Source organism: Corylus avellana, chromosome 2 (assembly GCF_965113065.1).
Source record: "Corylus avellana chromosome 2, dhCorAvel1.hap1.2, whole genome shotgun sequence".
In the NCBI taxonomy this organism is placed as follows: domain Eukaryota; kingdom Viridiplantae; phylum Streptophyta; class Magnoliopsida; order Fagales; family Betulaceae; genus Corylus; species Corylus avellana.
The window spans coordinates 26585613-26657701 of NC_142491.1; the positions used below are offsets into that span (position 1 = coordinate 26585613).

The 72089-nt window shown below is 37.1% G+C and overlaps 2 protein-coding genes and 1 long non-coding RNA gene across 3 annotated transcripts in view; 1 reads left to right on the plus strand and 2 right to left on the minus strand.

Moving 5' to 3' along the window:
• Positions 1 to 32171: 32171 nt before the first annotated feature.
• Positions 32172 to 33716, minus strand: LOC132167447 (uncharacterized). Its single transcript, XM_059578429.2, has 2 exons — positions 32615 to 33716; positions 32172 to 32518 (listed from the first exon to the last, which is right to left on the minus strand). The coding sequence occupies exons 1-2, from the start codon at positions 33714 to 33716 to the stop codon at positions 32172 to 32174; spliced, it is 1449 nt and encodes a 482-aa protein (XP_059434412.2).
• An 11352-nt stretch (positions 33717 to 45068) lies between these two features.
• On the minus strand, positions 45069 to 46335 carry LOC148587573 (uncharacterized). Its single transcript, XR_015911587.1, has 2 exons — positions 45864 to 46335; positions 45069 to 45352 (listed from the first exon to the last, which is right to left on the minus strand). It is a non-coding gene; the product is annotated as an uncharacterized LOC148587573 (long non-coding RNA).
• A 25684-nt stretch (positions 46336 to 72019) lies between these two features.
• The window catches only part of LOC148587574 (uncharacterized), a 1201-nt gene continuing 1131 nt past the window's right edge, over positions 72020 to 72089 (plus strand). The window contains exon 1 of the mRNA XM_088512698.1: positions 72020 to 72089. This exon is cut by the window's right edge and continues 24 nt beyond it. Coding sequence (XP_088368824.1) covers positions 72020 to 72089 — 70 coding nt within the window.

The window sequence follows — 72089 nt, forward strand, 5'->3', positions numbered from 1 at the left end:
CAGCAGTCTAAAGAAAGCTGTGGTTATCAATTTGAATGAAAATACTGTAAGCCTTATTACTCTTTTCCTCTTTATGTTAATATTTATTTTGACCTTATGTTCTAGAAATTAATGCCCAAATCAGATTTTGAAAGCTGACTAACTTTAGAGTAATTTAAGTGCTCTCATGTTTTTACATTTATCTGGTTAGTGGTGAAATACTTTGAGATCATATCCAATATCTTGCCAGAAGGCCTTTGTTTAATAATTTATGTGGCTACCTGATGTACAAATTTAATTGTACTCGCAAGTGCACGAGTCGTGTGCAATATAGCGTGTGTGCAAGTGCGAGGTCGATCCACAGGGATTTGTGTTGTGTAAACCAATTTCTATTTAAACCAACTCTATTTTAACCTAGTTCCGAATTTTGTGATTTTTGTCGTGCAAAATAAAACATAAACTAAAGAAAATAATGAAATAAAATGGTAAAGAACACTAAGGTTTTAGAATTCACTTCGCCAAATCTTAACTCTATATTCTCGTATTTGTTCCTACAATCGAAAAACTATATTCGATGTTTTACAAATATCAAGTTTAAATCATTCAATGAATCCACCCATTTTTACAAATCACAACAAATATCCGATTCGAAATTAAATCATCCTATGTATCCGTTTGGTTAACGAATCACAACGGATATCCGATTTCAATTGAATGATTTGATGTATCCGAAGGATGAAACACATCAAATATCCAACTCCAACACATAATAGTTCATCACATTCAATTAAAAGATATAAATCAAGCAATTGAATGAAAATCTACAACATCCTTATTCAAAGTCAAAATTGTATAAACAAAATACGAGAATACATGAGTTTGTCAATGACGAAGCTTCATCTTCAACCTTAGTTGAAAGATTTAGCCTCTCATGATAACAAAAATAATCACCAATTGAATTGTCATCATCGAAAGAATAAAACTTACAATGGAAAACAAAGCAAAAGCTTCCCCACGGCAATACGTCGTAATTCAGCTTAAAATGGCCTCCTCCAATTGTGAGGGTTAGAGGTCTATTTATATGGCTTAGGAGAGCCCTAGAAGCCCTAGTAATCCTAGGAATTTCGGAGATTTAAGTCCAAGCCCAATTAGGATAAAGAAAACCTAAGCCCAAATCGGAATAGGATTCGCCCAGAATTGCGGTCCTATCTTGCGGCGTGATTTTGGCCTTGCGGCGCTCCGAATTGGGAAAATGCTATTTCACAATGAATTGTAGTAGTTTGAGTTAGCTTTCCAATGCCGCTTGAATCACCTCAATCGGATATCTGAGATGAAAGTTATGGGCAAAATACCGAGACGTATTCAGAATCCAATTTTGCATCCAATCCGATTTGACTTCAAATTGAGAAATTCCGAATTAATCCTTTCCTTTATTTGATTAAACTTTAACCATGATTGGTTAAGCTTAACCATATCCTCTAGGTCTTCCCAATTTGCCCCTTTAAGCTTGGAATTTTTCCAGAAATGCTTTCTTTTCTTCCAAAAGCCTATAAAACAAAGAAAATACAAAAAGGCAGTAAAATGTCCTAATTAACCAAAACCAAAGGATTAAAACATGCAAGTTAAGGGCTGAAAATATAAATATTTTAGCACTTATCACTACCTTTATGTCAAATTTTAATTGTCAATTTATCCCAAAACATACAGGCTCTGCAAGTTGGACAAAGGCAAATCTAGCTCAATTCCACTGCCAACAACTCAGACCCCAATGATGCCATTTCTTGAAATACAGTACCCTTAGCCCGCTTCACCTGTAAAACTATTGGGTCATGCTGGATGGTTGCTACTATTGAGATAGCAAGTGTATAGCAAGGTTTTTTTGCATTCAATTTTTTTTTTTAACAGTAAGCTGTAGTTTGAGATGCTGCTGGTTGCTTGGTTTGCTATGTGATGGTTTGGCTGATGTAGTTTGTTACTTTGCTGGTTGTAATCTGTATAGTTGTAGTGTTCAGGAAGCTTGTTTTCCTGGTTGTATCCATTAACTTTTTTAAATGAAAGATTTATTAATAAAAGAACAACTTGGAAAGGTGAAAAGCTTTATGCTTTATCATTCCTTTTTACGTTGGTTTATCTTTGTTCATCGAGCAGGCAGTAGTGAGGAAGAGTCCAGATGAAAAAAAAAAATAGCAATTAAATCAATGCAAAATGCCTAGAAAATTATGGCATCATAATTCACCGGAAACACAATCGGCAAAGCTTCAAATTAGGTGAGTTTTAGATTTTTCTGGCAAAGCTTGAAACATAGGCAGCGCCGGCAAAGCTTCAGATTTTTACCGGTATAGGATATTCTCTAGCATCTCTGCTGACGCTGGAATAGAAATTCAGAGGACACCGGGACAGGAGGATGCGCCAGCGTCCTCTTTTGATGCTGGCAAAGGTTACTGTGCCGGCATCGACAGAGAACGCCAACATAGCTACTTTATCCGTCGTCCTTCGAGGACGTTGGTGCATCCTCATCTACCGGCATCGACAGAGGACGCCGGCACATCCATCTCTACCAGCGTCAATAGATAATACCGGCACAACTTCCTTCTCCGGCGTTTGCAAAAGACACTGGCGCATCCTCATCTGCCGGCGTCGATAGAGGACGCCAGCGCATCCATGTCTGCCGGCGTCAGTAGATAACACCGGCACAACTTCCTTCTCCGGCGTTTACAGAAGACACCGGCATCCTCCTCTACCGGCGTCGACAGATCATGCTGGCACATATTCCTTCTCCGGTGTTTGTAGAAGATGCCGTCCTTGATATTATCTTCACTAGCGTTTGCTCAAAACGACGGAAAAAAGCGTTACCGACACTGTTTAACCCGACGTTAACACCAAACGCCAAGAATACAATTCCCGACGTTTGTTTTCTCTTCCCTAGGGCATTTTAGGCGCCGGGAGAACCTTTTTTTTTTTTTTTGGTAGTGACATTTAACCACATCTATAAGCAGGGTTGTCAATTTTTGACATGATCAGTGAATCCAACACGTAATTGGTAGGTTAGGGTTGAAGGGTCTAACACATTTAATTAAATGGGTTAGACCCATAAATGCTATAAATTGTTCTGCTCCTACTGATTATTATTCACCACATATAGACTTATAATCCAGATCACATTTAATCACGTCTATAATTAGGACTATCAATTTTTGACATGATCTGTGAATCCAACACGAAATTGGCAAGTTTGGGTTGAAGGGTCTAACCCATTTAATTAAATGAGCCGGATCATGGTTGACTTTTATAGTCTTATACCTACGTCTTGAACCCGAACCCGACACGTGAACACAAATTGACACCCCTATATTTACAAGGAAAGAATCAAGCTCAAATTGTAATACCCTGACCTAAACTAGGGTTTAGAAATTCTTAATCAAGACCAATGGATTTACAAAAAAAACAAAGTTTGGCATGAAAAGTATGAGAAATGAGCATGAAATAACACTTGTGACATTTTTTTTTGGCCTAAGTGATCGATCACTATCAAACCTTAGGTGATCAATCACCCTAATGTTGTGATTGTTCAGAAACCCTTCTAAATAGCTATCACTTCTCACTAATGGTGAAATAATTAAAGGAAAAAAAAAAACATACAGAAATTAAGTCCACAAATATCAATCATAGACTCTATTCACACAGTTTCCAGCCACCAATAATTTTTCACTAGCACACAAGCTAAAAGATGATAAATGCTAATTAGAGAATGACGATGGGACTCAGACTTGAACTAAATTTCATATCTCTTTTATTGAATGTTCTTTCTCAAGTTTGCTCATACATCAAGCCTCTCTTCCCTTGGTTGAATTAGCCCCATTTTATATGTGCCTACAAGAAAAGGGTCAATGGGCTGCCAAAGTAGGTTCTCATCTGGGCCATCACTCATCATCGGGATGGTGACACGTTGGCCATAGGGATTGACCCAGCATGGCCTTTGCAGGGGCGAGCCCACCGGTTGTACTATAACAGGTAGTTCCCATGCTCTCTCCAACGAAGGTGGGCTTGATTGGACGCTTGCCTGTTACGAATAGACAAGTACTTTTCTTGATGGGACATCTGCTTGTGATTGAGTTAGGAATTGTACAAGCGAGGTATGGTACCCCGTATGGATCTTCTGTACCGTTCGTTGGGTGTAGTGAAATGGTTCGGCTTGCGTGGCTTGGCTTGCTTGTGGTTCGGTAATGACGAAGTCCCCCCCGAGTTCGGTACGGAACCTTACCCTGTTCAAGGTGGTTCATCTCAAACTGCCTCAATGCTAACAACTTGTATCCTGACAAGGGACTTCAGATGGGCTTGCTTCTGGTTTGAGGTTCGTGAGTCTCTAATGAGTTGATTTAAGGATAATGGACTCTTATTGGTTTTCTCCCCAACAGACTCATAAATATAAAATTAAAACAAGCACAAATTAGATGGTGAGAAGATCTTAATATCAAATTTTAACTTAGCACCAGAATATCTCCACTAGAAACCATATACTAATATACTTATAATAAAAGAGCAAATAAGATATAATAAAAACTTCATCAACAGCATATGTTATTTATAGTAGCTATAGAAAACACATGATTAAGCATGCATGTATTTATCGATATCCCATTTATGAATGCCTTTTTTTCCTGAAGTGTTAGTGTTGTGACTTTCAACCTATCATCAATATGTGTGGGCCCCATTGGTTTTCTCTTTTCCTTGTGGGTTTTGGAGATCTCACTCTAAGTCTAACTCGTATATGGTTTTTTTTTCCTAGTTTGTCTTGTATTTGGTTTTGGAGACCTACTTGTACTATGATTGACTTGACCGACTTAGGAGCACTATTTAAAGACATGTTTAGCCTTTTGTGTGTGTGCCACAAGCTGAATAGCTTCAATTAGTCTGGGACAAAACGTGAGAGAGATATCAAAAATGTGTGCAAGGGCAACAAACATAAGGGAGTGCCGCACAAGGGAATTAGAAAAGCCAAGTGTGGTGTTTTCTTCTTGGTGTTTTTGGGGGAGCCAAAAATAAGTAATTAGAAGAAATAGGTGCTGCAGAGTGAGAGAAGAAAATAGAGATCAACCACCATCTCTTCTAGCAAAAGAATAGTTTGTACTTCTATCTTTTGTATTCTATTTTGGGAATAATCTCTCTTGTGTGGTAGTGAGATTTTGGTGTATTGGGGCTTTGGGATCGGATTGATTTTTTCTCTACTATTCTTGTACTCCATCTTTTGATAGTGGATTTTCTCCGGATCATCTCCACTAGTGGATGTAGGCTTATTAAGCCGAACCACTTAAATCTTGGTGTCATGTGTTGATTGCCTAATCTTTGTTATTCCACGTTCTTATTTTTTGCATCTCACGGGTCTTGGGTAACAGGATTAATTTCCTAACAACTGGTAGCAAAGCTTTTGGATTGAGTGGGAGTGATGGCAGTAGAAGAAGGAAAGATAGGAATCGAAAAATTCAATGGCATAGATTTCAAGTACTGGAAGGTGCAGATTGAACATATTCTTTATGGGAAAGACCTCTGTCAACCTTTTTTGGGAGAACAACCTGACGACATGTATGATAACGAGTGGGCTCTTCTTCACCATAAAGCCCTAGTAGTTATCAAGTTATCATTGTCAAAATCAGTTGCACACAACGTTGTAAAGGAGAAGACCACAACAGGTCTAATGGCAGCTTTATCAAGTATGTATGAAAAACTGTCGACTAACAATAAGGTGCATCTGATGAAGAAATTGTTCAACCTAAAAATGGCGGAAGGGGCTTCGATAGCACAACATCTCAATGAGTTCAACACCATCACAAATCAATTGTCCTTGATGAAAATTTATTTTGATGATGAGATTCACGCATTGATCGTCTTGGCGTCTTTGCCAAATAGCTGGGAAGCCATGAGGATGGCTGTGAGTTACTCTACAGGGAAGAGTAAACTGAGCTATGAAGACGTCAGGGATTTGATTCTCATTGCAGAGGTTCACAGAAGAGATGTGGGTGAAGCCTCTTTTTCTGGTCCTGCTTTAAACCTCAAGACTCAAGGCAGAGGAGAAGACAGAAACTCTGGTCAAGGCAGATCAAAATCCTTGAAAGGGAGAAGCAAATCCAAATTCGAACAACCCGAATGTTGGAACTGTGGCAAGACAGGCCATTTCAAGAAAAACTGTAGAGAGCTAAAGAAGAAGGCTGATAACAACACCGCAAATGTCGTGGTAATAGAAGAAGTCCATGATGCCCTACTTCTATCTGTTGAGAGTCCTCTTGATTCTTGGGTCTTGGACTCAGGAGCTTCTTTTCATACCACACCGATCCATGAAGTTCTTGAAAATTATGTGGATGGAGATTTTCGGAAAGGTGTATTTGGCTAACGGAACGGCGCTAGATGTTGTGGGCCTAGGCAGTGTTCACATTAGAGTCCATAGTGACTCGGTATAGAAGTTACAAAAGGCCAGGCATATCCCAAGGTTGAAAAAGAACCTGATTTTAGTGGGACAGCTTGATGATGAAGGCATTCAATTCATTTTCACGGTGGAAAGTCGAAGGTCGGCAAGGGAGCTAGGATTTTGGCTCGTGGTCATAAGACAGGTACTCTCTATATGACCACGAACAACAAGGATACAATTGCTATTGCAGATATGGGTGCTGACTCAAAACTATGGCACCTAAGGCTTAGGCACATGAGCGAGAAAGGGATGGAGGTACTTATGTCAAAGGGGAAACTACCGAAGTTGAAGTCTAATTTGTGTGAAGGTTGCATCCTAGGGAAGTAAAAGAATGTGAGTTTCATGAAAGTTGACAAAGCACCTAAGCTTGGAAAGCTGGAACTGGTACACAAGAATTTGTGGGGTCCCACACTAGTGGCATCTCTTGGAGGCTCGCAGTATTACATCACATTTATTGATGACTCAAGCAAAAAGGTATGAGTTTATTTCTTGAAAAGTAAATCTGATGTATTTTAGACTTTTAAGAAATGGAAGGCCATGGTTGAGACTGAAACGGACTTGAAGCTCAAGTGTTTGAAATCAGACAATGGAGGAGAATATGAAGATAGGGGTTTAAACAGTTTTGCGCAGTGAATGGGATTAGAATGGAGAAAACTATCCCAGAAACGCCACAGCATAATGGCATGGCTGAGCACATGAACATGACCCTCAATGAGCGTGCTAGGAGTATGATGTTGCATGCTGGGTTACCAAAGACTTTCTAGGTTGATGTAGTGAGCACTGTTGCATATATGATAAATAGGGGGCATTCCGTTCCCCTGAGCCATAGACTACCAGAAGAAGTCTGGAGTGAAAAAGAGGTAAATCTTTCACCTCTGAAAGTTTTTGGTTGTGCTTCATATGTCCATGTTGATTTTGACGCTTGGAGTAAACTAGATGCTAAATCTAGAAAGCATTTCTTCATTGGAAATGGAGATGAGACCTTTGGTTATCGGTTTTGGGATGATCAAAACCCGAAGATCATTAGAAGTCGGAATGTGATTTTTAATGAGTGTGCTATGTACAAATATGAGTCAAGTGAACCTGAAGTTACAGAGTAGGAACCAAAGAAGTCTGAGTTTGTTAGCATAGATGAGCTTTCTGAAAGTACAGTGCAGAAAGAGAAACAATTCATGGAGGTGGAGCTTGATGAAAAGTGTTCACTCACGATGAATGTGATGACAGAGAATCTTCAAGAGACTCACAACACCGGGAAGAGTCTTATTCTTTAGCAAGAGGCAAAGAGAAACATGATCAAAAATCACCAGAAAGGTATGACTTTGAGAATATGGTTTCTTTTGCTCTAACAGCTTGTAGTGGATATCCATCATCTATTTATAATGGTACGCTGAAAGAGGTGGAGTTACTACGTAGAGGTCAAACTTGGGAATTGGCAAAATTACCCAACAGAGAGAAGGCTAAAGGGTACAAATGGGTCTACTGGAAGAAAAAGTCATTAGAGAAAGTTGTATGGTCTACGGGACTGGTAGGAAAGCATGGTGTTATGTCTAAACCAGGTCCTATGCTCAAATTCAAGAGGCATTTGGACTTGAGTGACACTTATGGAGTTTGATTGCCCTTAAGGGTTGAGGCGGAGACATTCGGAGGAGATTTGTTTGTTAGACTTGATGGGTTTCAAGTCAAGGTGGAGATTGTTAGTGTTGTGACTTTCAACCTATCATCAACATGTGCGGGCCCCATTGGTTTTCTCTTTTCCTTGTGGGTTTTGGAGATCTCACTCTAAGTCTGACTCGTATTTGGTTTTTTTTCCTAGTTTGTCTTGTATTTGGTTTTGAAGACCTACTTGTACTAGGATTGACTTGATTGACCTAGAAGTACTATTTAAAGGCATGTTTAGCCTTTTGTGTGTGTGCCACAAGCTGAATAGCTTCAATTAGTGTGGGACAAAACATGAGAGAGAGATATCAAAAGTGTGTGCAAGGGTAGCAAACACAAGGGAGTGCCGCACAAAGGAATTAGAAAAGCCAAGTGTGGTTTTTTCTTCTCGGTGTTTTTGGGGGAGCCAAAAACAAGTGATTAAAAGAAAAAGGTGCTGCAGAGTGAGAAAAGAAAATGGAGATCAGCTGCCATTTGTTTCAGCAAAAGAAAAGTTTGTACTTCTATCTTTTGTATTCTATTTTGGGAATAATATCTCTTGTGTGATGGTGAGATTTGAGTGTTTTGGGGCTTTGGGATCTGAGTGATTTTTTTCTCTTCTATTCTTGTACTCCATCTTTTGATAGTGGATTTTCTCCGGGTCTCTCTGCCAGTGGATGTAAACTTGTTAAGCCAAACAACTTAAATCTTGGTGTTGTGTGTTGATTGCCTAATCTTTGTTATTCCGCATTCTTCTTATTTTTCGCATCTCATAGGTCTTGGATAATAGGATTAATTTCCTAACAACTAGTATCAGACCTTTTGGTTCGAGTTGGAGCGATGGCAGTTGTTAAGTGCCAAAATATTCATATTTTTATCCCTTAACTTACATGTTTAATCCTTTAGTTTTAGTTAATTCATGTTATTTTACTTCCTTTTTGTATTTTCTTTGTTTTATAGGTTTTTGGAAGAAAAGAAAGCGTGTCTGGAAAAGTTCCAAGCTTAAAGGGCAAATTGGGAAGACCTAGAAGATATGGTTAAGCTTAACCAATCGTGGTTAAGTTTAATCAAATAAAGAAAATGATTAATTCGGAATTTCTCAAATTAAAGTCAAAATCGGATTGGATTCAAAATTGGATTCTGCACGTATCTCGGTATTTTGACCATAACTTTTAGCTAAAATATCAGTTTGAGGTGATTCAAGTGGCATTGGAAAGCTAACTCAAAATTATACAAATCATTGTGAAATAGCATTTTCTTAATTCGGAGCGCCGCAATACCAAAATCTCCCTGCAAGATAGGAACACAATTTTGGGCGAATCTTATTCCGATTTGGACTTAGGTTTTCTTTATCCTAATTGGACTTGGACTTAAATCTCCTAAATTCCTAGGATTACTAGGGCTTCTAGGACTCTCCTAAGCCCTATAAATAAACATCTAAGCCTCACAATTCAATGGACAATTGGAAGGAGACAACTTTGGGGAGAGGAATTGGAGGCTACTTCTAGGAGCGGTTTTCGGTTCTTTCTTTATCTTTCTTTTGTCTTTTATTTTAATTATGTGTAACTAACTATTTAGGAGGGCTATTTAATATTTCAATATTGGTGCCTTTGTGATGATCATGTTATGATATTTAACTTGATTAATTCATGTTTTCATGAATTCCTCATATATATGTGATTGACCATTATATGCATGTGGTATGGACTAGTTAGTTAAATCAATTTGGATGAACGAGTTCTGGGTTTAACATAAGTAACAAAAGTAATCCACGTCAGATTCTTGGGTTAATCAACATGGGGAACCGAGAGTATACACCCATGCCCTAGGCCTCATGTGTTTGTTGATTTCCACAGAATATATGATTTCCTAAAGAACAACTTAGTATATACCCATGCTAAATCATTTAAGAAAGAAAAGAGTTAGAGTATACACCCATGCCTAACTCGTTGCTTAGGAAAATCTATAGCTTAAGGAGTATACACCCATGCCCTTAGGTTGACAAACATTAGATAGATATAACATGATCAAAGCATTGACATATTGTTATATTATCTAACTATGATTAGTGGTGGATATCAAAGCCTTACCTTTAGCTTTTCATTTATCTTTATTATCTTTTTATTTCTTTTTCATAATATCAATTCAGTGACAAGTTGATATTTTTAATTAATTCTAAATAAAATCACAATCCTCATGGGAACGATCTCGTACTTGCTGCACTATACTATTGTTTTGATCTTGTGCACTTGCGAGTTAAAACGTACTAAATATTATCTATTGATTTAGGTAGTATTCAGCACAATAGCAGTAGAATAAGAAAGATAGGAATCGAAAAATTCAACGACATAGAATTGTTATGAGTGCACTTGTGACTGTTGTGTCACACATTGAGAAAATATAAAAGAAAAGAGTGCTTAATATACCAAAGTGGACATTAGCCTATTAGCTTAGGCTTTGGGGCTAGGGTTGTGTTCAATTATGTATATTAATATACTATTGATAAAAACTCCATAACCGCTTTAATCTCTCAACAAATGTTATCAGAGCCATGGTTACCTTCTTGGGACGAGTGTCTAGACGCGTCGGGTTTAAAGTTGTCTCCATCCGCAACTCTTGACGTGAGACATGATGTACAAATTTAATTGTACTCGCAAGCGCACGAGTCGTGTGCAATATAGCGTGTGTGGAAGTGTGAGGTCGATCCACAGGGAATTGTGTTGTGAAAACTAATTCTTATCTAAACTAATCTTATTTTAACCTAGTTCCGAATTTCATGATTTTTGTCGTGCTAAAACAAAACATAAACTAAAGAAAATGATTAAATAAAATGGTAAAGAACACTAAGGTTTCAGAATCCACATCGCTAAATCTTAACTCTATATTCTCATATTTGTTCATACAATCGACAAACTATTGTGCTCAAACTGTTGTTCGATGTTTTACAAATATCAAGTTTAAATCATTCAATGAATCCACCCATTTTACAAATCACAACAATTATCCGAATTGAAATTAAATCATCCTATGTATCCGTTTGGTTAACGAATCACAACGGATATCCAATTTCAATCGAATGAATTGATGTATCTGAAGGATGAAACACATTAAATATCCAACTTCAACAATGATAGTTCATCACATTCAATTAAAAGATATAAATCAACCAATTGAATGAAAATCTACAACATTCTTATTCGAAGTCAAAATTGTATAAACAAAATACGAGAATACATGAGTTTGTCAATGACGAAGCTTCATCTTCAACCTTAGTTGAAAGATTTAGCCTCTCATGATAACAATAACAACCAAAAATTGAATTGTCATCATCGAAAGAATAAAACTTACAATGGAAAACAAAGCAAAAGCTTCCCCACGGCAATACGTCGTAATTCAGCTTAAAACAGCCTCCCCCAATTGTGAGGCTTAGAGGTCTATTTATATGGCTTAGGAGAGCCCTAGAAGCCCTAGTAATCCTAGGAATTTCGGAGATTTAAGTCCAAGCCCAATTAGGATAAAGAAAACCTAAGCCCAAATCGAAATAGGATTCGCCCAGAATTGCGGTCCTATCTTGCGGCGTGATTTTGGCCTTGTGACACTTCGAATTGGGAAAATTCTATTTCACAATGAATTGTAGTAGTTTGAGTTATCTTTCCAATGCCGCTTGAATCACCTCAATCGAATATCTGAGATGAAAGTTATGGTCAAAATACCGAGACGTATTCAGAATCCAATTTTGCATCCAATCCGATTTGACTTCAAATTGAGAAATTCCGAATTAATCCTTTCCTTTATTTGATTAAACTTTAACCATGATTGGTTAAACTTAACCATATCCTCTAGGTCTTCCCAATTTGCCCCTTTAAGCTTGGAATTTTTCCAGAAACGCTTTCTTTTCTTCCAAAAGCCTATAAAACAAAGAAAATACAAAAATGCAGTAAAATGACCTAATTAACCAAAACCAAATGATTAAAACATGCAAGTTAAGGGCTGAAAATATAAATATTTTAGCACTTATCAAGACACTCTTGGAAATGTAAAAAGACTCACAAGCGAAGGGAAGTTGGATCAATGTGAAAAGACTCAGAGCACTCATAGCAGCCTCTTCAAATCCACTTTTTGGTTAAATTGGCTCACCAATTTAACCAAAATGGCTTAAATGTATACTTTTCAGCTTCACCATTATAACAAAAAAATTTGGTGAGGTGAGCAGTACTCACCAAACTTAAAATTTACTATTCACTCACCTATTCATTAAACAAATATATTTTCTCTCTCTCTCTCCCTTTTTGCTTTTCATTTCTCTCTCCTTTTTTTTTCTTTTTTTTTTTTTTTTTGTTTTTGTTTTTTTACAACCTCTCTCCCCTCTTCAATGAAATCAAAGTATATATTCTCTCTCTCCCTCTCCATACGAAAAATCCCTATTTTTTTTTTAATTTTTAAATTTCCAGAACTAATATGGGAGTGGAAATTAATAACCCGACGTGTAACAATCCAAAATCAATCATGAAAACATTATCTTCTTCCAATAGAGATTAAAACTAAGAAAATAAGGGAAATATTACAAAATTTTAAAAATATTACCATTAAAATAAGACAAATATTCTTAAAATAGACCATTAGGAAAATACAAACATTCAAAAATATAAAAGTTAGAGAAAGAATAAACAAATCATTGAAAAATAATATTTAAATGAAATAATGAAAGTTGATTGTTAAAGTAGTGAGGCTGCTATGAGTGATCTAAAAATGTGAGTTGTCAAAATAACCAAAAGTATACTTTTGGTTATTTTGGTGAGTAAAATTTGGTGAGGCTGCTAGGAATGCTCTTACAAGTGAGCGAGAGATTGTTGTGAGTGCACTTATAAGTGTTGTGTCCCACATTGAGAAAATATAAAAGAAAATAGTGCTTAATATACTTAAGTGGACCTTAGCCCATTAACTTAGGCTCTTGAACTAGAGTTGTGTTCAATTATATACATTAATGTACTCTTGATAAAAACTCTATAACGGCTTTAATCTCCCAACATATGAAGGACATGTCATTAATTAAACCAATAGTTAAATTTAACTCTTAAAGAAAACACAGAAAATTAATTCAAGAAAAATTTTTGGTCAAATGAAAAATATTTTCCTCTAAAAAATACAAAAAATATTTTATGAAAATCATTTTATGCTGAAACAAATGGAGCCTTAATGCAATCCATTACACCATGATCTCATCTTCATCAAGATGGATGACCATTCTCAATTCTAAATTTTCCATTTTTCTAAATTTATGTGAAGTGTCAAAGGCCTGGTTAGAGTGTGTAAGCGTTGGGTCAATGGGCCCAACTACGGTCCATGAATCGGTAGGGCTTAGGTTCTGTATCGCAAATACCACTGCTTGCTCGCAGGCTATTTTAAATTACACAATTTTGCTACCTATTTCTAAGCTTATTTTATTTTATTTTAATGGTAATTTACTAACTTTAGATTGCATAAATAGGTCAAGTCATGAGTACCTAATTAACCCAAATTGAATGCTTTTATTTATTTGTTTATTTTTTGCTCTCGGTGCGGTGCTCCGGGGTTTTGCTGTAAAAACACTCTAAACCAAAAGGCGTGTTGGAGATCTCGATTTCATATACAAAAAGTATGATTTTAATCTAAATCACAAAAAATGAATTGTTTAGAATTGCAATTTTTAAAAAAGTGTGATTGTAGGTAATGAGGTTCCTTTTTGAAAACGCACAATTTTAAAAATTTATCTACGTTTTTAAAAATTACATTTTTAAATCGCACATTTTAAAAAATATCTCATATACATATATATATATATATATATATATATAAAAAAAAAAAAAAAATGGCCGGGACTTAAAAATGATGTATAGGACGACCCGCAAAAAATAAGTATTTTTTCCTTGCAACTTTCCAAGTTGAATAGTAAGTCATAAGCATTTGGTTACACACGTGTCAACACTTTGATGCTAAGTCATAAGCATTTGGCAAGCCTGCACCGACACAAGTCATTCCCAACTTTCCAAGGGACAAAGACAAATTGGTTACGCACGTGTGGATGCCTCTCTTTTTTTGACCTTTTAGCAAAATATTTAATTTAGCCCTTAATTAGCACATATTCGATTTTTTTTTTTAACCCCACAACGAAACCTAATCATTTGTTGGCTTTTGAGGAACATGGATGAAATTAAGTTCTGACAACGATTTTTTTTTTTTGGGACATGAAGTCGGATTCTTATAAATGAGTAATGCTATAAGTCTTTTTAGAGTTTTCTTTGAGTTATTTTAAATGTGATGTGGCTTTTAAAATTACTAATATATCAAAAGCTAATAAATCACATATCAAATTCAACGGTAATTTTAAAAGCCACATCACATTTTGGATGACTCTAAGAAGACTTATAGCATTACTCCTTATAAATTTATCATTGAGTTTATATGGGTTTCAAAAAGATAAATGTTATAGTATAATAAAAAGATTATTTTTGGCCTATAAAAGTCTTAGGTGGCAAGAGATCATAGGTCACATTGACAGTTGCTATGGCCTCATCCACTAATGACCCTGTGACCTTTTGCTACTTAGGACTTTTATGGACTAAAAATAGTCTTTTTATTATACTATAGCATATCTATTTCAAAAATTTAGTGGTGAATTTGCAAGAATCAGATGAGAGGACGAATGGAAAGAAAAATAATAATTTCTCATGACTATTTGGCTCTTAGGAGGGACCAAGTAGTACCATTCATATATATATATACACTATGGGTATTAAATTTGCTACCTAAAAATGGGTATCAATATGATGTGTAGTTTATTCATTGATACTCGTAGCTTTTTCTTTTATATATATAAAAGACTAGTGAAAACACAAAAATAATATCATAAGAATAGGTAACATTCCTCTAATGCAGGGAAATGTCCAAAAGAGGTGGTGGAGGCAATAGAAATTGTTCAAAAAAATGTAGGAAGATGGATGCACGAGACTCAAGTAAAAGTCTAACGCGTAGAGTGCATCACATTGATCCTTTACTTTTAGAGGTTGTTTTTCATTGGCTTGAAAAAAAAGGGTGTCTATTGAAGCAAGATTTGATTGATGTGTGAAAAATGTAAGAATATTTTATATGAAATATAAAAAAAATTTAGTTTTATAGTTATTATTTTATTTAAATATTAGTAAAATGTAATTAATGTGATATAAAAAAGTAAGAATTTTATAATTGAATTTGAGATAAATAGTATGAGTCAATTGACAAACAACCCCTTAAACTTTCTCTCTCTCTTTTGACATTTGAACCCACAAACGCATTAAAAAAAAAAAAGGGATAACTTCACTTAGGCCTCTTAAATTACTATCCGATTTGAGAAATTCCCCAACTTCAAAACCTCTCAAGTTGGACCCATAAACTTTTAATTGCAATCAATTTGAACATTTACATCAATTTTTACGGTTAAAATCCTTAAAAAGACAAAATTACCTTTCAATTTTCTTTTTATTAAAAAAGATAATTTTTTTTTTATTTATTTTTTATTTTTTTAAAAAAAAAGGTCACAAGGTGACCCAACCGTGGATCAACTTATGATTTTTTTTTTATAATATATATTTTTTAAGTTTTAATTTAAAATTAATGATAAATTTGAAATTTTATAAAAAAGTCAGGAATATAAATGTTATTGTCTCACTTGTAACTTTTAAAATCTGACGTATGGATCTAAATTAACTGTAATTAAAAATTTAAGAGTTCAAATTAAGAAGTTTTGAAGTTTGAAATTATTTTTTTAATAATTCAAGAATTTAAAATTAAGTTATAAAAAAAAAAAATCCACAAAATGACAAAGTAGCCGTTAACAACGAGCAAATCACTTCTTCCCACCTCAGCAATTTCAGCCAGCGTCATTTCTATAATACTGCTTTTCCCACCAAAGGAATCTCTTGAGGATCCTCTTGAAGTAACACCCACAAAATGACAAAGTAGCCGTTAACAACGACCAAATCACTTCTTCCCACCACAGCAATCTCAGCCAGCATCATTTCTATCACACTGCTTTTCCCACCAAGGGAATCTCTTGAGGATCCTCTTGAAGTAGTAAAATGGGTTTGGGAAATAGTGTGAATTCAAGGGAAAAACAAGAGTCAAACTATAATTGGCAGCCGGACCTTTTTACCGTTCCTGTGGGAGTAGAGTGGCATCCAAATCTTGCCGCCTATGCGCGTGGCGTGTAGTCGCCTTGTACTTTCTGCGTTGACACTGTCACGCTGGGCCCGACTTTCTACGGGACAATTTTTATTTATATTTTTCAGAAGTATTATATATTTTAAATTTTATTTCTAAAAATTAGTTCATAAATAATACGTTAACATCTAATGAGATTTATTATTTTAAAAAATATGTAACCAATTCATAGGATGATGACACATCATTTAGAAATTAACTTTTTAAAAAAAAATTGAGATGTTTAATATTTCTCCCTTTTTCTACTGCCATTCAGAGCTGCAACGTGCCGATTTGATTTGGGAAGCCCTCCTTTTTGTTTTGTTTTTGTTTTTGTTTATTTTTTTTTAAGTTGTAATTTTTCCTTTTTTTTTTTTTTTTCTAATTTATAGAGGTATTTTTGTTTTATTAAAAAATTTTAAAGTTATTTTTATCTTTGTGGTGGATAATGACTTTTTTTAATAGTTTAGAAAGAATATTAACATAATTGATAGTTTGAAGAGATATTGACAATATAGTAATAGCATTGGTAGTTTGTAGTATAAACCACCTTGGTTCTCATTGATGCCTTGGTGGCGCGGGTGGTTAAGCTATGGCTCGACTGGTCTTAAGGGTATTTGATAAGTGTCAAATGTTACATATTTGGACCCCTTTATTTACATTAGTTAATCCTTTAACTGTGTTATTATCTAATGTTCTATGTTATTTTTGTGTTTTTAGTATTTTGTAGGTCGTTGAAGAAAAACTACTTTTCGAAAGAAAACATACTTTGAAAAGACCTAGATGATGTGATTAAGTTTAACTAAATCCAAGAAATGGTTAAATCAGATTAAAATTCAAATTGGATAAAATTTTGGTTTGGATTCAAATTCAGATTTTACACATATCTCAGTATTTTGACCATAACTTTCTGCTCAAATATTGGATCGAAGTGATTCAAGTGGCATTGGAAAGCTAACTCAAAATAATACAATTCGTTGTGAAATAGGATTTTCTTAATTTGGACAGTTACTATGCCAAAGTCGCCCCGCAATTAAAGGACACAAATTTGGATGAATCCTATTCCGATTTCAGACTTCTATTTTGACTGGAAGACAGACCTCCGAATTATCTAGGTTTAATAGGGCTTTTAGGACTTTCCTAAGCCTATAAATAGACATCTTTGCATTCAAGAAAGATATAGAATTCCAGAGAGCAAAATTCTACAGTTTTTCTATTTTTAGTTTATGTTTTCTTTAAATGTAGGTTTTATTTTTATGTGGAGCTAAATTCTCAACTAAGGTTGGATGAAGCCTCACCGATAAAGAACATCAATACTTTCATGTAAATCTTTATTTATCTGATTTTATTGGGTATAATATTTCAATTGTTTAACTACTTTTCAATGTGTGGAGTGATTCTTGGATATCTTTTGTGATTCAAGGATACACTTGATGATTTAAGATAATTTCACATAATTGATTGCTTGATTTTATTTGCCTAAATAATTGGATATCCCTTGTGATTTGTTCTAAGGGTACATTTGGTGTTTCAATTAAGATTGGATATCTTTTGTGATTTACATATACATCTCATGATTTAATTGATATTGGATTCCTTTTGTGATTTGTGCAATGAATGAATACATGTGATGGTTTTGATTAAGTGTTGAAGCATAGTAAAACATATCTAAGATTTTAATTGTGAGAACTTCAGATTAATATTGAAAAATATGGAAGTATGTTGTTATGATTCGATGGGTGTGAATTCCCAAACCTTAGTATTTAACTCTTAGTTTATTTTAATTAGTTTATGTTTGTCTTTTAATTTCAAAAATCAAAATTCAAAACCCTTTTGGAACTAGGTTAGGATTTAATTAGTTTAGATTTTAATTGCTCTTTCAAAAATACAATTTGTTGTGCCACAAACTACCTAAATTAATAGATAATATTTAGTACGTTTTAACTCGCAAATGCACAAGATCAAAACAATAGTATAGTGCAGCAAGTACGAGATCAATCCCACGAGGATTGTGATTTTATTTAGAATTAATTGAAAATATCAACTTGTCACTGAATTGATATTGTGAAAAAGAAATAAAAAGATCTAAAGATAAATGAAATACTAAAGGTAGGGCTTTGATATCCACACCTAATTATATTTAGATAATATATCAATATATCAATGTTTTGATCATGTCATATATATCTAATGTTTGTCAACCTAAGGGAATGGGTGTATACTCCTTAAGCTATAGATTTCCCAAAGCAACGAGTTAGGCATGGGTGTATACTAACTCTTTTATTTCCTAAAGGATTTAGCATGGGTGTATACTAAGTTGTTCTTTAGGAAATCATATATTTTGTGGAAATCGACAAACACATGAGGCCTAGGGCATAGGTGTATACTCCCGGTTACCCATGTTGATTAACCCAAGAACCCGGAGTGGATTTCTTTTGTTACTTTTATTAAACTCAGGACTCGGTCATCCAAATTGGTTTAACTAGCTAGTACATACCATATGCATATTGTTGAAGCACAGTTTTCCTAGTGATGATGTGGCACGCCTACTGGCTTTGAGTTGACCAACACACAAGTGGTTTGACTGCACAACAAAGAAGAAGAGAAGGATCGAAGAGACCGGGGGTGAGCCGGCGGGGACACTCCGATGCCTAAGTCAGAATGAGAGATAGTATGAGCAACAAAAGAAGAAGTCAAAGGCAAAGTTGCGCTTACCCCTTTATGGAGAGATCATCTATCTTTTATAGGCATGAAGCAGTGGAAGTCCCTACACCAACGAATCACTCTTCCCTGAGTTTCTGCGATGCAGTTACTGACAAGGGATTTGGGTGATCATCCTCTCGGAGATCTTAGGGGATCAAGATCATAGGATTTGGTGGTTGCATGTATCACTTGATTTGAACATTTGTACATGATTTGATGGATAATATATTTGATTTGCATTTTAGATAGATATGGCAGCTTTTGAATAAACAAGATCACTTATATGTTAACGGCTGTATCTTTTAAGATACCCGGGTTATCCTTGTTGGTTGATGGTTGGTATTCTCGAGACCCTGTTGGTTCGTTAAGCCAGGTACTCGAGTACCTCCATGTGTCATATGCAAAAGCATGCTCCTCTCGGCGCATTTAATGCGCATATTGCTGAGGCGAGTCTTTAAAAAGTGGTAGACTTCCCTTTTTCCATATACTACTATCTGGTTAGAGCTCTAACTTTCTGCTTTCTCTTCGTTCTCCGAGAGCTTTCTTTCTTTCCTCTTTTCCTTGCATCATTATGTCTGGTGACGAGGGATCAGGTTTTGACGGCCTCGGCGGCAACACTTATCCAGCTTGCTGGCGGCCGGCGTTAACCAGAGCTGACGACGCTAGAATCCGGAAGGAGTGTTTTATTCCCAAATCAGTGAAGCTTCGGTTCGATGATGAACAGGTGGGTGCTATTGATAAGTGTCAAATATTGCATATTTGGACCCCTTTATTTACATTAGTTAATCCTTTAGTTGTGTCGTTATTTAATATTTTGTGTTAGTTTTGTGTTTTTAATATTTTGTAGGTCATTGAAGAAAAACTGCAGCTTTAAAGAGAAAAATGCAAAGTTTGGAAGAAAGAATACGTTGAGAAGACCTAGATTGTGTGGTTAAGTCTAACCAAATCCAAGAAATAGGTTAAATCATATTAAATCAGATTAAAGTTCAGATTGGATAAGATTTCGGATCGGATTCAAATTCAGATTCTGCACACGTCTTAGTATTTTGACCACAACTCTCTGCTCAGATATCGGATTGAAGTGATTCAAACGGAATTGGAAAGCTAGATCAAAATACTACAATTTGTTGTGAAATAGGATTTTCGTAATTCTGACAGTTTCTATGCCAAAATCGCCCCGTAATTAAAGGACACAAATCTGGACGAATCCTATTCCGATTTCAGACTTCTATTTTAACTGGGAGACAGACCTCCGAATTATCTAGGTTTACTTGGGCTTCTAGGACTTCCCTAAACCTATAAATAGACTTCTTTGCATTAAAGAAAACAGACACAATCCCAGAGAGCAAAATTCTTTTGTTTAGTTTTTCTTTAGGTTTAGGTTTAGGTTTAGATTTTATTTTTTATGTTGAGCTAAATTCCCAACTAAGGTTGGGGATGAAGCCTCACCGATGAAGAACAACATCACTTTTATGTAAGTTTTTATTATTATGATTTTATTGGGTTTTATATTTCAATTGTTTTACTTCTAATCAATTGTGTGGAGTAATTCTTGGATATCTCTTGTGATTTAAGGATACAAGTGATGATTTGAGATAATTTCATATGATTGATTGCTTGGCTTTTAACTCATAAAAATTGGATATCCCTTGTGATTTGTTCTACGGATACATCTGGTGTTTCAATTAAATTTGGATTCCTTTTGTGATTTGGTCAATGAACGGATACATTAGATGGTTTTGATTAATTCTTTGAAGCATAGTAAAACATATCTATGATTTAATTTGTGAGAACTTCGGATTAATATTGATGAACATAAAGTATGTTGTTATGATTTGGTGAGTGTGAATTCCCAAACCTTAGTACCTTTATCCTTAGATTTACTTATTTTATTTAGTTTATGTTTATCCTTTAATTTTCAAAACTCAAAAATCAAAACCCTTTTGGAACTAGATTAGGATTTAATTAGTTTAGATATAAATTGCTCTTTCAAAAATACAATTCTCTGTGGGATCGACCTTGCACTTGCAATCCATTAAACTACAATTGATTCGTGCACTTGCGAGTTAAATAAATTTGCACAACAAGTTTTTGGCGTCTTTGCTGGGGAATTGTTTAATTTTTGAAACCAATTTATTTATAAATTAGTTTTATTCTTCTACCAGTTATAATTAGGATTTTATTTTTCTGCAATTTGTTTTGTTTTATTCGTGTTACTAATAAAAAAAAAAAAAAAAAAGATTTTTCTTGTTGTTTTTTTGTTTTGTTTTGGCTTGTTTTACAGTTTTGCCGTAGAACCTTCCGCGCTACCCTACAGCAAAGGCAGCAACTGCAGCAGTTCTGTAGATTTTTGCCAAAAATTTATTTTTTGTCATTTTTGTGAGTTTTTAAATTTTAGTTTTATTTTTTTAGTTAGTTAGTTGTTTTTTATTATTATTTAAAAATAAAAAAATAAAAATGGTTACTATTTTATGTGGGATATTTGCATGTTAAAAAGTGAGGGGGAAGTATGAATTTTCATTTTAATGATTTTAATGTCTCTCCTAGTTATAGGACACCAGCTCCTACCAACTACCATCAAAAATTTTACCCACATAAACCATGTTCATATTGTTTCAATCCTTATCATGAGGAAAACAATTGTCCAGATCTGGGAGCTGAGCTCGATGACTTATGGGACAAATTAGACCAAATCAGAGCAGCTAGATCTAACTTTTCATATGAACAAATGAACACCAGTTTCTCTAGCTCAGGGTTTGATTCAAATTTTAATTGTTATAACTCGGACTGGAGCAACCAATCTAATTTCTCATGGTCAGCTCAAGCTACAGGAAATTATGCTCACCAATTTGATCAATTGCACCATTTAGAATATCCACAGTTCGATCATCAAGCTCAACCTCCTATTTATCAGTCTACCACTCAAGAGCCACAACCTGCACCACAGTCATCACTGGAAGACATGATGAAAACATTAATAGAAAAAGTCGACCAGTCCAACTCCCAAGCTATAGAAGAGCTCAAGAATTCCAACTCCCAAACTATACAAGAGCTAAAAGGTTTTACCAATCAAGCTGTACAGGAGCTGAAGAATTCCAACATGGCTAATGGTAAAGACATACAAGAACTTAAGCAGGCCATGACCAAGATAGAAGGACAGATCGGTCATCTAGTTGCTGACTTCAACAGAATAGAGGAAGAAGAGCTTCAAAGTCAGCTGATGGCTGAAAGGCACTACATGATGGATGAGGATGATTCCGAAAATTCTTATCATGAGCATGCCCAAGTCACCATCACACTTGAGAGTGAGGAAATTGTGGATAACAAAGAGGAGGAAGAGAAAGATGAGCATCTTGAGCAAGTTGAGCACCATGAGAATAATGAGCCCCCAATGGATCCTAATCTGCCCAGTGACATGGAAGTGAGTACTGAAGCTCCTGCCTGCATCATTGTACCTCTTGAGACATATCAAGAGCCCAAAGCTTCATTGCCTAAATGTCTCAAAGAGCCATCTTATATCAAGATACTCAAGGACTTGTGCACACAAGCACACAAATCTAGGAACCACTTTCCTAAAAAGATCCTCCGAAGCAAGAAATTCTACATAAGATGGCAAAATATCCTTCTAGAGGGGTATGAAGTTTTGAAAAAGAAGGGGTGGAAGGGATTGGTTGGACATTCGCATGATCGGGGAAAGCGCTGTAAAGTTTTCTCTTCCAGTTTATTTTCTGCACTTCACTCCACAAATTCTTTCTTTCCTTTTTCATTATATTGCATTTCTTTTTATTTGTTTTTGTTTCTAACAGCAATTAATCTTTTGATGTTTTGTTTTTGTGAAAAAAAAAAATATATTGCTGTTAGTTTTTGTTGACAGGTGTTTTGGTGTTTAAGTTTGGAGGATGCCTTGGCCTTGTTCACGCTCAGATTTCCTTATTTCCGGTAATGTATTTCTATACTACACATTGAGGGCAATGTGTAATTCAAGTTTGGGGGTATGGAAAAACACTTCGTCTATTTATTTTTGTTCTTATTTGTTTATTTGTCATTTTGTGTAAAAAAATGTTGTTGTCAAGTTTGAGTTAAACTATAACTGTGATTTACATTTCATTAGCTCGCTTAAAGGGTTGAACACATCATTATGTCATTAGGAGTCTGAGTCCCTTGACTTATTTTTGGGTAAAAGAGATTTCACTTGTTTTGAGATAAATTTTCATGAGCACATTAGCATGTTTTCTATGAGGTAAGATGTTTGAGCTTAGGCTTGTTCTCTTTGAGATCTGTTGGATGACCTATTGATGAATAACCATTGGCTTGCAAGATATAAAAATAAAAAATAAAAAATAGAAAAATAAATAAATAAAGAGAAGGAAAAAGAAAAGAAAGATCATGTTGAGTTTTTCACTGAGTAACCGGACCTCTTGCCTCATTAAGCATTGAGTGTTCGCGTCAAAAGGTGTGAAGTTCAGTGTTGATTTATGATATGGCTAATCTGACTTCGTAGCCTTTTTTACTTAAGTTAATAAGCCCTTAGGGATGTTCTACATCTAGTGCCCTAAAGCTACTTGGCTTGGGAGTCATTGGCCTAACACTTGTTACATGAGTCAATTAGAAAGCTTAAGGGAGTTAGACATTGCAGAGCCTGTTTAGAAAAAAAAAAAAAAAAAAAAAGGAAAAAAATGCATATCTTGCCTTGGTTGTTTCATTTGTTAGGGATTCTTTCAAATTTTATGGAACTTGTCTTGAGTTTAGGCTAAAAGCTTCATGATTGTATGCTAATTACACTTTACACATTTTAGAACATATGAGGTCTAAATTGTCCATTTATGAGTGATTTGATTCTGGATTTCCTTTTGACAGTGATGAAGGTGTTTGTCTTTTTAAGCTTGTTCATGAATAAGAACCATGGTTCATGTGAAACTTCTTTCTTGTTAACAACATAGTGCACAATGTTTGTGGGTATCATTCATGTTAAGCCCTCACGAGACTTCACTCGTCCACTAGGGATGCCTAGGGGTTTAAAAGGCTTGCTGCATATGCTAAATGCAATCGTCTCTCCCACGAAAGAGGATTTATGTTTCTTGTTTTCATTTTATTTTTTGTGTTGTTTTGCTAAGGGACTAGCAAAATGTAAGTTTGGGGGTGTTTGATAAGTGTCAAATATTGCATATTTGGACCCCTTTATTTACATTAGTTAATCCTTTAGTTGTGTCGTTATTTAATATTTTGTGTTAGTTTTGTGTTTTTAATATTTTGTAGGTCATTGAAGAAAAACTGCAGCTTTAAAGAGAAAAATGCAAAGTTTGGAAGAAAGAATACGTTGAGAAGACCTAGATTGTGTGGTTAAGTCTAACCAAATCCAAGAAATAGGTTAAATCATATTAAATCAGATTAAAGTTCAGATTGGATAAGATTTCGGGTCGGATTCAAATTCAGATTCTGCACACGTCTTAGTATTTTGACCACAACTCTCTGCTCAGATATCGGATTGAAGTGATTCAAACGGAATTGGAAAGCTAGATCAAAATACTACAATTTGTTGTGAAATAGGATTTTCGTAATTCTGACAGTTTCTATGCCAAAATCGCCCCGTAATTAAAGGACACAAATCTGGACGAATCCTATTCCGATTTCAGACTTCTATTTTAACTGGGAGACAGACCTCCGAATTATCTAGGTTTACTTGGGCTTCTAGGACTTCCCTAAACCTATAAATAGACTTCTTTGCATTAAAGAAAACAGACACAATCCCAGAGAGCAAAATTCTTTTGTTTAGTTTTTCTTTAGGTTTAGGTTTAGGTTTAGATTTTATTTTTTATGTTGAGCTAAATTCCCAACTAAGGTTGGGGATGAAGCCTCACCGATGAAGAACAACATCACTTTTATGTAAGTTTTTATTATTATGATTTTATTGGGTTTTATATTTCAATTGTTTTACTTCTAATCAATTGTGTGGAGTAATTCTTGGATATCTCTTGTGATTTAAGGATACAAGTGATGATTTGAGATAATTTCATATGATTGATTGCTTGGCTTTTAACTCATAAAAATTGGATATCCCTTGTGATTTGTTCTACGGATACATCTGGTGTTTCAATTAAATTTGGATTCCTTTTGTGATTTGGTCAATGAACGGATACATTAGATGGTTTTGATTAATTCTTTGAAGCATAGTAAAACATATCTATGATTTAATTTGTGAGAACTTCGGATTAATATTGATGAACATAAAGTATGTTGTTATGATTTGGTGAGTGTGAATTCCCAAACCTTAGTACCTTTATCCTTAGATTTACTTATTTTATTTAGTTTATGTTTATCCTTTAATTTTCAAAACTCAAAAATCAAAACCCTTTTGGAACTAGATTAGGATTTAATTAGTTTAGATATAAATTGCTCTTTCAAAAATACAATTCTCTGTGGGATCGACCTCACACTTGCAATCCATTAAACTACAATTGATTCGTGCACTTGCGAGTTAAATAAATTTGCACAACAGCTATAATGCGATCTGATGCGCACGAGGTTTGTCTATACAAGACCATGTTTCGCGCTGGTTTCCGACTGCCCTTCCCGTCGCTAGTGCGAGAATTGTTGAGCTATGTAAACTTGGCTCCGCATCAGATTGTGCCCAACACATGGAGGCTTATCTACGCCTGCATGTTGCTTTGGCCTATGGCACTTGGACCGGGGCATTATCTCTCTGCCCGAAAATTTTTATGGGTATATCGGCTCCAAAAGAACCCAAAGTGCGAAGGTTTGTACAACTTCTAATCACGACGGGGAAAATTCATTCATGTAGACGGCAAATATTCCAGCAATCATGCATGGAAAAGTAAATACTTCTTCGCTACAGGTCAGTGGGAGTTCCATCCTACTGAAGTTGCCAAAGGTCCGAGGATGCCTCGGGAAACATGCATTCTTGTAGGGAACGCGTCCAAAGAGGAGCAGCGTCATGTGAACGACGTTTAACCGTGGACTCAGAGACACGAGAGTCTACTGAACTACTCCTTATTGATGAGTACGGCCTCAGAAGGGAGAGTCCTTGTTGCTCAAGAAGGAGGTGCTGGCGGAGCAAAAAAGAGGCCTGCTTCCGTGGTCGTTCGAGACTCAAAGCTTGTTGTCTCAGACCCTCCGGCAGCCAACACCCGAGGAGCTACCCTGCGGAAGCCCAGGCTTGATAAAGGCAAAGGCAAAGTAATTGAGCCACCTAAGCAGAAGAACTTCCCACTTCGTACAGGTGGGGCTTAAGGATAAGTGGGGGAGTAGTCCAACCTGTTGCTCGACAATTCCGAACTACGGGGCCCTTGAAAATGGACGTTAGGGCTAAAAAAGTCAACACTCCTCCTCAGGTGGCCAGGGCTTTGCGCTTGGTAGATGAGCCTAAAGAACTCGAAGAGCCCGAAGCCCCTCAACTGAAAAAGAGGAAACTGATAAAAGCGGCAGAGGCCAAGGTGCAGGATCAATTCGCCAGCTTCTTGGCCGCCAGGCGAAAGACCGGTCCTAAACCCGTGGTGAAACTAGTGGCAGAGGTTGAGGCCTTCCTTGCAAAAGAGCCCGTCCCGGCGCGGCCGTTAAATGCTAGTCCTTTGGCCTCGGCTGGAGCCGTGGCCGAGACTTCGATCCCCATTGGTTCTATATCACTCCTACCCCTAGGCTCGAACGTCCAACACATACTGGATGAGATAAAATTAGAAGTGAACTCAAATAGTTCCGTGGGGATGGTGTGTGAAAGGACCGAGGGGCCTACTGCAGCTGCCGGGGAAGCTCGACCTCCACCCCCCATTGCTGAGGAGGAACCGGAAGCCCGTGCTTCTAAACCAGCAAAGGCTCGGCCGTTGACACCTATATGTGCCAAGAAGGCTGCTGCTGCCGAGAGGGTCTCGGCTGCCGAGAGAGCCTCTACTGCCGAGACCTTGTCTTCTTCCGTCTCACTAGTAAGGCCTTTGAGGGTGGATTGGACTGTCGGCGGGCCCCTGGCAAATTTCAGCGGTTACCTGAGGGGCAACCCTTTCTTAGCACTAGTGGATTTGATTCCACACGAGAACCTTGCGATGGAGCATGACACATCTGCTGAAAGCATGACAGAGTAGATGATTTTCTTTCAACTTTTTGTAAGTATAATATCTTTCTCTTTCTTTCTATTTATACATACATGCTAATGAAATTCTTGTTGTGAGCATTATGAAGTCGTTGATTTTGTATTGCTACTTCCGAAAGGCGGCCAAGGACTCGGCTACTAAAACGAGCAATCTCGAAGACAAAGTTGTTGATCTGGAGGCTGAGAATGCCAGGTTGAAGGAGATGGTAGCTAAGCAAGATGAAGAGCTGCTGCTCTCAGGTCAACAACAGTCAATAATGCAAGCCGAGACTTCCGAGGCGGCAACGGCTCGGGCAAGGGCTGAGTCAAAGGTCACAGAGCTGTTGGCTGAGATTGAAGGTCTCCGAGCTGAAGTAAACCGACTTCATTAGGACAATTCTATCATCAAAGAAGACCTGAATCAGCTAGAAGAAGCGCACACAGGGGTCTCGGATCAGCTGAAATTGGCTTAGAATGAGATCTTGGATCAGAGGGCCTTGGGGGTGAAGGCGAATGAAGCCAAGGTCGTTGCCGAGGAGAAACTCAAATTCTTCAAAGGCAAGCACGTCTAGGTGAGGGCTCAGCTGAAGGAGGCCAAAACCCGAGCTGCCAATTATCTACGTCAGCTATCCTTTGCCTCATGGGTTCGAAACTCTACCTGGGCCGACAGGCTTATCCTGGGCTTCGAAACCTTTCGAGCATGGGCTAAGGACTCGACCCGAAGAATAAATCTTGACAAGGTGAAGATCGAGGACATCCCTTGTTCGGATGCAGCTGTGGCGCAGCTGGTAAACTTGGGCCAAGAACACATGCCTGATGCAACAGGGATAAAAGAATTTTTCTATGATCCCTTTTTGGATCCACAGCGCCAAGGTACCGAGTCTACCCCGGGTAATGCGCAATCTGTCGAGGCCGATACCCCCGAGTCCACATCTGCCGAGTCCTCTGAAGTCGCTCCTACTTCCGTCCCCAAAGAAGAATGATGTAAAACTTTTGACGGATTCTTTGTATATCTCAAATCTTTTAATGAAATGAGTTTTTGTGAATACTTTTTGCGTTAAAAGTTTGGAAGAATAACATAAGTCTATCATAAGGTCTCGGAATAATAACCTTTTGATGTTTGCCTGTTGGTTAAGGTAGTTTGAAAGAGCCCATAATTATGTTTCTCCAAGTTAGGTCTCGGGAAATTTGGTTTAACCTTAGTTATGTTTCTCTGAGTTAGGTCTCGGGAAATTTGGTTTAACCTTAGTTATGTTTCTCCGAGTTAGGTCTCGGGGAATTTGATTTAACCTTAGTTATGCTTCTCCGAGTTACGTTTCGAGGAATACCTTGGGTTTTTTAACTTAACCTCAGACTTAACCATAGTTATGGTACCCCGAGTTAAATCTCGGGGAATCCCTAAGGTTTTTGATTTCTGGGTTTTGTTTAAAGAAATCTTCTTTCGCTTGCATTTCTTTAGGGCTCGGAAAAGCCTTTTCAGCTGTATTTTTCGAGACTCATAAAACCTTTTAATTTGTACTTATGAATATTGAATGCTGCTTAACTCCAAGATACTTTATTCATCGAAATAAAAATAATGAAATGAATAGAGAAATCACATATTACAGCATTTTAAACATAGTACTTTTTGAGGTGCTCAACATTCCAAGGCCTCGAAAGAGCCTTACCTTTGGAATCCTCCAAGTGGTACGCTCCTGCCCTTTTTCACTCAATCACCTGTAGGGTCCTTCCCAATTAGGAGCCAGCTTTCCCTCAGCTAGGTCCTTGGTTGCCAGTGTGATTCTACATAAGACCATATCCCCAACTTTGAAGCTTCGAGGTTTGACCTTCCTGTTAAAATACCGAGTCACTCTTGCTTGGTATGCTGACATAGTCACTTGGGCTCGATCCCGCTTCTCTTGTAGCAAGTCCAGGTGGTGCTGTAAACCCTCGTTGTTGGTTTCGGGCTGGAAGGCCTCTACACGATAGCTGCCTGAGCCTACCTCGGCCAAAATGACTGCCTCGGTTCCGAATGCCAAGGCATATGGGGTCTCCTCAGTTGGAGTTCTTCTGGTTGTCCGGTATGCCCACAAAACTTCTGGAAGATCTTCAGCCCAATCTCCTTTACCATCATCAAGTTTTTTCTTCAAGATTTTGAAAATCGTTTTGTTGGTAGCCTCCACTTGTCCGTTAGCCTGGGGATGCCCCGAAGATGAGTAGTAGTTCCTTACCCGGAGCTTGGCACACTAGTCTCGGAATGAGTCACAGTCAAATTGCTTGCCATTATCTGTGACGAATGCATGGGGAATGCCGTATCGGCATATGACACTCTTCCATAAAAACCGTTCTATTGCCTTGGCTGTGATATTTACTAAGGCTTCAACCTCTGCCCATTTAGTGAAATAATTCACAGCGACAACCACAAACCGTACACCTCCCCTACTTTGAGGCAATGGTCCCACTATATCTACCCCCCATTGTGAGAGGGGCCAGGGTGAAGAGATTGCACTCAGGTCTTCAGGGGGTTGGTGAGTGACATTAGCGAATCTCTGGCATTTGTCACAATTTCTGACTAACTCTACCGAGTCCCGATTCATGTTGGGCCAATAGAAACCCGCTCGGACTGCTTTGTGTGCTAGTATTCTAGCTCCAGAGTGTCTTCCACAGATCCCTTCATGGATCTCTCTGAGAATAGAAATTTCCATCTTCTTTTGAAACACACTTGAGGAGTGGTAACATGAAACCCCTCTTGTAAAGAATTTCATTTACCATCGTAAACCTCGCAGCTCTTATTTTCAACTGAATAGCCGACTTTCGATCTGGAGGGAGGACTCGTTTTTCCAGGTATTCCATGATTTCCAGTTGCCAATCGGGTATGGTCTCGGTTGTCAAGACCGACACCATCTTGGTAATGGATGACTGTGGAAGAATTTGGACAAGTGTCTCGTCTTCAATCACCCTGTTTGTCGTCAAGGCTATTCGGGCCAACCTGTCTGCTCTTTCATTCTCAGGTCTCGAAACTTTGACAATACTGAACCTCTCAAATAAACTTTGCATTTCTTGTACTTTCGACAAGTATAACTTCATCTTTTCTCCCTTGGCTTCGAATTCACCTCGAACATGACCGACGATGACTTGGGAATCACTTCACACTTCTACGAATTTAGCACCCATTTCTTGAGCTAAACTGAGTCCTGCCAGAACTGCCTCATACTCGGCTTCGTTATTCGTAGTTTTAAATTTTAGCTTCAAAGAACTGCATAGTTCTTCCCCATCCGTGGTAATCATCACTATTCCAGCTCAGTGCTTCTTCGTAGATGATCCATCCACATAAATTACCCATGTCTCATCATTCAGCGAACCTGTCACATCCGGCAAATTAGTGAACTCTGCCAGAAAATCAGTCAGTGCTTGACCTTTGAGAGAATTCCGAGGGAGAAACTCAATGTCAAATTCTCCCAGTTCAATTGTCCAATCAGCTAATCTTCCAGATAGAACTAGCTTTCTTAACACCTTCTTCAAAGGATACTCGGTTAATACCCTTATAGTATGAGCTTGAAAGTATGGTTTGAGTTTTCTAGATGCTATAATCAAGGCGAAAGACAGTTTCTCCACCTGGGGATATTTTTCTTCAGCGCCCCTTAAGGCTCTGCTGATGAAGTACACAGGCCTCTGAATTCCCTCTTCTTCTCGAATTAATGCTGCACTCACATCTGTGGGAGACACAGCTAAGTACAGATACAGTGCTTCTCCAAGCCTCGTCTGGCTTAGCAAAGGTGAGCTCATTAGATACTTTTTTAGCTTTCCGAAGGCTTCTTTACATTCGTTCGTCCATTCAAAGGTCTTTCGTAAGACTTTAAAAAATGGAAGACACTTATCAGTTGATCGTGAAATGAACCGATTTAGTGCTGCTATTCTTCCCGTTAATTGCTGGAGTTGTTTTAAAGTTTTTGGAGACTGCATGTCTAAGACAGCTTGTATCTTCTCGGGGTTAGCCTCTATTCCTCGGCTCGACACCATGTAACTGAGGAACTTTCCCGATGAGACTCCAAATGCACATTTCGAGGGATTCAACTTCATCCCGTACTTCTTCAAGGTTATGAACATCTCTTGCAAGTCGAGTGCATGGTTCTGCGGTAGTACACTCTTGACTAGAATGTCATCAACGTATAGCTCCATATTCCGTTCGATCTGGTCTCGGAACATTTTGTTATCTAGCCTCTAGTATATTGCCCCTGCATTCTTCAAACTGAAGGACATGAGTCTGTAACAGTACAGGCCTCGGTCGGTTATGAATGCAGTTTTTTCATGATCTTCTGGCTGCATATATATCTGGTTGTAACCAGAGAAAGCATCCATAAAGCTGAGTAAGCCATAGCCCGCTGTCGAGTCCACCAATGCATCGATACAGGGTAATGAAAAGCTGTCTTTTGGACAAGCTTTGTTGAGTTCGGTAAAATCCACGCACATCTTCCATTTCCCATTGAATTTTTTAACCAATACTACGTTGGCTAACCAATCGGGATAATAAACTTCCTCAATAAAACAAGCCTTGAGAAGCTTCTCTACTTCTTCAGCTATAGCCATATTCCGTTTAGGGGCAAACTTTCTTCTCTTTCGCTTCACCAGCTTCATACTTGGATCCACGTTGAGTTGGTGAAGAATGTCTTCAGGACTGATTCCTGGCATATCTTCTTGGGTCCACGCGAAAACTTCTAAGTTCTGTCGAAGGAAGGTGACGAGACCTTCTCAGACCCTAGGACTGATTTGTGTCCCAATTTTCAAAATTTTTCCTTCACCGACCACTATGTCTTCTAATGGCTCGGTTGGCTCTCCCTTAGGCTCATTCCTACCTTTACCACCTACTATACCAATTACTATAGGAGTTGGATCAGAGGCATTCTTGAGAGATGTATTGTAACATCTTCTCGCCTGAGTCTGATCCCCTCTTACTTCTCCAACTCCTTCTTCAGTTTGGAACTTCATCATCAAGTGGTATGTTGAAGTTACGGCCTTCAACTTATTCAAAGCAGGACGACCTATGATAGTATTGTAAGCACCGGGTTGGTCTATGACCAAGAAGTCTACCATTGCAGTCACAGGTAGTGAAATAAGGCCAATCGGCTAGACTTGCTCCCCTGCAAATCCGACCAAGGGAGAATTAAATGGTTCGATCTTGTCACGACCAATACCCATTTGCTTGAAGACCGGCCAATACAGGACATCGGCCGAACTTCCATTGTCCACCAAAATTTGATGGATCATATGGTTGGCCATTGTCACTATTACTACTAGTGGATCGTCATGCGGCTGCATTACCCCCCTAGCATCCTCCTCAGAAAAAGAAAGAGTCATTGAATCCTTCCTCGGAACCTTAGAAGGTCTTTGCACTGTAAGGACCTCTTCAGTCTGTGTTTTTCTCGCATAAGCCTTTTTGGCTGAGTTGGATTGTCCTCCACCAGCTATTCCTCCTGCAATAGTGTGGATTTCACCTACCACTCCTTGGTCTCGAGGAGCTCTCGGATCCTCTCACGGAGCATCCTTGCGATCACGTCTCGGATCTCTACCTCCTGCGCCTCGGTTTGCATCCAATAGAAGGGGTTGTTGGTGAACCACATCTCGATTCCTTTCTCCTCCAAGGAACCTCACTAGCCTTCCATTTCTAATGAAGGTTTCGATTGCCTGACGTAGAGTTATACAATCTTCTGTCAAATGCCCGTGATCATTATGATACTCATAGAACTTTGTCCGGTCTCGCTTCCTCAGATCACCCCACAACTTACTTGGCCACCTGAAAGCTGGGTCCCTTCTAATCTCCATGAATACTTCGTTGACACCAACATTCAAGGGTGTGAACCTTCGATCTTCACATCGCCGAGGCTCTATCTTCGGGAAGGATGGCATGGTCTTCTTCACCACTTTCTTTTGGAATTTCCCTTCTTTCGGAGTGGACGTTGCGGGTATCTCCTTCTTGCTTTCCTCCTTTTCTTGGTCCTCTTCCTCCTGACCTTTCGTTAAAGCCTTAATCATTTCCTCTTGATTGATGTATTCCTCAGTCTTACTGATAAACTGGCAAAGAGCTATCTCTATCGAACTCTTTGATACTTTGGCCATCAGAGGCCCATTTAGCCTGACTCCGTGCCATAATGCGGATAATATTGTTTGATCACCTTGGTTCTCCACCAACAGCTTTTCTTTATTAAACCTGAGCATGAAATCGTTCAAACTCTCTTCTATTCCCTGATGAAGAGATAGCAAACAAGCTGAGTGCTTCTTCCTCTTCCGGGTTGCCAAGAATTGGCTTAAGAAGAGGCATCCGAGTTCTTTGAAGTTATCCACCGACTTGGCTGGCAATCTGGCGAACCAATCTTTAGCAACTCCTTCTAAGGTGAGGGGAAAGATTCTGCATGCAATTTCGTCCGAAAATCTAAGAAGGGAAAAATTAGCGCGGATGTTTCCCATATATTCAGAAGGGTTGCCATTACCGTCAAACTCCTTGACACGAGGCATTTTGAAGTTGTCAGGCAAGGGGAAACCCAACACTCGATTAGTGAAAGGCAGGTCGGTGTTGTACATAAGCTCCCCAGCAGGGCTTTTCTCCTTTTTGGCAGCCAACTTGCGAGTTAGTTCTTCATACTTGTTTTTAAGATCTTCTATGTCATCACTCATCTGGCCCTCATTCCACCCATTATGGTGGTCGCCATGGTGAGGTTGTTCCCGTCGAGGCCTAGTATGCTGAGACCTCTCCGGCTCTCCTGCTCAGGATGTTCCTCATTCTGGACAGTCGTATGATGGCTGGCTTGAACCGAACTCACATCTTCTTCACGGTGCGAATCTGCAATCAACTTTCCCTTGCGGATTTCTACACGCCTTTCCTTCTCATGCCTTTCTTCACGCTTCTTTGCCCGCCTTTCCTCGTGCTCTTGGTCCCTCCGGCTATTATGGCCTTCAGCAATCGTGAGCCTTGTGGCGAGGTCTTCATTCTGCTTCTTCAGGGCCTTCATAGACTCGGTCATCTGCTTCATAAACTCAGCTAAGTTGGATGGTACTAGTGCTTTGGAAGCTCCGGCAGTAGAATGAGTGGTCATCATAATGGATTAATAGATGGTAAGAACTGATAAAAATCAAGTTCCCACAGACGGCGCTAAACCGTTGAAGCATAGTTTTCCTAAAGATGACATGGCACATCTGTTGGCTCTGAGTTGACCAACATACAAGTGGTTTGACTACACAACAAAGAAGAAGAGAAGGATCGAAGAGACCGGGGGTGAGCTGGTGGGGACACTCCGATGCCTAAGTCAGAATGAGAGATAGTATGAGCAACAAAAGAAGAAGTCAAAGGCAAAGTTGTGCTTACCCCTTTATGGAGAGATCATCTGTCTTTTATAGGCATGAAGTAGTGAAAGTCCCTTCACCAACGAATCACTCTTTCCTAAGTTTCTACGATGCAGTTACTAATAAAGGGATTTGGGTGATCATCCTCTCCGAGATCTTAGGGGATCAAGATCATAGGATTTGGTGGTTGCATGTATCACTTGATTTGAACATTTGTACATGATTTGTGGGATAATATATTTGATTTGCATTTTAGATAGATATGGCAGCTTTTGAATAAACAAGATCACTTATCTGTTAATGGATGTATCTTTTAAGATACCTGAGTTATCCTTGTAGCCGAGACCTGTGTGTCCTGAGTTAGTCTCGGACTTAATGGTCTCGGCTCGAGGGTCTCGGATCCCATGGGTCTCGAATATGAGGGCCTCGGATATGTAGGTCTTGGACTTGTTTGCCCGAATCCTTACTGGGCCTGGGCCTTTCCATGATTGAGCTGGAGCCGAGGATTACCAGGTATTTAATGGTTTGATCTATGACATAACACATATAATGGCCAGTCACATACATGTGAGGAATTCATGAAAACATGAATTAATCAAGTTAAATATCACAACATGATCATCTCAAAGGCGCCAATATTGAAATATTAAATAAGCATAATTAGGGCTTTAATCTAGCCGTCCTAAAGAGTTAGTTACACATAGTGAAAATAAAGGAAAAGTAAAGGGAAAGAAAGAACCGAAAACTGCTCCTAGAAGTAGCCTCCAAATTCCTCTCCCCAAAGTTGTCTCCTTCCAAAGCATACATACTCTAGAGGCTTAAGGGTCTATTTATAGGCTTTAGAAGTCCTTCAAACTAGTAAACCTAGGAATTTCATAGGGTTTCAAAACCTATTACAATTAGGAGTTGGAAAACCCTAATATGGAAATATTAGCATTCCGGCCACAGCTTTGATGTGCCTTTTGCGCATGGGTGCGATCGATCGCAACCCGTGTGCGTTCGATCGCAGGTTTGTGATCGAGCCTCTTCTGTTGTGCGCTCGTAGCCTGCTTGATGCGTTTTCTTCCCTGGTACTGCACTCGATCGCAGGGAACCTGTGATCGATTGCAGTGTCAGGGGCTCCCATTTTTCCCATCTTCTCTCTTTGAGCCCAAATTTTCCAGATTTACTTCATTTTCTTTCAAAAGTCTGGAAAACTATGGAAAACACAAAAGGAATTAAAATGGCGTAATTAACTAAAACCAAAGGATTAAAACATATAAGTTAATGGCTGAAAATATGAATATTTTAGCACTTAACACACCCCCAAACTTACATATTGCTAGTCCCTTAGCAATACAAAACTAACAACAAAAATGAAAAACAGAGAACAAAAAGATAAATCCATCTTTCGTGGGATGTACAATTGCATTTAGCATATACAACAAGCCTTTTAAACTTCTAAGAATTCCCCAGAGGACGAGTGAAGTCTCGTGAGGGTTTTCTAAAAATGTTACCCACAAACATCATGCACAGTTCATGTTATTCCAAAAATTAAGATCATGATTTTCATTCATTAGCAAGCTTAAAATGATAAACTCCATCTTCACAATGAATTGAAATCTCAAAGTTTAATTACTTACAGAGGACATGCTAAAACATAACAAGTTTGAAAACAGTGTAAGGTGAGTTAGCACAAAATTATGAGGCTTTCAAATCTTTCCAATGTGTAATGTCTCTATATCTCAAAATTCACTGAAATCCCTATTAGAGTGAACAACCATGGCATATTTATTTTTCTCTCTCTCTCTTTTTTTTTTTTTTTGTCAAGTTGTGTAATGTTTGGTTCCCTTAAGCTTTCTAATTGACCCTTGTAGCGAGTGTTAAGTCAATGACTCCCAAACCAGATGGTTTTAGGGCATTAGGTGTAGAGACACCCCTAAGGACCTACTAACTCAAGTCAAAGAGGCTACAAAACCAAACTAACCATGACATCAATCAAATCAAAATTTTGGAGAAAATTCACTTTACCCCCTGAAGTTTCAGGAGTTTTTCAATTTGAACCCCAATGTTTAAAAATTCGCAATGTATCCCCCCAATGTTTAAAAATTCGCAATGTATCCCCCTAATGTTTTAAAAAATTTTAATTCAGACCCTCCGTTACTAATTTTCGTATAATTGGATAGAAATCATCCCACGTGTGTCTCACGTGGGATTTTGATGCCCTCTATTCCAATTTTGCCCTCATTAAAACCTACGAAATTATGTAATTACTCTCAATTTCATAGGTTTTAATGAGGGTAATTATGTAATTTCATATGTTTTAATGAGTGCAAAATTGGAATAGAGGGCATCAAAATCCCACGTGAGATGCACGTGGGATGATTTTCATCAAATTAGACGGAAATTAGTAACGAAGGGCCTGAATTGAAAATTTTTGAAACATTAGGGGGGTACATTGCCAATTTTTAAGCATTGGGGTTCGAATTGAAAAACTCCTGAAACTTCAGGGAGGTAAAGTGAATTTAACCCCAAAATTTTTCACCTTTTGACGTGAATACTCAATGTTTTGAGGCGAGAGGTCCAGTTACTCAGTGAAAAGCCAATCAATGATCATTTATTTATTCTTTTTTTTCTTTTTTTTTTTTCCACAAATATGCCAAAGTGTCCATCTAATAAATCATCCAGTCTCATCCAAGATACAGAAACACACATATCAGACCTCATGTCATACCTCACAAATTATGTGCTAATGTGCTTGAGTGCTTAGATCAAACATGTGATTTTTCAACTGTTCTAAACAAGTAATCAAACTAATAGATTCACTCATCAGATCATGTATTCAAAATTTTAAGCTCACTGATAATGTCAAGCCACAATTCTTTTAGATCAACCAAAATTTTAAGACAAACATGAACATGCATATATATTTTTTTTCTTTATGATTTTTCACAAATAAAAATAAAATAAAACTGGGACAAAGTGTGTGTAAAGTGTCCCCCATACCCCTAAACTTAAATTACACATTGTCCCAAATGTGTGTATAATATGGAAAGAATTTACTCGGGAGATGGACAAACTGTTTGAAATAGCATGGCTCATTGCACACCCCCAAACTTGAATTGAAGCACACTTATCCCTGCAAAACATCAAAACACAAAAACAAGTAGAATGAAACAAAACTAAAGATAAAAAGATGAAATGAAAGTACACAAAGACAAAAATAAAATAACAAGATAACTATGGGGTGCCTCCCATGAGCGCTAAGTTTAACGTCTTCAGCCAGACTGTGGTCCCTGCTCAAAGTTGTCCCGAAGAAGATGCTTGGTTCGGGAATTCTGTCGAACACCTGGTGTGCACTGTGATGACCAAGGTTGCTAAGGCATGGCAACGACATCCCAAAACCCCTTGCAAAAGATGAAAACCCAACCACAGAGATGCAAATGTGGGTGGTGAAACACCCACAATTTGCAAAAATTATGTAAAAATGGAAGTTGGGGGAGTAGGAGTTGGGTGTGTGATGTGTTGTGTGAAGAGAAAACGGGTTGTGTGGTTGTGAGGTGGTGTTGTGGAGGTGCGGTGAGGTGGTGGTTGAAGACCGGTGGAAGTGAGGGATAAGGGGTGGTGTGCCGGTAGAGGTGATGTGCAGTGATGGAGTGTGTGTGGCGTAGGGAAGAAAAGAATGTGGGGAATGAGGGAAAGTGACCAAAAATAGGTCATGTGGCTTGCTGCCTGAGTGTGCACTCGATCGCACGCATGGTGCGCTTGATCGTACTCGCGCGGTGGAGTGCGTGTTTGGGTGATGTGCGCTCGAACGCACACATGGTGTGCTTGATCGTACTAATAGAATGCAATGCAGCCAAAAGTTGGTTAGTGTGCTCGATCGCACTCAGGGTGCGCTCAATCGCAGTAACAGAATGTAACAAAATTGACCAAGGACTCGAAAGATTAAAACACTAAAGTAAAATAAAACACAAAGGAAAACAAACAACAAAATATAAATAAAACAAACAACAAAATAAAAAGGATATGCTATGGGGTGCCTCTCATGAGCGCTAAGTTTAATGTCTTCAGCGAGACGGTGGTACTTTAAACTTGAAGCACCAATCTTTCCTTCTCTTGCACCAAAGGGAATGAATCTTTTCTGCTGCAAGGTGATTCCGAGTGTTTTTAGATCGGGGAGGACCACTCTGAGTTTTCTCAAACAGGTGCTCATCCAGTGGGGAATCATGAACTGGAATATAGTAAGAAGAAAACTCAAGAAGCTTTTCTATCTCGATGTCCTCAAATTGCTCATGTGGTAGCTCTAATAGGCTTCTCTCTTGGCCTCTTGGTGTTTCAAGAATAAGAGCTAATGGTGAAAAAGCTTAGTGCTCTCTTCTTTTTCCCGATGTAGCTCCTCTTGAACTTTGGTTTGCTCCCCATTCCCCTCTTCCACTTGATTTTCAACCACCTCTTCTCTCTTTAACATGACAACTTGCTCATGATAGTATGTGCACTCTTCCTCCATGTAATGCTCATTAGGATTGGCCACCAACTGATTTTGACACTCTTCGTCTTCTTTAAGTGTATTTGATTTTTGTTTGAGGTGGGCCTCCAACCATTCAAATCATTGCTCTCTTTCCTCCATGCGGCTAAGATGAGCTGTTGTATGTTTTGCAAAGTCAGCACACTATCTTTCGAAGGCAGCAATTGCTTCTTCTAATGCAGACCTTTTTGGAGGAGGTGTTTCTTCTTGGTACTATTGAGGCCAATCGATGGGGAATGCACTCCGCTCCTTGTCAAATTGTCCCATTCGTACTTCCAGTCTTTGAATGGCTTGATCATTTCTTTGAAACGCTTGATCGATCCTTGTATTGATTTGTTCTTGATCAGTCATCAATTGCTGGAGTTGGGTGGCTGGCTGAATAGGAGAGATGTTTCGACTAGCCATGGATTTTACAAGTATATTTAATGTCTTTTGCATGGCATCCAGCTGATCTTGTAGTGGTGGATCCGATTGAGAGGAATATGAATGATTTCTAGGAGCTTGAGCTTGCCATGAAAGATTGGACTGTTGGCTCCATGTTGGGTTAAAGGAATCAAAATAGCGGCTGTTCCCCACTCTAGAGAATGCTGCGTTCATGTATTGGTTAGAAATTGCCTCAATGTAGGACTTACGAAGATGCAGACTCAACTGACCCTACATAAAACAACAGAAAAAAAATCAAATCTATAATTATCGCAGTACTGTACTGCTCTTTGGATGTACGATCGATCGCACCGTGAGGTGCGCTCGATAGCCCTGGTTGGGTGCTTGAGCGCACCTCCAGAGGCACAGAAACTGCGGAAAAGAGTATAAAAATAGAAAATTTTAAAGCAAAAATAAATTAAAAGAAAAAAAAATTCCAAACAAAATCAAACAATCCCCGGCAACGGCGACAAAAACTTGTTGTGCCAAATACTACCTAAATTAATAGATAATATTTAATACGTTTTAACTTGTAAGTGCACAAGATCAAAACAATAGTATAGTGCAGCAAGTACTAGATCGATTCCATGAGGATTGTGATTTTATTTAGAATTAATTAAAAATATCAACTTGTCACTGAATTGATATATTGAAAAAGAAATAAAAAGATCTAAAGATAAATGAAAGACTAAAGGTAGGGCTTTGATATCCAACACTAATTATATTTAGATAATATATCAATATGCCAATGTTTTGATCATGTCATGTATATCTAATGTTTGTCAACCTAAGGGCATGGGTGCATACTCCTTAAGCTATTGATTTCCCTAAGCAACGAGTTAGGTATGGGTGTATACTCTAACTCTTTTCTTTCCTAAAGGATTTAGCATGGGTGTATACTAAGTTGTTCTTTAGGAAAGCATATATTCTGTGAAAATCGACAAACACATAAAGCCTAGGGCATGGGTATATACTCCCGGTTCCCCATGTTGATTAACCCAAGAACCCAGTATGGATTTTTTTTGTTACTTTTATTAAACCCAGGACTCGGTTATCCAAATTGATGTAACTAATTAGTCCATACCGTATGCATATAATGGCCAGTCACATACATATGAAGAATTCATGGAAACATGAATTAATCAAGTTAAATATCACATTATGATCATCACGGAGGCGACAATATTGAAATATTAAATAAGCATAATTAGGGCTTCAATCTAGCCCTCCTAAAGAGTTAGTTACATATAATGAAAATAAAGGAAAAGTAAAGGGAAAGAAAGAACCGAAAACTACTCCTAGAAGTAGCCTCCAAATTCCTCTCCCCAAAGTTGTCTCCTTCCAAAGTGTACATACTCTAGAGGCTTAAGGGTCTATTTATAGGCTTTAGAAGTCCTTGACAAACTAGTAAACCTAGGAATTTCATAGGGTTTCAAAACCTATTACAATTGGGAGTTGGAAAACCCTAATATGGAAATATTAGCATTCTAGCTGCAGCTTTGATGTGCCTCATGCGCACGAGTGCGATGGATTGCAACCCGTGTGCGCTCGATCACAGGCTTGGATCGAGCCTTTTCTGTTGTGCGCTCGAACGCTCGTGGCCTGCTTCATGTGTTGTCTTCTCTAGTACTGCGCTCGATCACAGGGAACCTGTGATCGATCACAGTGTCAGGGGCTCCCATTTTTCCCATCTTCTCTCTTTGAGCCCAAATCTTCTAGATTTACTTCATTTTCTTCGAAAAGCTTGCAAAAGTATGGAAAACACAAAAAGAAATTAAAATAGCCTAATTAACTAAAACCAAAGGATTAAAACATGTAAGTTAAGGGCTGAAAATATGAATATTTTAGCACTTAACACAATTCTCTATGGGTTCAACCTCGCACTTGCAATCCATTAAACTACAATCGATTCGTGCACTTGCGAGTTAAATAAATTTGCACAACAAGTTTTTTGGTGCTGTTGCTGGGGAATTGTTCAATTTTTGAAACCAATTGATTTCTAAATTAGTTTTATTCTTCTACTAGCTATAATTAGGATTTTATTTTTCTGCAATTTCTTTTGTTTTATTTGTGTTACTAATAAAAAAAAAAAAAAGTTTTTTTTTGTTTTGTTTTTTTTTTGGCTTGTTTTACTGCCGCAGCACCATTCGCACACCCCAGCTAGTGCGATCAATCGCAACACTGCTATGATCGAGTGCAGTCAGGGCCAAGAAAGCAAGCTCAAGTGCACTTGCGCTCGTTAACTGCCGCATCTTCACTCAAGTGCGATTGAGCACACATCACAGCAAAGGCAGCAATTGTAGTAGTTCCGTAGATCTTTGCCAAAAATTTATTTTGGGTCCTTTTTGTGCGTTTTTAAATTTTAGTTTTAATTTTTTCTATTGTGTTAGTTGTTTTTTTTTAGTTTATTATATATATATATATATATATATATATATATATATATATATATATAAAATGGTTAATGTTTTATGTGCTAAAAAGTGAGGGGGAAGCATGAATTTTCATTTTAATGATTTTAATGCATCTCCTAGTTATAAGACACCAGCTCCTACCAACTACTCTCAAAATTTGTACACATATGAGTCATGCTCATACTGCTCCAATCCTTATCATAGTTCTAGTAATTGTCCACATTGGGGACAAGTTTCTGATTTTTCATATGAGCAAATGAATACTAGTATCTCCACCCCGAGGTTTGAATCAAATTCCAATTTTTACACCCCGGGATGGAATAATCAATCTGATTTCTCATGGTCAGCTCAGGCAACAGGAAATTATGCTCACCAATTATGCACCATTCAGAATATCCACAATTCGATCACCAAGCTCAACCACCTGCGGATCAATCCATTACTCAAATGCCACAGCCTGCACCATAGTCATCACTTGAAGACATGATGAAAGCATTCATGCAATCAATGGATAAGAACATACAAGAGATAAAGCATGATATGAAGAATACTAACATGAGCAATAATCAAGCTATACAAGAGCTCAAGAATTCCAACTCCCAAGCCATACAAGACATACAAGAACTTATGCAGGCTGTGACCAAGATAGAAGGACAGATCGGTCATCTAGTTGCTGACTTCAACAGAATAGAGGAAGAAGAGCTTCAAAGTCAGCTGATGGCTGAAAGACACTACATGATTGATGAGGATGATTCCGAAAATTCTTATCATGAACATGTCCAAGTCATCATCACACTAGAGAGTGAGAAAATTGTGGATAACAAAGAGGAGGAAGAGAAACAGGAGCAAGTTGAGCACCCTTAGCAAGTTGAGCACCATGAGAATAGTGAGCCCCCAATGGATCCTAATCTGCCCGGTGACATGGAAGTGAGCACTGAAGCTCCTGCCTGCATCACTGTCCCTCTTGAGACACATCAAGAGCCCAAAGCTTCATCGCCTGAATGTCTCAAAGAGTCATCTTATGTCAAGATACTCAAGGACTTGTGCACACAAGCACACAAATCTAGGAACCACTTTCCTAAGAAGATCCTTCGAAGTAAGAAATTCTACAAAAGATGGCGAAATATCCTTCCAGAGAGGTATGAAGTTTTGAAGAAGGGGTGGAAGGGATTGGTTAGACAATCACGATAGGGAGAAGCGCTGTAAAGTTTTCTCCTCCAATTTATTTTCTGGGCTTCACTCCACAAATTCTTTCTTTCCTTTTTCTTTATATTGCATTTCTTTTTATTTGTTTTTGTTTCTAATGGCAATTGATCTTTTGATGTTTTGTTTCTATGAAAAAAATATTGCTGTTAGTTTTTGTTGACAAGTGTTTTGATGTTTAAGTTTGGGGGACCCCCTGGCCTTGTTCACACTCAGATTTCCTTACTTTCGGTAATGTATTTCTATACTGCACATTGAGGGCAATGTGTAATTCAAGTTTGGGGGTATGGAAAAACACTTTGTCTGTTTATTTTTGTTCTTATTTGTTTATTGTTTTTTTATTGTTTATTTTTGTTCTTATTTGTTTATTTTTCTTTGTCATTTTATGTTAATTTTTTTTTTTTTTTTAAAAAAAAAAATTGTGCTATGTTGCTGTCAAGTTTGAGTTAAACTATGACTGTGGTTTGCATTTCATTGGATTGCTTAAAGGGTTGAACACATCATTATGTCATTAGGATTCTGAGTCATTTGACTTATTTTTGGGTAAAAGAGATTTTTCACTTGTTTAAAGATAAATTTTTATGAGCACATTAGCCTGTTTTTTGTGGGGTATGATGTTTGAGCTGAAGTTTGTTCTCTTTGAGATTTGTTGGATGACTTATTGATGAATAATCATTGGCTTGCAAGATATAGAAAAGAAAAAAAATAAAAAAATAAATAAAAAAGAGAAGGAAAAAGAAAAGAAAGATCATGTTGAGTTTTTCACTAAGTAACCGGACCTCTTGCCTCATTAAGCATTAAGTGTTCGCGTCAAAATGTGTGAAGTTCAGTGTTGATTTATGATATGGCTCATCTGAATTTGTAGCCTTTTTGACTTAAGTTAATAAGCCCTTAGGGATGTTCTACATCTAGTGCCCTAAAGCCACCTAGCTTGGGAGTCATTGGCCTAATACTTGTTACATGGGTCAATTAGAAAGCTTAAGGAAGTTAAACATTGCAGAAAAAAAAAATGCATATCTTGCCTTGGTTGTTTCATTTGTTAGGGATTCTTAAAAAATTTTATGGAACTTGTCTTGAGTTTAAACTGAAAGCTTCATGATTGTATGCTAATTACACTTTACACTTTTCAGAACATATAAGGTCTAAATTGTCCATTTATGAGTGATTTGATTTTGGATTTCCTTTTGACTGTGATGATGGTGTTTGTCTTTTTAAGCTTATTCATGAATAAGAACTATGGTTTATGTGAAAATTCTTTCTTGTTAACAACATAGTGCACAATGTTTGTGGGTATCATTCCTGTTAAGCCCTCACAAGACTTCATTCGTCAACTAGGAATGCCTAGGGGTTTAAAAGGCTTGTTGCATATGCTAAATGCAATCGTCTCTCCCACGAAAGAGGATTTATGTTTCTTGCTTTCATTTTATTTTGTCGTTTTGCTTTGCTAAAGGATTAGCAAAATGTAAGTTTGGGGGTGTTTCATAAGTGCCAAATATTGCATATTTGGACCCCTTTATTTACATTAGTTAATCCTGTAGCTGTGTTATTATCTGATGTTCTGTGTTAGTTTTGTGTTTTTAGTATTTTGTAGGTCATTGAAGAAAAACCACTTTTCGGAAGAAAATATATTTGAGAAGACCTAGATGATGTGGTTAAGTTTAACTAAATCCAAGAAATGGTTAAATCGGATGAAAGTTTAGATTGGATAAAATTTCGGATTGGATTCAAATTCAGATTTTGCATATGTCTCAGTATTTTGACCATAACGTTTTGTTCAAATATCGGATTGAAGTGATTCAAGTGTCATTGGAAAGCTAACTCAAAATACTAGAATTCGTTATGAAATAGGATTTTCCTAATTCGGACGGTTACTATGCCAAAATCGCCCCGCAATTAAAGGACACAAATTTGGACGAATCCTATTCCGATTTTAGACTTCTATTTTGACTGGGAGATAGACCTCCGAATTATCTAGGTTTAATAGGACTTTTAGGACTTTCCTGTAACGCCCCGATATTTGAACTAGCAAATATCGAAGTCGTGACGCTGCAACTTTAGAAAATACAATCTTACAGCGGAGTATGTATATTTTTTTTCTTTTTCTATGACCTAGGAATAACTTACACAACACAGTTGAGCTGACTGAAATACCTCGAGGTGATATATTATTAAATAAAATAGAAACATGGTTTTCATTACAACATATGTACACACTAGGTGTACCAAATATATGCCACAGACGGCACCTAAATTAACATAGTAATATCTATTAAGTTTACACACATCACCATACATAATAAAAGCGATTAACATAAATGAGACTTGCTCCATAGAGTAAGCATAAATCCTGCAGCAGATGGTCTATCAACCATCAAAACCAGTAAAAGGACCATCGTCCTCACTTTCTATCCCTGCATCAAGATCTATGTAAAGATGACGTTATCATATTTACATAGGCAAACAAGTGAGTAATCTATTTTCCTAGATATAAAGACTAAAAAGACTAATTTGAACAAATAAGATTAAAGACTAAAATATATAATAATGATTGAGTTGTGAATGCAGCGTAATGACAGATTAGTTTGTGTTTTATGATAATCTTTCTTCAGACCTCTTCTCATGAGCTCTCAGCCCGCTTACGTCCGTTATGTCCCTCACACTTTAGAGGTTTACTTGTTTAGTGCTGGTAACTACACTGCCCCAGCTTAGTTATATATTAGGCCTTTTGGACGGTTATATACCCCCATCCACTGAGATACCGACAGTTCCTCGCGGCAATCCACCCAGCTTGTTCTTAAGGTGGCTATCTTATCAGCCCATTTTATTAGACACATTATGCAGTAGTTGTATTGCAAAATTATATCAATAAGACAAAATAAGAATTCCTATAACAATAAAACAAAGCTAGTACTCAATAAGTATATCCATACTTACTCTCCTTAGTGTAGTATTCTGCTCCACTTCTGCATATAATACATACATACAAACAATACTTAGTTCATTCTCCAATAATATCATTGTTTAAAGACACTCATCTTTTTATATTTATTTATTATCCGTCACTTCATCTTTACTTACTCATTTTATTATATTAATATAAAATAGTCATATATAACTAGTTAAATGACTGAATGTAAATGTTAAATGCATATTTCGGGGATGACCTCAATTAGTCTTTACCGCCAGAAATATGAACAGAAATTTAAATGACATAAAAGAAATGACTGAATGTAAATGTTAAATGCATATTTCGGGGATGACCTCAATTAGTCTTTACCGCCAGAAATATGAACAGAAATTTAAATGACATAAAAGAAATGACTGAATGTAAATGTTAAATGCATATTTCGGGGATGACCTCAATTAGTCTTTACCGCCAGAAATATGAACAGAAATTTAAATGACATAAAAGAAATGACTTAAAAGAAATGACTTAATGTAAATACTGTAAAGTAAATAATATATAGATAATATTATAAGTCCTTAATTGATTTTGTCCACTAACTCTTTATTATTAATTCACTTGTTCCATTACTTTATTTTACATTATACGCTTTATTGGGTCTTTAAACAATTAAATGAGGACAAGTAATAAAAGCAATAAATCATGATGAAACACTTACCCAATAATCTTTTAGAAGTAAAACTCCACCAAATCTTCTCTAGGTAGCTAGTTTTAGAAAAACGCTTGAACACTACAAGAAAGATCTAGGCTATATGGTATTTGAGTAGAACTAAGAAATAAAATGAAAGGAGGAGCAAACAATTTTACTTGTTCTAAGATTGTAAAAACTCAAGTGAAAGTGAATTTAGCTATAGGCTCTATTTATAAGAGAATGGATGGTTAGGATTTATTTTTACACATTTGATCTAAGGGTTGAGATGTATTTAATCAAAAGAATGAACCTAGTCCATATTTCATGCTCTATACCAATTGATATTTTCGTCCAAAATGAGGGCAGTGTATTCCGATCCATTTTTCAATGTCCAAACGTACTCCGATTGACATGAAATTTTGAGAGTAGATAGAGGACTCCGAGACAAACATTTTATATTTTTGGTTCGACTTCATCCGAGTTCGTTTGAGTCTATTTTTGGCCTGTACAAAGTTTCCTATTCAACTTGGGCTTTAATCTATTTGCATTGGCCACTTGCCTTATTAAATAATTATAATCATGATATTTACTATAATCATCATTACTAGAAGACTTTAAGCTTTCAACAAAGGTGGCTAGCCTTGATATCTTTCTTTAGCAGTTTTAATCTCATTTAGACAGTATGAAAATTAAGACACTGCTTTTTAGGCTAAAAACTGAAAAGCTTCAAATTAATTTATGACTTCGCTAAACACCAATATAAATAATTTATTCACTAGATTGGGTTTGATTATGCCCATAAACATATTAGTGAAGCTAAATTCTTAGAATTGAAGTAATATACATAAGAGGTCAAAAATCAATGTAATATACCTTTAACACTAAATAGTTATTTAATATCATTAATCAACATATCATTGTTCTAATTTATCGATTATATTTTTAATCTATTTAATATTATTTAACTAAGAGTTTTAAAATCTAGGTCGTTACATTTCCTAAGCCTATAAATAGACCTCTTTGCATTCAAGAAAAGATATAGAATTCCAGAGAGCAAAATTCTACAGTTTTTCTTTTTTTTTAGTTTAGGTTTTCTTTAGATGTAGGTTTTATTTTTATGTAGAGCTAAATTCCCAATTAAGGTTGGGATGAAGCCTCACCGATAAAGAACATCAATACTTTCATGTAAGTCTTTATTTATCTGATTTTATTGGGTTTAATATTTCAATTGTTTTACTTCTTTTCAATGTGTGAAGTAATTCTTGGATATCTTTTGTGATTCAAGGATACACTTGATGATTTAAGATAATTTCACATAATTGATTGCTTGATTTTATTTGCCTAAATAACTAGATATCCCTTGTGATTTGTTCTATGGATACATTTGGTGTTTCAATTAAGATTGGATATCTTTTGTGATTTATGGATACATCTGATGATTTAATTGATATTAAATTTCTTTTGTGATTCGTGCAATGAATGGATACATGGGATGGTTTTGATTAACTGTTGAAGCATAGTAAAACATATCTAAGATTTTAATTGTGAGAACTTCAGATTAATATTGATAAACATGGAAGTATGTTGTTATGATTCGATGAGTGTGAATTCCCAAACCTTAGTATTTGATCTCTTAGTTTATTTTAATTAGTTTATGTTTGTCTTTTAATTTCAAAAATCAAAATTGAAAACCATTTTGGAACTAGGTTAGGATTTAATTAGTCTAGATTTAAATTGCTCTTTCAAAAATACAATTCTCTGTGGGTTCGACCTCGCACTTGCAATCCATTAAACTACAATCGATTCATGCACTTACGAGTTAAATAAATTTGCACAACAGTGTGCTTGTGGTTTCCGCCGTCTAGGTCCCTCCTGAGCAGTCTCTCACGGGTTGGTGCTACTATATTCACGCCCAAGTAGAATAGCCACAATTGGACTCCCACTCCAACCTTTTTTGATTAGAAAAAAAAATAGCATTGGTAATTTGAAGAGACATTGCCAATATAATGATAGTTTAAGGACTATGTATACTTGTTTTCTTAATCATTCAATCACATGATTTTTTTTTTTTTTTAAAAAAAATGAACATTAATTTTAGTTTCTAGTCTTAATAAATTCATATGATTTTAAAGGAAAGATAAGAAGGAAGATAAATGCTATATATTCTCACTTCCATATTTTTAAATGCTTACTCTTTGATGCAATGTAAAAAATATTATTGAATTCAAAATTCAATAATTATTCATATAAAATTTAATGTGAATTTGATTACTACTTTAAAAAATATGCACTTGAGAGTGTAAAAATGAGAATATACGTAGACAATGATATATTAGAAGATAAAAATTAAATATTTCAGGTGTTGGGTTTCACCTATTAAAAATGAGTTTGAGCCCACACGTGAGGATGAATATTAAAATCTCTCTCTATATCAACTTAAATTTTTAAAACAACCGATAATTAACTGATAATTTACAGAGAATGAAGTAAAAGTTGCATGAAGAAAAGGAATAAAAAAGAAGTGAAAGTGCTCAGGCACAAAAAGTAGAATTATGATCATGTTAGTTATAGTGGAATGTTATTTTTGTTCTTTCAAAAAGTGAAAAGACAAAAATACCTCTCCACTATAACTAACTGGATACTCTCCAGTGAAAGGATCCTGTTTCCAAAAGAGAAACGCTAGAATCTAATAAAACTCCCATATTTTGCCCATCAAAATCCTAGGTGGCAAAGTGCCATTTGCCAAGTTGATGTAAAAGGGCACATGGTCCAAGTTGATAGCAAATGACACTTTGCCACTTAGTATTTTGATAGACAAAATGTGGAAGTTTTATTAGATTCTAACATATTTCTTCCCAAAAAGTGGTGGGCATTGAATGTGGTTGATGCAATTTCATAATTTTCCTTTCGGTCTTAATGAGAAGATGAGTTATTGGTTAAGGATTTAATATTGATGAATTAATTGGTTGAGCTCTCAAATGTCATTTCAATTAACTTCACATAATAAGGTATATATTACTCCAAACTACATTCTTATTGTTATTTTATAATGTTAACGTGATGATTTTAATTAACCATCGTTAAAAATAATAAATTTGAAAGTTAGTTGGACTCCACTAGAAATACATTAGTCAAAGCCATATCTCATTATTGATTAAAAATTCTACAGTTTGTACAATTTTAATTAAAAGAGAAAAAAGAAAGTTTAAGGAATTTAAACTTAGGTTTAGTTTGCTTCAGCATAAAATATTTTATGTATTTTTCAATGTTTGCTGCGGCTGAAAATAATAGTTAAATCGAAAATAGTTTCGGTTTGACCAAAAAATCATCTTCCATTTTTAAATTTCATAAACTATTTTCTGAGTTTGAGTTTATCCTTTTCAAACTATCGGGCCACCTCCTAGACCACCACCAGGCCAATGCGGGACCTCCACTAGCCACCGACAGCCATTGCTAGACCTCCGTCGGGCCACAGTCGGACCACCATTGGATCACTACTGGGCCTCTACTGGACCACAATGGGGCCACTATCGAAACTCAATTTTTTAGGTTAATTTTCTTACATTTTTGTTATATATATATGTTATTTTTCAAGTTTTGCCAAACGCCTGAAAATATTTTCAGCAAAAAATTTTTTCTAGAAAAATAATCTTCCTTAAAAAATTTTTCGACAAAAAGCATTTATGCATCTAAACAAAATGGAGCCCTAATAATATAACTCTAATAAAAGAAGGATTAAACACTACATTCTTAAAACACATAAACATAATCCTTTTGCTATATATAGTGCTTGTTAAATTGATCAACCATTTATGTAGATTTAAACTAAATCAGTACTACTTATCATTGATATATATATATATATATATATATATATATATATATATATATGGGAGAATTTACACTTTACATTCCAAAGTTTCGGGCGATTTGCAATTCGACCTCCAAAGTTTCAATTTTTGCAATTTAGCTATTCCGTCAGTCAAAGCCGTTTTGACTAACGGAATAGTGATCACGTTTGACACACGTGATCACTGTTGGCATTTTCTTCTCCAAAATGAATTTCAGTGTTGCGCTGCTCGTTCCAGCCAGCCTCCATCTTTTTGATCTAGATCTCTTGTTGCCAAATGTCATATGTTAATTTCACTGGGTTGAATTGAAATTCCTTATCTAATTGTCATGAATTGAAAATTTTGAACCTTGCTAAGAACGAATTGACTAGCCCAATCCCTGAAGATTTTTCAAAGCTCACATTGCTGTTGTTTCTTTCATTATCGAACAACAGCATTGGAAACTTATCTTGGGCACTATCTGTGCTGCCACAATGCAAAAATCTCACCACTCTTATCCTTACAAAGAATTTTCATGGTGAGGAGATTCCTAAAAATGTGAGTGGATTTGAAAGCCTGAGGGTTTTGGGGCTTTGGAAACAAGAGTGCTAATGGCTTGCAATACAACCAAGTCTCAAGCTTTCCCCCTTCGATCCTCATGAGCAATGACAGAAATGGGATAATATCGCCTGAACTCAGGCAATTAAAAGAGCTACATGTCTTAGATTTGAGCAGGAACAACATAACAGGGACCATCCCTAACTCAATTTTGGAGATGGGAACTTCGAATCATTGGATTTTTCATTGTTGAGTGCCAAATATTGCATATTTGGACCCCTTTAATTTGCATTTGTTAATCCTTTAGCTTTATTATGTTCTGATGTTTTGAGTTAGTTTTGTATTTTTAGGGTTTTGAAGGTTGCTAAGGGAAAAGTGTGGAATTAATGTGAGAAATGACAATTTTTGGGGAGAAAAAGCCACCAAGGAATGCAGTGCCTGTTCGGACGAACTTGCGCTCGAGAGCACATACGTGCTGTTCAAGCGCACTCAGGCGAAGAACAAAAATAATAATAAGCTCCCATTGGACGGCCATGTTGGATTGCGATTAGAAACCCTAATTTAGGGTTATAAATAGGATATTTTATGAGAAAAACGGGGAGAGGGGCCGCTGTTCAATCTATTATTCCAACTTTTTAAAATTTTTGAGCTCTGAACTCGATTGTAGGTTTAATAGTTTTGATGACTTCAATCCATTTTATGATCATTTTTGTAGTCATGAGAGGCTAAAACCTTCAACTAAGGTTGAAGATGAAGCCTCACCATCGATTAATTTTGTATTTCTCATGTATATTCGTACAATTCCAACATTTATATATTTGAAGTTCTATTTCAATTCTGTTATTTGATTACCCTTTTAATTGAATGATTGATTATTATTTTGATTAAACGTTGGATATTCGATATGTTTCATCAAACAGATACATTGGATCGTTCGATTGAAATTGGATATCTATTGTGATTCGTAAATCAAACGGATATATTAGATGATTTGATTTCAATTGGGCATTTCTTGTGATTTGTATTAAGGATTGATTCGTTGAATGTTTCAATGGATTAATTTTATGAAAAAACATAGAATATGCATAGGGTTTGATTGCGTGTCGATTGTATGGACAAAACATTAGAATGTATGCTTTAATTTGGTGAGTTGAATTTTGAAACCTTAGTGCTTTTTATTATTTGATTTAATGAAGTCCATTTAGTTTATTTTCTTGTAAGAAAAATCACATAAATTTGGAACTAGGTCAAAGTATAATTAATTTAGAAACAAATTTATTTTCATGGCACAATTCCTTGTGGATTCGACCTTGCACTTGCAAAAGCTATATTGCAAATGACTCTTGTACTTGTGAGTAATTTTAAAACTCAAAACAAGTTTTTGGCACCATTGCCGAGGAATTGTTTTGGTTTGTGAAAATTAATTTTTGTCTCAATTGATTTTATTTTTCTACTAGTTTAGTTAGGTTTTTTTTTTTTTTTTTTCTTTTTTCCTTTTTGCAATTTTTTTTTATTTGTTTCTGTTTTATTATCTAATAAAAAGAAAGAAAGAAGAAGAAGAAGTTGTTTTTAGTTTCTGACAGTCTTGGACAAGCACATCAAGTGTAGTATGCTTGAGTGCATGCCATTGCTACTTGAGCTCACTAGCGCAGCAGCAGCATCTTTGACGGGCCAGTGCATATGCTCGATCACACCTTACTTGCGCTTGAGCGCACCTCTGCAGACAACATCAGCAGACTGGTAGCAGTTGAGTAAAAAAAAATTTTGCCAAATTTTTTTGGTAAGTTTTGTGTGTGTTTTGTTTTCTGTTTTTTTCATTTATTTCTATTTTTATTTCTTTTATTTTTGTGATTAGTTTGTGTTTATTGGTTAGTTTGTTTTAGTGTGGTGTATGCTTGTTCGGAGATTGTTGAACTTAGAGTTGATACCTTTAGATCCCGAAATAGAAAGAAGTGCTAGGAGGAATCTTAGAACCCCTGTTGAGTCAGAGACTGTTGAGATGGAAGACCAACCTAGAAATATACCGAAGAATGTGGACCATACTAGATCTTTTAGGGATTTGTTCGCACCTGTTGCGACAAACTCCCCTTCATGCATAGTATCGCCTCCAACCAATGCTACGCATTTTGACCTTAAACCTCATGTCATCCAACTCTTACCTTCATTCCATGGTTTAGAGATGGAAAATCCTTACAGTCATGCGAGGAGAAGTTCAAGGACATGTGCACCACATTCAAATTTCAGAATTTTTCTGAGGAGTTTGTTCATCTGAGACTGTGTCCCTTCTCTCTTAACGATAAAGCCAAGGCATGGTTGGATTCTAACATGCCCGGATCCATCACATTGTGGGAAATCCTGTTGAGCAAGTTCTATAAAAAGTTTTTCCCGATGTCTAGCGTCAATGAGTGCCGAAAGGAAATTAGTTCTTTCACTCAGGAGGAGGATGAGAAATTTTTCGAGAGTTGGGAGCAGTTTAAGGAGTTGCTGATAAAATGCCATCCACATGGATATGAGAGATGGAGGCTCGTTCAGTTCGTCTACCAAGGATTGACTCAATACAACCGTAGTATGATCGAGTCTATGAATAGGGGAGCATTTTTAAGTTTGACGGGAGATGAAGCCTACAAATCCTTGGATAAGTTGTCCGACAATTCGCAGCAGTGGGATTTTTCAAGTTGTCGAGAAGAATCTACCCGTATTCCCAAGAAAGGAGGCATCTATGAGGTGAAGGAAGACATTGATTTGAGGATGAAGATAGATGCCCTCACCCGAAAAGTCGACGCTCTTCCTGTGGGCCAGTCCATCAATGTAGCCAATGCATTCAATGTTGATAGCTGTTCCATCTGTGCTAGTCCTTTGTATTTAGCATAGAATTGTCCATCTTTACCGACTTTAACCGAGTGCCCGATGGAACAAGTGAACACTTTCAACAATTATAGGAAGAAAGCAAGTGGACCATACTCGGAGACTTATAATCCAAGGTGGAGGAACCACCCCAATTTCTCATGGAAGCAGAACCAATCGATGAATCAGAGAGGAGCCCCTTATCATGCTTAGAATCAATACCCACCCGGATTTCTTCCACCTGTCACTCGGCTCATCCAACGCCACCTCCTGCGTTCCAAGCTCCAAATCAAGTGCCAGCGTCTTCTTCACAGTCGTCTTTGGAAGACACTCTCAAGGAATTTCAATCTCATACCTCAAAGACTCTCAAGGAATTCATGCAGCTCACAGGCCAATCCATAAGTGAAGTGAAGAATGTGACTATGGTAAACACCCAAGCACTTGCTAAGCTGGAGAGTCAGATTGGACAGATAGCAAACCACTTGGGTGAAAGAGAGAAGGTAAAGTTCCCAAGTCAGCCCATGCCCAATCCTAAGGGACAATTTGCAATTGGAAATTCTTCAAATCCTGTGCACGGGCAGGAACATGTGCAATCCATTGTCACACTTAGGTCAGGGAGACAAGTGGACAATCAAGTGGTTCTGTCAAAAGAGAACCCTGCTGTATCGCAAGGGCAAGAAAGTCACAACAATGTAGAGAGAGATGCTGAGCCTACCATAGTCATACTCATTCTTGATGATGCCCCCATGGATTTTGTCCTAAAAGCTCAATATCCAAAAATATTGAAAGCCCGGAAGAAAAGTGCGCAGTTTGCTGAAATTTTGGAGGTATTCAAACAAGTTCAGATAAGCATCTCGTTTCTGGATGCTATCCGGCAAGTGGCATCATATGCTAAGTTCTTAAAGGATTTAGTCATTGTCAAGAGAAAGACAAATGTCCCAAAGAAAGCATTTATGACCGAGCAAGTCAGCTCCATCCTTCAATTCAAGCTCCCCATCAAATATAAGGACCCTGGGTGTCGTACAATCTCTTGCATGAGAGGAGTTAGCCGGATTGATAGGGCTTTGTTGGATTTGGGAGCAAGTGTAAATCTCCTGCCTTATTCAGTCTACTTACAATTGGGGTTAGGAGAATTGAAGCCCACATCTATGACACTCCAGTTGGCTGACAGGTCTATGAAGATCCCAAGGGGAATCATTGAGAATGTGTTGATTAAGGTGGACAAATTTTACTTCCCTGTGGACTTCATAGTGATAGACACGGAACTAGTTCAGAATGTTGGGAGCCAAATTTCGGTGATTTTGGGGCGACCTTTCTTAGCTACGGCTAATGCCCTAATCAACTGTAGGATTGGGGTAATGAAGATTTCTTTTGGGAACATGACAGTGGAGTTGAACATCTTTGACATCAGCAAACAGCCAATTGAACATGATGAGGTCAGAAATGTGTGTCTAATTGAAGAAATAACTGATGAGACTGTTAGTGAGTTAAGCATTGAGGATCCTGTGGAAGAGTGTTTTACTCAATTTGAAGATGATCTATACCTTGACAGGTTACTCGAGCAAGTGGGTACTTCGTATGAGCTAAGTATTGAGGACCCTGAGGTAGAGTGTTTTGCTCAATCTAAAGGTGATCTAGTCCTTGGCAGGTTACTTGAGCAAACTGGTATTTTTAGTGAGCCATGTATTGAGGATCCTGTGGTAGAGTGTTTTGCTGAATCTGACGGTGATCTGGACCTTGACAGGTTACTTGAACTAGTTGAGACTATTAGTGAGCTTAGTATTGAGGACCCTGTGATGGAGTGCTTTGCCAAATTTGGATGTGATCTTGGACTTTGACAAATTACTTGAGCAAGCTAATGCCGTATTGGATTCCATTCCTGAGATGCAACCGGAAAATGAGGAAATCACTGAGATATCATTCCCCAACCCATCTTTATCAGCAGTTGAGCCTCTCAAGTTGGATGTAAAACCTTTACCTGACACCCTAAAGTATAAGTTTCTGGGCCCTACTAAGACTTTGCCTGTGATCATAGCTTCCAACCTAGTTAATGCTCAGGAAGGAAAGTTACTGGATGTTTTAAGAGAGCATAAGGAAGCCATAGGGTTGGACCATTGATGAACCACAAAGGCAACTGAACCCGGACATGCAAGAGGTTGTGAGAGCTGAAGTGATCAAACTTTTGGATGCAGGTATTATATATCTTATTTTTGATAGTAAATGGATTAGTCCCATTCATGTGGTGCCTAAGTGGTTGGGTGTGACCGAGGGGAAGAATAAGGACAATGAGTTGCTCCCAACTCGTGTTCAAACATGATGGCAGGGGTTCATTGATTACCGCAAGCTGAATGCCACAATAAGGAAAGATCATTTCCTTCCCCCGTTCATTGATCAGATGGTGGAACGGTTAGCTGGACATCCCTACTACTATGTCCTTGATGGTTATTCCTTAGATCAAGAGAAAACCACTTTCACCTATCCTTTTAGTGCGTTTGGCTAATGTCGCATGTTGTTTGGGTCATGCAATACACCTGCTGTGGAAAGTCTGGTTGAAGACGGTAAACTTATCGCTTGTGGGAGGCAACCCCTTGTTACTTTGAGTTTTTGTTGTCATTTGATTTTGTTTTGCTTGTTTTTGTTTTCGTTCTGTTATGTTTTTCAGCACAGGTGTATTACATTCAAGTTTGGGGGACGTTTTCCAACGTTATGCCCGAAGTGTTCTCCCCATTCGCTATTGTATTTCTGGCCACATTGGGGACAATTGTCATTTAAGTTTGGGGGTGGGAAAGACATGACTGTCAATTTCTTTCTTCTTCTTCTTCTTCTTCTTTTTTTTCCTTTTTTTTTTTTCTTCTGTTGTTTGTACGTATTTTATTTCAAAAATAAAAAAAAAAAAAAAAAATTGCTATGTTGTTGATTAAGCATGAGTTACACTGTAACTCATTGGTTTGGCATTCATTGGTTTGTTTAACATCTTGAACACATTATGTCATTAAAAATTTGAGTCCTTTGACTCAATTTTTTTTGGCTAAAAGAGACTTTCACATGTTTTGAGTTGATCATCACATGCACATTAGCATAGAGTCTGTGAGGTATGAGAATTGAATTGAAGAGTGTGTATCTTGAGATTTGTAGGATGAGTTGTTGATGAATAACCTTGGCTTTAAAAAAAAAAAAAAAAAAAAAAGTCATTTTGAGTTTCTCATTGAGTAACCAGACCTCTTGCCTCATTAAGCATCGAGTGATTGTGTAAAAAGATGTGAAATTTAAGTTGGTCGATTGTATGGTTAGTTTGGCTTCATAGCCTTTTTAACTTGAGTCATTAAGCCCTTAGGGATTTTTTTTACATCTAGTGCCCTAAAGCCATCTGGTTTGCGAGTCACTGGCCCAACACTAGTTACATAAGTCAATTAGACAGCTTAAGGAAGCCGAGCATTGCACAACCTACATAATAAATTTTTTTTTGCATTCCTTTAATTAATGCCTTGGTTTTTTTCATATGATAGAATTTCTACGAATTTTGAGGTACACAAACTTTGAGTAAATTGAAGCCTCATGATTGTGTGTTAATCTCACTTTGCACTTATTGAAGCATGTGTTGTCTCAATTGCCCATTTATGAGTGAATTGATTTTGGATGTCCTGATGGTATGATTTTGGTGTTTATCTTGTTAAGCATGCTCATGAGTAAGGACCATGTGTTTGTGTGGAAATTCATGCCTGTAAATGACATAGTATTGAAAATGTTTGTGGGTATCATTGTTGTTAAACCCTCACGAGACTTCACTCGTCCTCTAAGGATACCTAGGGGATTAAAAGGCTTGTTGCTTATGCTAAATGCAATCGTCTCTCCCACGACAACGAATTTATGTTTCTTGCTTTCATTTTGTGTTTCGTTTTGTTTCCTAAAGGACTAGCAAAATGTAAGTTTGGGGGTGTTTGTTGAGTGTCAAATATTGTATATTTGGACCCCTTAATTTGCATTTGTTAATCCTTTAGCTTTATTATGTTCTGATGTTTTGTGTTAGTTTTGTATTTTTAGGGTTTTGAAGGTTGCTAAGGGAAAAGCGTGGAATTAATGCGAGAAATGCCAGTTTTTAGGAGAAAGCCACCAAGGAATGCAGTGCTTGTTCGGACAGAATTGGGCTCGAGCGCACATTCGTGCCCTTGACTGCAGTCGGGCGAAGACCAAAAAGAAAAAAAATAATAAGTTCCTGTCTGGACGGCCATGTCAGATTGCGATAAGAAACCCTAATTTAGGGTTATAAATAGGATATTTTTCGAGAAAAACGGGGACAGGGGGTGCCCTTCAGTCTATTATTCCGACTTTTTGACCTTTTTGAGCTCTAAACTTGATTCCCTTTGTAAGTTTTATAGTTTTGAGGACTTCAATCCATTTTATGATGATTTTTGTAGTCATAAGAGGCTAAAATCTTCAACTAAGGTTGAAGATGAAGCCTCACCATTGATTAGTTTTGTATTTCTCATGTATGTTTATACAATTCCGACGTTTATATATTTGATGTTCTATTTTAATTCAATTATTTGATTAAACCCTTTCAATTGAATGTTTGATTATTATTTTGATTAAATGTTGGATATTCGATGTGTTCGATCAGATGAATACATCGAATCATTCGATTGAAATTGGATATCAATTGTGATTCGTAAATCAAACGGATACATTGGATGATTTTATTTCAATTGGGTATTCGTTGTGATTTGTATTAAGGTTGGATTCATTGAATGTTTCAATAGATTAATTTTATGAAAAAAAGAAAATAGAATATGCATAGGGTTTGATTGCGTGTTGATTGTATGAACAAAATATGAGAATGTATGCCTTATTTTGGTGAGGTGAATTCTGAAACTTTAGTGCCTTTTACATTCGATTTAATCAATTTCATTTAGTTTATCATTTTGCAAGAAAAATCACACAAATTCGGAATTAGGTTAAAATATAATTAATTTAGATAGAAATTTATTTTCACAACACAATTCTTTGTGGATTCAATCTCTTGCAAAAGATATATTGCAAATGACTCATGCACTTGCAAGTACTTTTAAAACTCACAACAGTCATATAATAATATATATGGATCAATCCCCCTGTCAAAGTTTAGTGTGCCATATAACCACTTGCGTGGGGTGATTCCAATCGAGGGACAGTTCTCAAGCTTTCCGAGATCAAGCTTTGAGGCCAACCTGGAACTTTGTGGGCAAATAGATATTCCCGCTACAATAAGGAAGAAGATGGGTTTGAGGGCATTTTAGGGAAGAAAATGCCAAAAGTGATCACGTGCGAGTCACGTGATCACTGTTCCGTTAGTCAAAATGGCTTTGACTGATGGAAGGGCTGAATTGCAAAAATTTAAAACTTTGCGGGGGTGAATTTCAAAAATTGAAACTTTGGAGGTCGGATTGCAAATCGCCCCAAACTTTGTGGGGGGGGGGGGGGGGGGGTTAAAGTGTAATTTTGTAATTAGTTGTTTAGACTACTTAGAATATAACAAGTTAGAACCATAACAAAACTTGAGAGATGTAAATATATAGTATTATTATTTATTTTTTTTATATATACGAAGAAGTAGTACAAATTGATAAGCACTGAATGTTGCACATTCAAGCACCTTAACTCGCATATGTTAAATCCTTAGTTATCTATTTGACTTTTTTTTCTTTTTTTTTTTTGTGTTTTCATGTTCCTAATGAAAAATGCAATTAGTTTTATTGAATTTGGGCTTAAAATGCATTTCTAGTATTGTTGCAAAGTTAGTGTAGCGAATTACTATAATAAGGTTATTGTAGCGAGTTACTATAGCTACGCTTGAGCTCACATTGTAGCTAGGCTAGTGCGCACTTGTGTTGAAAAGTTTGGAAGATGCTAAAACTGATATGGAAAGCTTTCTTATGTCTCAAAATCCAATTGAGAGACTGAATTACGGTTTTTTTGGGATTCTTAGGGCTTTTAGGGTTTGTTTTACTTCCTATAAATAGACATCTAAGCCTTGAAGAAAGACAAATTGTTAGCTAAGAGCAAAATGCATACAAAATCTTCTTAGAGGTTTGAAGAGTTGAAGATAAGAAGATCATGGAGGAGGCTATTCTAGTAGAGTCATGAATGGCTAAATTCATCGTTGGGCATTGATATAGCCATATCTAGGCACAATGGTTTGATTGTATTTAATTTAGGAATTTTCTATCTATGCATGATGGTTGTATAATTTAGAGGGTTGCTAGTATTTGTTATTGTTCTTAAGGTTTTATTGCAATTGTTCTTAATTTCAAAACTCAATATTGGTGAAATTATTCTCTTGTCTTAAAAAGCTTTTTACCTTTATTGAACTCAAATCATTCTTGTTTGCTGTGATTATGAGAATGATGACTATACAACGATTTTACTTGACACATGATCAAGAGAGTTTGATAGGCTATGCTTAGGGAAGACGAATTGTACTACACCCTAGTTTAGTGTAATATAAGTAGACAGTTTGTACCAACTGAAAATGGATTATGCTTATTCCTTGATTATGTATAGCCTATTAAGGAATTATATAGTCATCTAATACCTAGGGAAGACAGATCGTACCGCATCTTAGTGGTTAGTTGGACAGTCCATGCCAACCGAAGATGAATTATACTTATTTCTTAATAATGGTACTTTCTTGATTATTTTTATGACGCATAGAATAAATTTCTCTGATTAAATATGATTAACCATTGTTGTGCGAATAGCGGGGAAGTCAATACCCTACTCTCCCCTTATTCTATTTCAATTCTCTTTTACATTTACTTTATGCACTTAAGTCTTCCAAACAAAATCAACACCTTCTCTTAAGTTACTTTTAATCTTGACAAACTTGATAGCAACGCATGTGTAGTCATTGAGGTTCGACACCCTCAATATAGCCCTATCCTACAAGGATTCGTCCTATTGCAAGTGGTAATTTTATCATTGATTATTTTTGCACACAAAAAGACCACATCACAAATGCTCTTGTTTCTTGAAGCCAGTAGGCATAATTTAATTCCACTGTATTTATACACATATCAAGATGCATTGAAAAAATTATTACTTATTTGCTCACAAGAGTACCAAATTTTACTCTACAAATATTTCTCTATGTTGTTTCAAGTATATTCTCATTTTATCCCAAAAAATATTAAATATTTTATTTTTTTTGTCTGTTTCAAAATGTAATAAAAATTTAAAAAATAAATATGTATTTATTTAAATATTGAATCTATATCTTTTCCAAATCTGAATCCACATAAAATAAATATGTATTTTTTTTTTCTTCCCTTTAGGTCTATGTGAAACTTAGAGGAGAAAGAATTGTTTCTTCTAGTCTAACCCATACCGATGGGTCTTTCATCAAAGGATTTTGGTGTCCGAGGTGGAGAATCTGGCCGACAATCTAACTAAATTATAGGGAAATTTCTCACTATCGAAGGAGGAAAGCGTGGAGGTTGAGATGCAAGAGGCAGCCCTGGATGGTATTGTAATGAAGGGGTTGTCGTGTCTGGTGGGAAAGCTTGTCATTGATCGAGCTGTAAGTAAGGAAATAATTAGATCCATACTGATATGAGGGTGGAAGCCTATGAGGACCATCTCTGTAGCGTCCCAGATTTTTTAAGTCTTATTTTAGAGATATTTATTTAATGATATATTATTCATATTAGGTAATGATATTTCTTTTGAGGTGGAGATATTTATTGATGATATTAGGTAATAATATTTATTCTTGAGGAATTTATTAGATCTTATGAATATTGATTTGAGGTTATTATACCATGATGTTGATTATTTTATTGGGAGATTTAAGAGTTATGATAATTGATGATTGATTGATATAATTTGGAGTATGATTGTAATAATTGGTGATTGATTTTATAAGTGAAGAATTTGTGGGATTCAGATTTTAAGGGAAATTAGGTGAAAATAGTGTTGGAGATTTTATTAGATTTGTTTTTAATAAATTGTAATGTTTGCCTTGGTGACCATGTTGTATTGTAGTGGGAAAGAGAGAATTCTTCTTTTTACTCCTCACGTACAACCCCATTATTTTTTCTTTTCTTTTGTTTTTCTTTCCTCCCTCTTGCCTATTTAAGTCACTCTTTCTTGCCTCAACCGAACCAGTGAAGAGGGAGAGTGAGAGATTGAGATAAGTCAGAGAAAGGAGATTGAGAGGAAGAAATAAAGAGAGTTGGGCGAGAGAGAGAGAGAGAGTTGGTGATTGGGAAATTTTGATTAAGGATTAATTGCAGCAAAATGAGTTTCAACAAGTAATTATCTTTGATGATTCATTCCTATAACCCACTGTAAGTATTCTTACTTACTAAGTATGATATTGATATTCAACAATATAGATCTTTATAGTTTTATTAAATATCTGACCTTTTGATATAATTGCTTCAACAGTGATTTATATTATTGTGAATCAATTGACTCATTACTTTACAGTTTTTTGTAGTGCTTGCAGGAATGGAAAGTCAAGGTAATTATGCAGTTGTGATTAGAGATTCATATTGAGATGTACAGAGATTCCAAGTTGGTTAAGTTTTGTCTAGAGTTTAGACTGTTGGATAGATTTGTATAAATGCCTTGTACGACATAGCTTTGGGTATTTTTGTATAAAGAAAAGTATTTTTAACGGTATTATTTTGTTTTGATAATTTTAGTTTTTCCGCTGTGTAAGATTATTTCAGTGTAACACTCGATTTTATTTACAAAGAAAAGAAGAGAAATATTGGGATGTTACAATCTCTTTCAAGGTTTTGGGAGCAAATGTAACACTCCACTCCAAGTGGTATGATATTGTCCACTTCAGGCCTTAGCTCGCACGGTTTTAGTTATTGGGTTTACCCCAAAAAGCCTCATACCATTTAAAGAGAGCATGCTCTATATAAGTGTAACACCTCCAAAACTGGCCTTGACCATTTTGGTAGAGTTATTGGCAATATCTCCAATTGAGTTAACTAACTGAATGGATTGCCCATCTAACATACTCAGAGCAAATGCAACGGAAGGTGAAAATGACGGATTTGAGATATTTCATAGTAATAAAGTACGCATGTATTTACCTTCATATTTGGCTGCTAAGTACCTCTCCAATGGCAAAATTAGATTGACCAACCCACGTCTAAAATATCCTGCATTGATCATAGACTTGGAGCTACCAATTTGTAACACCCCGATAACATATTAGGAAGATGAGAAGAAGCCCACACAGAATGGGTGATTTATAAAGATTGTCATGGGTTCTAAGTCCCACACTGCCTAGTTAGTAGGTCAAACTGTGCTTTATAATGAATTCTAAGGAAGCTCAAAATTGACTAGTCCTTTTGAGGTAATAGCGCAGATGTGGCTAGCGCTTTTTCCTAGGTTGTTACAAACTGTATCAGAGCGACCTAGCAATGCCAGGTCGTGTGGTACTGAAGCATTGCATGACGTGGCCCAAATGAGGACGTCAAGAATTTAAGAGAGGAAGTTTGTAACACCTCGATCCCATATTAGGAAGATAAGAAGCCCACATAGAATGGGTGATTTATAAAGATAGTTATGGGTGCTAAGTCCCACATTGCCTAGTTACTAGGTGAAACTGGACTTTATAATAAATTTTAGGGAAGCTCCAAATTGACTAGTCCTTTTGGGGTAATAGCGCAGATGTGGCTAGCGCTTTTTCCTGGGTCGTTACAAATGGTATCAGAGCCACCTAGTAATGCCAGATCATGTGGTACTGGAGCACTGCATGACGTGGCCTTCACGTGGATGTTAGGAATTTAAGAGAGGGAGTTTGTAACACCCCGGTCCCATATTGGGAAGATGAGAAGAAGCCCATATAGAGTGCGTGATTTATGAAGATAGTTATGGGTGCTAAGTCCCACATTGCCTAGTTACTGGGTGAAACTGGGCTTTATAATGAATTATAGGGAAGTTCCAAAGTAACTAGTCCTTTTGAGGTGATAGCGCAGATGTGGCTAGCGCTTTTCCTTGGGTTGTTACAAGCGGTATCAGAGCCACCTAGTAACGCCAAGTCATGTGGTGCTGAAACATTGCATGACATGACCCTGACAAGGACGTCATGAATTTAAGAGGAGGAGTTTGTAACACCCCGGTCCCATATTGGGAAGATGAGAAGAAGCCCACATAGAGTGGGTGATTATGAAGATAGTCATGGGTGCTAAATCCCACATTGCCTAGTTACTGGGTGAAACTGGGCTTTATAATGAATTATAGGGAAGCGCCAAAGTAACTAGTCCTTTTGGGGTAATAGTGTAGATGTGGCTAGCGCTTTTCCCTAAGTCGTTACAAGTGGTATCAGAGCCACCTAGTAGTGCTAGCTCATGTGGTACTAGAGCATTGCATAACGTGGCCCTGACAAGGACGTCTAGAATTTAAAAGGGGGAGTTTGTAACACCCCGGTCCCATATTGGGAAGATAAGAAAAATTCCACATAAAGTGGGTGGTTTATAAAGATAGTCATGGGCAGTAAGTCCCACATTGCCTAGTTAATAGGTGAAACTAGGCTTTATAATGAATTATAGGGAAGCTCCAAATTGAGTAGTCCTTTTAGGGTAATAGGGTAAACGTGGCTAGCGCTTTTCCATGGGTGGTTACAATCATTCTAATCAAATCTGGTGTATGCAAAACTGACTCTAGGTTCTCTCCTTTAAAAGTCATTTTAACAGCTACTCTAATCTGACAAGCCGCAATTACTGCGTAAGTCTATGACTTAGTAAATAAATCTCACAGTTGAGTATGAAATGAGCTATTGCTTATATGTAGAAGTAAACATATATTTTTGATAAGCAAATGAGGCGTTACCTCTATTATCACACCATAAGAATATAATTTTGGGTTTCTTAGATGTGTAGGTGTAATCTTAGTGACAATCACCTATAAATTTTAATGCAGAAAACTAATGCTTTAATAGGTCATAACTATCATACATGATCTAATCGAGATATTACCCATTCTCAACAAGGTTGGACCTGCCCTTAGGGACCTGTAATACAATATTGGTGCCCCAGTGATGCAGTGCGACTTAGTGGGATGAAAGAACAACAACAATAAAGAACTAATAGATATTTTTAGATCTTGATACAATCAAATAATCTAAGAAATCTTCTCTAAACACTATATACTCTCTAGGGTTTGAGGAAAATAATGAAGAAACTGAAATCTTAGTAATCTTATTGATAAAAACTGATTCATAAACAAAAGCTATGTTCTAGGGTCTATAAAACATGTATATATAGGCCTACAAACCCTAAACCTAATAATAATACGAAATAAAGTCGGATTTAGCAAAACTGTGCGGTGCATCCGCAAACTCGTCCGAAATGAGGTTGCAGACAAGCCTCTCTGTGACTCCCACTGATCCTTCGTCTGCAATCTAGTGACGAGGCTCTCTGTTGCTCCTCAGCTGCAATCTCGTTCGGATGAGATTGCACACAAACAATTCTGCCCAGCTTTCTAGTCTTTCTCTTTATGGCCAGTTTTGATCTAGTAAAAATTGAAATTAGCTGACCCTCGCGAAACAAGACTTTGTAGATATTTGAAACTCTATAATGGCCCTTTTAATAGAACTTGTCAAGTGTGAGTTTCCCCCTAAATCATTGCTCTTCTTTATAGGATCCTTAGCTTGCTGGTCTACATCATCCTCAGGTTGGAGAGAAGTTGTCCTCGAATTCACACCCTCATTGTTGATGTCTGTAGGAGTAAGTTCCACCCGTTCCCCCTTACAACATTCTCCCCCAGTTGGAGAGAATTCGTCCTCGAATTCGTATGGTTCTTTCCACGATCCTTCTGGTGCACTGTCAATTCGTTCCATTCTCCTTTCCTCAATATCAAGACAAGACAACACCCCACAAGAAACATGATGATCTTAATCATCGAAAGACTATGATGATTATTTTTAAGGCCCCACACGCCACCTTGCAATATGTCAGGCTTGTCATTCTTCCCTCGTACTTTTCCCCTTCCACATGTTATGAAAATACTTAAGAATGGGTCAGTCGTTGTTTCCCTTGTGAACATGTAATTCTCCTCAAGCCTCATAAAACTCATCACAATCATAGTTATGAAAATTTAACAAAATATCGTCTACACCAAGGAAATCAACATAACCAACTCCTTCATCATTAAAATTAGGCACTTCACCTAGATGGTCTTTGTCAACTTCATGAGGTTTGGAAACTGCATCAGAATCTACAATACCATCCGCGGGTCCTCCCTTTTCCAATGGGTCATCGTCTTCGGGGTAGAGGCCACCAAACATGGTAGTAAACCAATCTACTACGTACTCTCCCTCTTGGTCGGATGGCAAAGGTCTTTCCTTAGGATCTTCATCCTTCTCGTCGGGATCACATGTTGGTGGGGGATCCCAATCTGCAAACCCTTGTGAAGGCTCTTCAACCTCTTCTTGTTGCTCGAACTCTTCATCAATGAATCCATCTTCTTGGAATTCCTTGTCAACCCATTAATCTTCCACCTCCACATAATACGGATATGGTAGGTGGGATTGAGGTTTGTGAATAATGGCTAAGGTGTCAAGCCGCAGACCCCAGTCGTCTAGTTATACCTCCCCCCGTTAAGACATCACCTCACCATAGGAAACCGTGTCATCTTCACCCGCTTTCGGCACTACTCTACTTACGAACCTTTCCATGTCCGTCAACTTTGGCTTTGCTACAAATGATTGACCATCCCCTTGTGAAGGTTTGGGCCCCACATCTTGGTTAGGTAGCAACGTCAGCTTGACTTTGTCAACCATGAAGTTGTATGCGTTCTTTGTTTCATCATGGATAGCAGCCTTCTCACATTGCCACGGCTTTCCCAACAATAGGTGACACATATCCATGTCAACCAGATCACACCACACATCATCCCAATATTTAACTCCAATGAAAAAGGACACGAGACAACATTTAGAACTATTTACCTCATTTCCTCTTGTGAGCCATTCTACCCGATAGGGAGTAGGATGCCTCTTGGTTTGAAGCCCCAATTTTCGAACCGCTTCCTCCGAGACTACATTCTCACAACTCCTTGGATCGATGACAAGCTTGGCCACCTTGCCTTCCATGGTGCATGTAGTCTAAAATTGTCGGCACGTATTGCCAATGTATCTGGTCATTGACTGATGCTTGACCTCTGCCGCCTCTCTAGGCACCTTCTTTTTGTAGGACTTTTCTATTATTTTCTCACAGATATAGACCATTGTCTCCAATTCTGTGACTTTTGGCACATGGTATAACTATGGGACAAGAAAGCGACTCGCATATATTTCAATAGTTCCTCCCAACTGTTGATCTTCTTTTTGCCTTGCCGCACCCTAGTTTACTTTAGTTGCTGCCACCACGCCGCAACTCTTCCCCAAAATGTGTTTACCGCCAAAGAGACTCGTCATTCATCGGGCTCCCCTTTGAAGTCAAGAACCTCTTCCACCATAACCACCTAATCAAAGAACTCTTCGGGTTGCAAGCAACCTTGGAATTCCGAGATGTTGAGCTTGATGCCTGCTTCCCATGGAATAGAATGAGCTTGTGTCATAGGAAATTTCATCCGCACTCTGCGCCCCGCAAAAGGATTGACAGGTTCACTCTAAACGATAAATTTGCCTTCCACCTCCGCGTACCATGGTCTTGGTTGACGACGACAACCATTCGGATCACCCATATCAGCAAAGTGATCAGTTGGGACTCCGTGTTGGGCGCACACCCGCTTCCACTTTTGCACGGCTATACCACCAAACCACTCCTCCATGTGCCGCAAACGAATCACCAGTTGCTCCTTATGTGCTACCTCCGTACGCACGTACACTTTGTTCATGTCTGCACAATGGTTGCCCCTCTCCATTCATGGAAAGTAACTTGGGCTTCGATACCAATTGATGCAGTGCAACTTAGTGGGCTACAAAGAAGAACAATAATAAATAACGGATAGATATTTGTAGATCTTGATGCAATCAAAGAATCTAAGAAATCTTCTTTAAACGCTAGATAATTGATAAGTGCTAAAATATACATATTTTAGCCCCTTAATTTACATATGTTAGTCTCTTAGTTTTGTTATTACTTGATGTTTTCTTTGTTTTTGTGTTTTCTTATGTTTTTAGGGTTTTTGAAGAAAAGCAAGTATTTACAGCAAGTTTCAAACTTAAAAGACAAATTGGGAAAAAGTTGGAAGCCATAGGATCGATCGCAGGCCAAGCTAGGCTCGAGCGCATCTGTGCTCGAGCGCAAGACAGCCAGGATCGAGCGCACTAGTGCTCGATCACATATCAAGCCAGGCGCGAGTGCATGATGCGCACGAGCGCTCAACACAAGGATCGATCGCAAGAGTGTGATCGAGTGCATCAACCTGTGATCGAGCACACTCGCGTGGCCTAGATGCAAAAAGAGTCCTTTTCCACTTGAGTTTAGGTTTACTTTATCCTACTTGTACTAGGAAATAAACCTACAATTTTACTAGGTTTTCTAGGACTTCTAGGGTATTCCAAAGCCTATAAATAGATCTCTAAGCCTCTAGGAAAAAGTGTGGAGAAGCAGACACAAGCTCTGGAAAAGAACTGAAGGCTAGATCAAGAAGAGTTTGGGTTTTTCTTCTCTTCCCCTTTTATTTTTGTTATGTAGTTTAGTATTTTAATTAGGGCTAGATTGAAGCCCTAATCATGTCTCTTTAGGTTTGCAAAATATTGGTGCCTTTGCTACAATTATCTTTTGGGTGTTTAATTTGATTACTTCCTGTTTACTTGAATTCTTCATATGAATGTGTTTGATCATATGCATGTGCTTGGATTTATGTTATTTAAGTCAATTAGGATGGCCGAGGCTTGGGCTTAATAGAGTGACAAAAGAACCCCATCATAGGTTCTTGGGCTAATCAACATGGGGAACCGGGAGTAGATACTATGCTCTAGTGTGGTTATCAATTTCCATGGATTTATGCTTCTTTAAAGAACAACTTAGTAGATATCATGCTAAATCCTTTGGGGAAGGAAAGAACTAGAATAGATACCATGCCTAGTTCATTGTTTAGGGAAATCAATAGCTTAAGAAGTAAATACCATGCCCTTTGGTTGACAAACATTGGATATCTAGAGATAATTGGAATATTGGCATATTGTTAGTCTTATTTGAGTATGGTTAGCGGTGGTTTTCAAACCCTAATCCTTTTAGTTTAAGTATTTCTTTTATTTTATTTGTTTAGTTTAATTCAATATGTGACAATTGATTTAAACCCATTAGTTAAATAGGAAAATACATTCTAAGCATTATTTACCAGTCCCCGTGGGAATAATCTCGTATTTGCCTGCTATACTATTGTTTTGATCTTTTGCACTTGTGAGTAAAACGTAGTAAATATTTGCCTATTAATTTAGGTATGTATTTGTGACAACAATACTCTCTAGGGTTTGAAGGAAAATAATGAAGAAATTCAGATCTAAGTAATCTTATTGATAAAAACTGATTCATAAACAAAAGCTACGTTCTAGGGTCTATAAAACATGTATATATAGGCCCCCAAACCCTAAACCTAATAATAATACAAAATAAAGTTAGATTTAAGAAAACTGTGCGGCACGTCTGCAAACTCGTCCGGATGAGCCTTTCTGTGACTCCCACTGATCCCTCGTTTGCAATCTCAACTAGACGAGGTTGGAGACGAGCCTCTCTATTGCTCCTTGGCTGCAATCTTGTTTAGATGAGATTGCACATGAACAATTCTACCCAACTTTCTAGTCTTCTCTTTATAGCCCGTTTTGACCTAATAAAAATTTAAATTAGGTGAACCTCGTGAAATATGACATTGTATATATTTGAATTAGATTTCTAACGCCACCAAGATTGCTCCAATCTGGGGTCTAAAACTATAGATATGGGAATGCCTCCACCATCTGCAGATGGTCCTTAAAAGGTGCAAAGAATGTAATCTGGTGATTAAGTGGGAAAAGTGCCACTTCATGGTACAACAATGTATTGTGCTGGGTCATGTCATCTCCAGCAAGGGCATTGAAGTGGGTAAAGCAACAATTGACATCATCTCCAAACTTCCTCCTCCTACGATAGTAAAGGGTGTGAGAAGTTTTCTAGGACATGCCGGATTCTATAGAAGATTCATCAAAGACTTTTCCAAGATGTCTAGGCCTCTCTGTGCACTGTTGGCCAAAGTTGTGAAGTTCTTATGGACTGATGAGTGCATGAATTCTTTCAACATACTGAAAAAGTTGCTCACATCTGCACCAATAATGATGGCACCAGATTAGAACCTACTGATCAGTGCCAAATATTGCATACTTGGACCCCTTTATTTACATTAATTAATCCTTTAGCTGTGTCGTTATTTAATATTTTGTGTTAGTTTTGTGTTTTTAATGTTTTGTAGGTCAATAAAGAAAAACTACAGCTTTCAAGGGAAAAATGCAAGGTTTGGAAGAAAGCATACTTTGAGAAGACCTAGATGATGTGGTTAAGTCTAACTAAATCCAAGAAAATGTTCAATCGGATTAAAGATCAAATTGGATAAAATTTCGGATTTGATTCAAATTTTGATTCTGCACATATCTCAGTATTTTGCCTATAACTTTCTGCTCAAATATCGGATTAAAGTGATTCAAATGGCATTGTAAAGCTAACTCAAAATACTACAATTAGTTGTGAAAAAGAATTTTTCTAATTCGGACGGTTACTATGCCAAAATCGCCCCACAATTAAAGGACACAAATTTGGACGAATCCTATTCCGATTTCAGACTTCTATTTTGACTGGGAGACAGACCTACGAATTATCTAGGTTTAATAGGGCTTTTAGGACTTTCCTAAGCCTATAAATAGATGTCTTTGCATTCAAGAAAATATATAGAATTCCAGAGAGCAAAATTCTACAGTTTTTCTCTTTTTAGTTTAGGTTTTCTTTAGATTTAGGTTTTATTTTTATGTGGAGCTAAATTCCCAACTAAGGTTGGGGATGAAACCTCACCGATGAAGAACATCAATACTTTCATGTAAGTCTTTATTTATCTGATTTTATTGGGTTTAATATTTCAATTGTTTTACTTCTTTTCAATGTGAGGAGTGATTCTTCGATATCTTTTGTGATTCAAGGATACACTTGATGATTTAAGATAATTTCACATAATTGATTGCTTGATTTTATTTGCCTAAATAATTGGATATCCCTTGTGATTTGTTCTACGGATACATATGGTGTTTCAATTAAGATTGGATATCTTTTGTGATTTAAGGATACATCTGATGATTAATTGATATTGGATTTCTCTTGTGATTTGTACAATGAATGGATACATGGGATGGCTTTGATTAATTGTTTGAAGCATAGTAAAACATATCTAAGATTTTAATTGTGAGAACTTCAGATTAGTATTGATAAACATGGAAGTATGTTGTTATGATTCGGAGTGTGAATTCACAAACCTTAGTCTTTTATCTCTTAGTTTATTTTAATTAGTTTATGTTTGTCTTTTAATTTCAAAACCAAATTCAAAATCAAAAACCTTTTGGAACTAGATTAGGATTTAATTAGTTTAGATATAAATTGCTCTTTCAAAAACACAATTTCCTGTGTGTTCGACCTCGCACTTGCAATCCATTAAACTACAATCGATTCGTACACTTGCAAGTTAAATAAATTTGCACAACACCTACCGTTCGAGCTTATACGTGATGCCAGTGACTTTGTGCTGGGAGCTGTTCTGGGACAACGAGTTGGGAAGGTACCTCATGCCATCTATTGTGCTTCTAGGACCTTGAATGATGCTCAGCTGAACTATTCCACCATTGAAAAAGAGATGTTAGCTATCATCTTTGCCCTGGAAAAACTTAGGTCATATCTAATTGGATATAAAGTCATCTTCTACGCTGATCATGCTGTGCTAAGATACCTGTTTGCAAAGAAATATGCAAAACCTAGGTTGATCAGATGGGTCTTGCTGCTGCAAGAATTTGATCTAGAAATCAAGGACAAAAGAGGAAGTGAAAGTATGGTGGCAGATCACTTGTCCAGGTTGCTGGATGAAGAAGAAGGGAATGAGCTTCCTTTAGGTGAACAATTTCCTGATAAGCAGTATGTCTAGTCAAGAAACCATGGTATGTTGACATTGTGAACTACATCACTGCAAGGGTCATCCCTCCAAGTATGTCTAGTCAAGAAAAGAAGAGATTGATATCCATTTCTCAATAGTACCATTGTGATGAACCCTATCTTTTCAAATTCTGCCCTAATCAAATCATCCGGAGATGTGTACCAGAGGAAGAGCATACCAGCATCTTACATCGTTGCCATCAGCTTGCATGCGGGGGACATTTT

Excerpts from the sequence above, each read along its gene's own strand:
- LOC132167447 (XM_059578429.2), bottom strand. The coding sequence starts at position 33,716 with ATGAGTGATGACATAGAAGATCTTAAAAACAAGTATGAAGAACTAACT. Across the intron at positions 32,519-32,614 it reads TGCAAACCGAGGCGCAGGAG|GAGGAATAGCTGGTGGAGGA; the intron begins GTAGAGATCCGA and ends ACACTATTGCAG.